Genomic DNA, 72,089 nt, shown 5'->3' with positions numbered 1-72,089 from the left:
GATAGACGAAAGTAATGAGAAGTGCAGAAATGAGAATAGTGAGAAACTCAACATCACAATTGATGGTCAAGAAATTGATAAAGGAATTCTACTACCTATGCAGCACAATAACCAACGATGGAAGGAGCAAAGAGGACATCAAAAGCAGACCAGCACTGGCAAAAAGTGTATTTCTGCGCAAGAGGAAGACATTACTTAGAATCTACGTCTTGAGTACAGCATTGTATGGTAGCGAAATGCGGACCGTGGGAAAACCGGAACAGAAGAGAATTGAATCTTTCGATATGTAGTGCTACAGATGAATGTTGAAAGTTAGGTGGACTGATAAGGTAGGGAAAGAGGAGGTTCAGCGCAGAATCGGAGAGGAAAGGAATATGTGAAAAACACTGACAAGGAGGATGGATAGGATGATAGGACATCTGTTAAGATATCAGGCAATTACTCCCATGGTATCAGAAGGAGTTGTAGAGGACAAAAACTGTAGACGAAGACAGAGATTGGAATGCATCCAGCAAATAATTGAGGACGTAGGAATTCGTGTCAGACCACATCAAACCAGACAAAATACTGACGACTCAAAGAAAAGTAATTGCCGAATATTTTAACATCACCAACAACCAAAGCAATAACATTATGAGAAAGGAAGTTGCCACTCACTACATAGCGGAGATGCTGAGTCGCCGATATGCACAACAAAAAGACTTTCACAATTAAAGCTTTCGGCCTGGTGGTTTCAGTTTCCTGAGACTGCAGTCGTGTGAGTTGCGTTTGCGTGAGTGTGTGTGTGTGTGTGTGTGTGTGTGTGTGTGTGTGTGTGTGTCCATTGTTGACGAACGCCTTAATGGCTGAAAGCTTTAATTGGAGAGTCTTTTTGTTGTGCCTATCCGCGACTCAGCATCTCCACTAGATGGTTAGTAGCAACTTTCCTTCTCACAATATTGTTACATTCCATCCTGGATTTTCCATTGTTCAACGACTAAATCAGACACTTTATACATCCAAACGCTTCTCCGCATAGGGATCTCTCTGCCTGAGCGTTCATTTAACTGAAAACTAGGAACTGACAAAATTCTACTGACAAGATTTACATTACAATCCACAACTTAATTACAGTGCCAGACAAGTAGGCCGATAGACGACCGTAACGACCTGGCCTATTCCGGGCATCTGTGTGTCAGACTGGACTAGAGAAGTGGCGTGAGAGAGGGCAGATTTACATCGGGGCCAGAATACAAATGGGCCGTGGTGTTACAGCATTAGAAACATGTGCAGACAAATATTTTGTTACAAATCGCAAAATAGACATCAAATGAAATTCGCATCACATGGAGGTACTCAGTGGATGCAAAATTTCGCGCGTTATAGCACGCATAAGAACTTTAATTGGAAGTTACGAAAACACGAACCTTCCAGTATCTACCAAACAATGGCACAGTGTTTCACCTATTAGAATCGTAACGAATAAGCCTACATTGGCCACACAAATAATGAAGTAATATGAAATGAAATAAGCAAGAAGGAAGCTCACAATCAACACACATTAAAAAAAAGTTTTGCTTCACCTCGGTTCTGAGAGTTCCGGAACCTGTACAGAAAATTGAAATAGAGATCAACATAAACATTATTCCCGCACTTTTTATTGCTCATGAAAATCGTACATTGAATTTTGTACCACCATACAGCGAGACCGTCATAGGTGGTGGTCCAGACTGAGGTACACACCGGTACCTCTAATACCCAGTAGCACGTCTACTTGCATTATGCATGTCTTTATTCGTCGTGGCATACTATCCACGAGTTCCTCAAGGTACTGTTGGACCAGATTGTCCCCGTCCTCAACGGCGATTCGGCGTAGATCCCTCATAGTGGTTGGTGGGTCACGTCGTCCATAAACAGCTTTTTTCAACAGATCCCAGGCATGTTCGATAGTGTTCATGTCAGGAGAACACGCTGGCCACTCTAATCGAGTGATGTTGTTATCCTGAAGGAAGTCATTCACAAGATGTGCACAATGGGGCCCGAGTTGTTGTCCATGAAGACGAATGCCCCGACCTTATGCTACCGATATGGTTGCTCTATTGGTCTTAGGATGGCATTCACGTATCGTACACCCGTTACAGCGCCTTCCATGACCACCAATGGCGCACGTCGGCCGCACATAGTGCCACCCAAAAACAGCAGGGAAACTCCAATTTACTGCACTCGCTGCACAATGTGTCTAAGGCGTTGTGCCTGACTGTGTTGCCTCCAAACACGTCCTGACGATTGTCTGGTTGAAGGCATATGCAACACCCATCGGCGAAAAGAACGTGATGCCAATCCTGAGCGATCAATTCGGCATGTCGTTGGGCCCATCTGTACCGCACTGCATGGTGTCGTAGTTGCAAAGATGGACCTCGCCATGGACGTCGAGAGTGAAGTTGCGCATCATGTGGCCTATTGCGCACAGTATGAGTCGTAACATGACGTCCTGTGGCTGCACCGAAAAGCATTATTCAACATGGTGGCGTTGAAATCAGGATTCCTCCGAGCCATAATCCGTTGGTAGCGGTCATCCACTGCAGTAGCAGCCCTTGGGCGGGCTGAGCGAGGCATGTCATTGACAATTTGTGTCTCTCTGTGTCTCCTCCATGTTCGAACAACATCGCTTTGGGTCACTCTGAGACACCTGGACACTTTCCTCGTCGAGAACTCTTCCTGGCACAAAGTAACAATGCGGTCGCGATCGAACCGCGGTATTGACCTTCTAGGCATGGCTGAACTACAGACAACACGAGCCGTGTACCTCTTTCATGGTGGAATGACGGGAACTGATTGGTTGTCGTACCGCCTACTTCTAATAGGTGCTGCTTATAAATGGTTGTTTACATCTTTGGGCGGGTTTAGTGACATCTCAGAACAGTCAAATCGACTGTGTCTGTAATATAATATCCACAGTCAACGTCCATCTTCAGGATTTCTGAGAACCCGGGTGGTGCAAAACTTATTTTGATGTGTGTAGTACTTCGTACAAAGTTCATACGTGATGGTAATTCAAAATGAATAGAGCACAAAACCTCATCTACCCTTAATATGCGAAATTAGGCTAATGAAACGAAGAAAATGGGTTCATGCAATGTTTTACTAACGTAGTGAAGTTGAAATAAAGTGGCTAAACCACTTATATAAATTAAACCACCAAATTCAGGTATCTACATTCTGAACTTGACAAGCTGCTCAAGAGAGTATGCCTGGCAACTTACGAAATCGCTGCAAGAATGACTAAGAAGGCTCGGTGCCGAAACGGTTGCTCTTTCGAGCAGGTAGAGGGGAAAAATTTCATTATGTGTGCGCAACCACACCGCGGTGACACCCGGGCCTAGACTTTATCTTTGACATTCCCCATTGCTTTTCTACTCTCTGCTATACTTTTGCACCAGTTCAAGTTCCTAACAGCTACTCGCTACTGGGACCAACTCTGATTGCCCACAGAGATAACTGAAACGCCCTCACACATAGTCATTCATTCATAATCACTTACACGATAAATGGGTACTTGTAAGGACTCAGGCAAGTGAAATAAATGAACAGATGTGCTAGTCCTTTCTCCAGAGGCTGGTAACAGTCTTTGTAGAACAATATGCATCGAGAATTATTCAGAATAGTAAATGCACTAGCCGCGTTGTAAGTATTTATAAAACGAATCTGATTGTCCCATTTCAGTCATACGTCAGAGTGTAATTCCACTTTTACCCTCTTCCATAAACCAGAGCTAATGTAACTTTGCAAATATGCCATTATTTAAAAGTTAAAAATACCATATACAATGAAATTCATTAACTTCCATATTATTGGAGGGACAGAAACGTATTTAAAACAAAAAATCTTTAGTAATTACAAACGAATAACAGTTTGCATTCCATGTAGGGTGATTGGAAAGTGTACATGAAGAACGAATTTGTGATGAATGAAATTGTGTGTGTATGTGTGTGTGTGTGTGTGTGTGTGTGTGTGTGTGTGTGTGTGTGTGTGTGTGTGCGCGCGTGCGTGTTTGTGTGAAATGAAGTGGTTCATTAGTGGAGTAAGTCACATCCTATGAGTGAAAGGAAAAAGATGAAGCCTGTTTATAAGATGAACAAATATAAAATTATCAGAAGTTCACTTGGCATTTGGAAATAATTTTTTGGCAGTCAACTAAATTCCCTTTCAGAGTTGTAATTGGTCAGTTAGAGGGCTTTCTTAGTCGAATGAGACAGTGGACAGTCACAAGGGAACGGACTGTGCAGTAGTTTTGGCAAGCTCACTATAACGAAGCCAGGATGTCCCGAGCATGATTAATCTCATAGCAGGTCACTTTGATGTTACGTTGTAGCGTGATGTACGGGGCAGTAGATGCGAACAACCAGTTCCTCAGCTGTGGGTAAATCATAAAGGCTGTGAAAATAAGAACATGGTGTATTAGAAGAATTCCTACGGCCGAATAGTCAGCATCCCATTGTCACGTAGTGGTCGTGCTTTGCTAAGAATGCAGCAGCAGAAGACGGTCACCAATGCAAAACACCAGGCCCGATGCGTGGCCGCAGAAGGAACGAACTCATATCTCGGCGGGCGCGGAGCTGCATCAGGTTTGTAGACACAAGTTACAGAGTAGTAGCAAATTCTGGGGCATGCTGTCCACCCATTTTGGTGGAAATGCAGTGGCCTGTCAGCAGCTCGCAGTGGACGTGGTGCAGGTGGCACCCAAGCACGGACTGCGAACCGAGGACTCCTGGGGGGTGTCATGGAGCCGGTTGTCGTCTCCCAGCTATACTCTGGATGACCTGGTCGGCCAACCCTCGTTCGTCACTGCTGATTGCTAGTAGACTCTGGAATTATGTTGATATGTTTCCTCACTGTTTGCACGTGTGTATGAAATAAATCATCCTTGTGACATGATCTTTAATTTTGATGCCTCAGTCACGAGACCGATCCCTTCACCACAGAATCTACGTTTCCTTTTAATCCTCATTTTAGATCAGTTACGGGACCAACTATTTGCTAAGTCTCACAAATATGAATCGAACATAAGATCGGGTGGGCCTGCTTCTGCCTGATTGTTTTCCATAGTAGCTGTATTAACGTGCTTGTCAGTGGCAGTACAATGAATGATTTAAACAAATACTCACCATTCACTAAGAAATAGTTTTTCGCCCTTTGTGCCTAATTTTTATGCCACACGTTCTTGCTTTCTATCCTCTCACACATGCCATAGAGATAAAATAAAGAATGCAAATATATCATCAGGGCATTTGCCTGTGTCCCATGATGAGTGGTTGCCTGTTCCTGTCTGGAACTTGAAACCATGTCAAGTGAATCAGAAAGTATCGAACATATAAAAGAGAACTGCCCTCAACTCTTTAATCAAAAGGAATTGAATGATTTGGTTTGCGATCTAAAACTTTCGAAATATCAAGCTGAACTCTTGATGTCGAGACTGCAGCAACGGAACCTTCTAGCTCCAGAAACAAAAAATTTCCTGTTTCAGATCAAAAGATGCTTCTTTCGCTGAATATTTCGATATGCAGAAATCATTACGTGTATGTAGAGATGGCAGTGGTCTGATGATGCTGCTAGGTCTACAACATAATCCACAGGTGTGGCGACTATTTATTGTATTTATTGACTCCAGTAAAACCAGCTTGAAAGCAGTATTACTGCATAATGGCAATGCATTTCCATCGGTACCTTTGGCTTACGCAGGAAACATTGAAGAAACTTATGAAACCGCGGCTTTGCTGCTAGATGCAGTCAAATATAAGGATCATGATTGGCAGCTTTGCTGCGATTTTAAAGGGGTTGCCCTCCTTACAGGCTGGATTCACTAATTTTTTCCCCCTTTGGGGCAGCCGTGACACCAAGAACCACTATACAGTCAACGAATGGCCTATAAGGTTCAAATGGTTCAAATGGCTCAGAGCACTATGGGACTTAACGTCTGAGGTCATCAGTCATCTAGAACTTATACCTACTTAAATCTATCTAACCTAAGGTCATAACACACATCCATGCCCGAGGCCGGATTCGAACTTGCGACCGTAGCGGTCGCGCGGTTCCAGACTGGAGCGCCTAGAATAGCTCGGCCACACCGACCGGCCGGCCTATAAGGAAGTCATACGTTCCTGGAAACGTAAATGTGAACAATTCCCCGTTGGTTGAGCCCGATAAAATCATTTTACCTCCCCTTCATATCAAGCTGGGCCTTATCAAGACCTTTGTAAAAGCCCTGGATAAAGAAGATGACGCCGGCCGGAGCGGCCGAGAGGTTCTAGGCGCTACAGTTTGGAACCGCGCGACCGCTACGGTCGCAGGTTTGAATCCTGCTTCGGGCAAGGATGTGTATGATGCCCTTAGGTTACTTAGGATTAAGTAGTTCTAAGTTTTAGAGGACTGATGACCTCAGACGTAAAGTCCCATAGTGCTCAGAGCCATTTGAACCGAAGAAGATGAGGCTATCAATCACTTAAAAGAAAAGTTTTCCAAATTAAGTTGGGTACCCCTGAAAGATGGTATATATGTTTGACCACAAATAAGAAAATTTCTGAAAGATCCAACCTTTGATACCAAACTCACAGATATTCAGTTAACTGCTTGGTCTTCCTTTAAAGCAATTGTGAAGGTTTTTCGGGTAGCAGAAAGGACAAAAACTATGTTGCCATTGTGAATGATCTGATGGACATCTACAAGAACATGGGGTGTAGAACGTTGTTTAAAATTCACTTTTTACATTCTCACCTTGCTTTCTTCCCGGAAAATTTGAGAACCGTAAGCGATGAACATGGTGAACGCTTTCACCAAGACATTCTTACCATGGAACACCGTTACCAAGGCCACTGGAACCCTTTGATGATGGTGACTACTGTTGGGGTCTTGTTAAGGAGAGTGATGAAACGAAAAAAAAAACAACTCCGTCGACGCGTTTTTCAAAAACCAAAGACGATTAAAGGTGAAACTATTTTCTGAACTAATTTGGACCTTTTATTGGTATCATGCCCATATATACATACAAAATGGTATTGATTTTAAACGTTCTGAATGTGTATTTTTGACTTGATAGGGTCAATTTTCGCTCTTACCATTTTTATTCAGCTGTGTATCTAGGAAATGTGATGTCATAGAGAAAAACTGATTTTACTAGTGTATTCAGCACCCCAAAATTAGGTAAATCCACCCATTTACAAACCAGTTGCAGAAAAAGAGGTAATATTTGTAAACCTAGTGTATTCGCATGGGGAGAGAGAACACAATAGGACGGGTGTTCCAGTGTCCCCAACTTGAGCTGACTAATATTTGCATTACGAAATTTGTGATATGGGACATGCGTGTGGATAAAGCGGCAGCGCCCCAGACCCACTGTTGCTTGTGAAAGTCATTACGCGTCATACACACTTTTCATTCTCCGTTGTATGTCTATCGGTGTTTGTCCTTCGGCAGCCAAGGAAAGACTAGCAGCATGTTGATCCCGTTTGGACGCATTTGGTAACAACGTCACCAACAGTTCACGTTTCCGTATTTACTGCACGCACGTTGGAAAGACACGAATCCCACACTAACTTCGTATGTACGTGTAGGCGCTTGCATACCCTCAATGGAGTTGCGCTACGTTGCACATACGCTGCAGTAATGCCGTCAAACGAAAACTTTTTGATTCCGTCCCCCCCCCCCCCCCCCCTCGCCTCATCCTCCCTATATTTTTGAGATGGGTGAACAATATGAGCAACTTTTGTGCAAGCAGCCTGATTTTATCGCAGTGATAAGGCTTTACACTCACCCTTCGTACTAATGGCATTGTAGCAACATTGTATTTCTCAGGACTGTCTGACGTATACTTAATTCACGTAATTTAGTACTCTGGAGACTATTAAAACCAACAATAGATAGTTTGCGTTTCATGAACACTACTGAAAGTTACTAGTTTCATGATTTAACGCAGTAAAACCTTACCCGCACGCCATATCTGTTGCGGCAGAATAAAAGCAGAATGTAAGCTACCATTAGGAGAGATACGGCAAGAGTTAAGAGAGTCCAGGAATCCACCCAAACAGTAGACGTCACTGAGGTGAACGTAACTGAAGTGGACGAGCGTTGAACACTGTATTTCTCGGGATCTGCGGTAGGAAAGATGGTGACTTATGAACAGTGCAACTGGGAGAAAACCGTTCATGATTTGTATGAGCGATTGCTAATACCACCAGGGAAACGACTTTTAAGACAATGTTATGGTAAAGGTTAAGCAATCAGGTGAAGATGAGATACTAGGTAACACACTGCGAAAAGAATTTAATAGTTCACTACAAGGCACAGGCTTCAAGAAGAATGTGATAAATTCACTTCCATGAAGGCAGGTACTGTCTCGTATGAGTACTACCGAATCATCAGTTCAATAATTCATGCCTGGAAAACATTGCTAATAATTATTTACATAATAATGCAATAAATGGTAGAAGGCGACATCATGGGAGATCAGTTTCCGATACAGAGAAATGAAGGAACAAACGCGGCAATACCGACACCACCACTTACATATTAAGATGGCTTGAAGAAGTACATAGGTATATACATTGCATTTGTAGACTTAGATAAAGCTTTTGACAACGTTTACAGGACTCTACTATTTCGGATTGTGAAAATTAAGTGATAATTACAAGGAGAAAAAGATTGTTTTAAATTTCTACAGGAACAAAACTGCAGCTGTAACAAACTAGGGAAATGAAATGGAAGATAAACTGAGTTGGTAGTTTCTGGGTGAAGCTTAAACTGGATTTTATTTAGTCTGTAGATTCAGCAAGCTGTGAAAGAAACGAAGGAGAAATTAGGAATGCAGATTAAGGTTCAGAAAGATGAAAGGAAAATTTTGCGATTTGCAGATAACAGTGTATTTCTGTCGTACACAGCAAAAGCTACGGAAGATCAAATGAGCGGCGTGTATGGTGTCTGGAAAAGACATGAATATCGACAAAAATACGGCAACGGTAATCCACTGTTGTTGAACTGGTGGTGTCTTTCGAAGAGTGAGGTCCCATGTTTCGGTTCTAACTTCACGACGGAACCGCAAGCTAAAGAGAATCACTGCTCGGCGTATCCACGAATGAGGTACGTCGGCGAATACACACTCTCAAGAGATTCCGTATGCCGCCAGGCTGGAAGACAACTTACGTCAGGCGATGCGCTGTTCGCCCCTTTGGTGACGGCAGACTATGAGAGCAGTAGTGCTAGAACTGTAGTGTTGACTCAAGAGCCAACACCGTGTCACTACAGGAGGCCGAAATGCACGCGTCTAAATACACGCAGACCGGCGTGAGGTCTGGAACAGGACAATGTCTTGAGAATTGCAATAAAGTACGAAAATCTTGTAATACTTAACTTTAATCCACAAGTGTAGAACATATCTCTTGATGATACATGCTTCACATAATAAATATCAATTGAATACGGCGCCTTGCTAGGTCGTAGCAAATGTAGCTGAAGGCTATGCTAACTATCGTCTCGGCAAATGAGAGCGTATCGGTCAGTGTAGCTTCGCTGGCAAAGTCGGCTGTACAACTGGGGCGAGTGCTAGTACGTCTCTCTAGACCTGCCGTGTGGTGGCGCTCGGTCTGCTATCACTGACAGCGGCGACACGCCGGTCCGGCGTATACTACTGGATCGCGGCCGATTTAAAGCTACCACCTAGCAAGTGTGGTGTCTGGCGGTGACACCACAAGAACTATTCGTCACAACTGTGTACTAAGGTTTATAGTTAGATGTACTTTCATAGATGACTGTCATTCAGGATTTTTCAAATTTATAAACAGTTAGTGTTATACCCAGCGACAGTAATAAATATATATCGTCATTCAATTGAACATGGAATGCATCCAAATTAGGTATTCGATAGTAAAGTGTTTAATAAAGATAACTAATATTTTATGTGTGCAGTAGTACCTGTTGGACTGCTTGCTGAAGTAAATCTATGCTTGCTACAATACAAAACATAATTAAATCAGATGTATTAAATTGCGAAATGAGATACTAATAGTAACGTAAAACTTTTGTTATTTGAGTAGCAAAATCTATGATGGGCAAAGCAGGGACGATATCAAATGCACACTGGCGACAGCAATAAAACAGTTTCATAATGAGAGTTCCTTATTGTTCTAGCGTAATCACAAGTAACGGAACGAAGACGAAGAAGGGAAAACCAGAAAAGGCGGTGAGGAATCGTCAGCCAGTGACAAAGGACCGAGTCGCGCCAATAGCGCCCCCTGCTTGATGTGATTATAAGCGCCGCTCCTGCCAACCTTGACCGGTCAGGTCGGCTCCGTATACGGACAATAGTGGACAGGATTCGTCGCGCAGTATTAGAGACGTGTGTCAACTTCCAGGAACATTACACGTAGCCAAGGACTCTAAATTATATTGCATGTCGCCCCTCGTTTGCGACTACTACTTGTAAATCTCAAAGTTAAGTATTGTCAATCTGCTTATTTGAAAGAAAATTACTAACGTTATTTGTTTGGAGCGTTCAAAGGTTTGTGCCCTCTGGGTTCCCCGCCGCGTAAGGGAAGATGAAGGTCCATCTATGTGGAATTGCACGCACTCTACGAGGCAGACTGTGGAGTTTTAGTTGAACATCCTCACAGGTCATGAAACATAGGTTCATCACTTCGAACCCGTAAAAAAAAAGGAAATCCATGGAGTGGTGCTACACCATGTCAACTCCGAAGAAAGAATTCGAAGCCACACCCGCAGCCATGTAAAGCCATGACGACGGTTCTCTGGGCCTCAGAAGTGTGTTGTGCTACCCTCAGGAAATTGAAGAAATCGCTTCAGAGTGTTCATCGCCACAATAATGCAAGCTAACTTCTTCCCTATGACAAAACAGAGCCTCATACAAGTCTGCTCATCCGAGAGGCGCTCACAAAACTTCACTGGACTTTCGTACCTCATTCATGTTACACCCCAATAGAGTGGTACAGTATGGGCATACAGCAACCATCCACCTTCAGTAAGAGGGCGTAAGGTCATCGCATTGAATCGAGATTATGTTCAAAAATAGGTTTTCTAGCAAAAAAAAGTGGGAAATGGTATGGCGAACTCGAATCCTGAATAGAACAAACTAGCTTTCAGGAAAAAAAAAATGTTGCTTTACGTACTGAACGTCTCTCGTATCTGTACAGGAACATTAGTATCTAAATACTGGCGTCTTTTTTGCAATTTCGCTTACATGTGCATTGCATTTTCGTAAAACCCTTCCAACAAATGTGTCTTCCATTTAGCTGCCGTAATACTAATGTTACATGATCACTCTCCTTCATATTGATTCTCAGTACTACGTCAACAACCAGCGTGCTGCGCCATGCTCTACAAATGGCACTGAGCACTATGGGACTTAACTTCTGAGGTCATCAGTCCCCTAGAACTTAGAACTACTTAAACCTAACTAACCTAAGGACATCACACACATCCATGCCCGAGGCAGGATTCGAACCTGCGACCGCAGCGGTCGCGCGGCTCCAGGCTGTAGCGCCTAGAGCCGCTCGGCCACCATGCTCTACATTTTGAGCACGAACCTTGTAGTCATATATTATCGTTTTCTTTTCGTTGTTGCAGGAATTTATCCCATTTATAGAGGACTGTCTTTCGTTTTGCAACGACTGCTTATCGTGCAACTGTGGGTAACTGCGTAAGCAATAAACAACGTTATAGTACTTCTGATCCTATCTGATAAATCGTCCACATACATTGAGAACATTAAATGTCCTGTTACCTTTGCTTCCTATGTAGCCTATCTTATTTTTTCTTCTACTTAACATGTGTCGTCTAGTGTAACGTATTGGGTTTAACTGGTGAAACATTTCTCTAGCCAATCCAGTATTTGTGAAGGCCATGTGATCTTCTCGTGGTTAAAATTCGACTTGGTATAGCTGTGTAGAATACCTTTCGGACATATAGGCACACGAATACCTGATTTTCCTCATCTGCTCTTTGGACGAGGTCGTTTTGGAATGAAGCAACATGTACTTCACGAGTGTTTTTTTTTAAAGTATGTGTTGGCTACTTTCGAGGATGGTAATTGAAGAAAACTTCACAGAGCAATGCAAACACATAGGAAGCAGGGCCGAGATTCTTTTTCGAGCTGAGACACTTTAGTTTTCCGAGGAGTAGTTAAATTGGTTGGGAGGATACCATGGCATTTCCTTTGAAGTGGAGGGATTCTCCTTTTGTTATCCGAACACGTACTCCGTCTCCAGTGATTTGGTCGCTCACAAGAATATAAATCCCAGCATTCGTTCCTTCTTCTTCCGCTCTCATACGAGTTGCAGATCTGATGAGGTGGGGGCAAGACCAAGGGCATCGTCTACAACCACTAATCATTCGCTTTCCGGGTTCACTTACAAATGGAGTCACGAAAGAACGACTGTTTTGATACTGAATATTTTGTCTTACGCGAGATGTACGTTGGTGGCAGCACAATCGTTTAGCAGTCTATCGAAAATGTTGGTTCTGTAAATATTCTCAGTAGTACAGGTAATTTGTTCGTAACAGCGAATAAGAAACAACATCGGTTGTATACTGGAATGACGATTGAAAACGTGTGCCAGAACGTGACTTCAACTCGAATTTCCCGATTTACGCCGCGCGGAGTGGCCGTCTCACGGTTTGCGCGGAACCACCGAGGTTCGAGTCCTCCCTCGGGCACGGGTATGTGTGTTGTTCTTAGCGTAAGTTAGTTTAAGTAGTGTCTAAGTCCAGGAACCGATGACTTCAGCAGTTTGCTTCCATAAGATTTCACACACATTTGAACATTTTCCCGATTTACGCGAGCAATCGTCTTAACGACTTCGGCTATCCGCGCACACATGATGGTCGGACCCAAGTTCCCATGTATCGTAATCAAAAATGGTTCAAATTTCTCTGAGGACTATGGTACTTAAATTCTTAGGTCATCAGTCCCCTAGAACTTGGAACTACTTAAACCTAACTAACCTAAGGACATCACACACATCCATGCCCGAGGCAGGATTTTAACCTGCGACCGTAGCGGTCGCGCAATTCCAGACTGTAGCTCCTAGAACCGCTCGGCTACTCCGGCCGGCGTATCGTAATCCATGTGTGACAACCTGCATTAGTTCGTTACGCGCATTCCCATCCAAGATGGACACATCGATTGAAAGTCGAGGGCCTGTAACAGGTGAATAAATACAAATCATCAGTGCCTACGTTTTTAAGAAGTACGATCAGTGTTCCTTCGGATGCATACACATGTCCGAAGGAAGAAGTACTTTAGTGTTTAAGCTGTCATGAAATGCAGCAAATATTTTCACTATTGCCGGACCGCCATCTCGTATTTATTCGCCAAAAACAGGCCCACGACTTTCAATAAATATATCCTGTGTGTGTAAGAAAATGCGTAACGGACGAGTGCAGGTTGTGACACAAGGACGACGACATATGAAAATTCGGGTCTGGTCAATTCGTGCACGGGTATCCGAAGTGGTTAAGGCGACCGCTCGCGTATAGCGGGAAATCCGGATTCGAGTCCCAGCAAGGCACAAATTTTCACTGTCATCATTCCAATAAACAGCTGATGTGGTTCGTCGCGGTGAAGCACAAATTTTTACTGTCGTTTTCCAATATACAGCCGACGGTGGTTTGTATTCTCTATTGCGAATACATTTTCTGTATTTATTGATGCTGTTTTATCTGCAGAATTTGTTCTTGTGACATGCATACTTGGCCGAAGGAACATTACGTTGTAATTCTTAATAGCACAGGGTCTGCTATTCGGTATTTCATGATAGTATTTCACGAAAAGAACACCGTTTTCGCATTTCAGTTCACGGAGCCTTTCTGTAACATACGCATGCTGAATAAACCTGACGATAGCATATATGCCAGCACGTCCCTGACTTGATTCAATATCTTTCTTTGATCTGAATTGAATAGATGGTCGAACATACGTCCTGTACGTGATCTACTTTATAAATTATCTACACTTTCCTAAATTCTCCCTAAAAACCGATGTAGATATCTAGTCTTCTCTAAAACCGATCTTACGTGCTCATTCCACTTCCCAACGTTATGCCTAGATAATTAATCTACACGACTATGTCAAATTGCACTCAACTAATAGTGTATTCCGTGAAGCTTCGCCTCGCTACCCTAATTAACTTCAAGTGAGTGCTTGATGGTTCGTCGAAAATGACACCGTAAGTTTCTCCAGATTTACCTCTACATCTTGACTAACAAACTCTGAATCTACATCTACATAGATACTCTGCAAGCTACCATACGGTGCGTGACGGAGTGCTCCCTGTACCACTACTAGTCATATCCTTTCTTGTTTCACTCGCAAACTGAGCAAGGGACAAACGACTGTCTACATGCTTCCGTGTGAGCTCTAATTTCTCGTATCTTACCTTTGGGTGCCTTACGCGTGCAGCATATTGGCGGCAGTAGAATCGTTCGGCAGTCAGTTTCAAGTGCCGGTTCTCAAAATTTTCTAAATAGTTTCTCTCGAAAGGAGCTTCGCCTTCCCTCCAGGGAAGCATTTTCATAACACTTACGTGTTGTTCGAACCTGCTGGTAACTAATCCATAAGCCCACCTCCGAATTTCTTCGGTGTCTTCTTCCAATCTGATACAAAACACTCGAGCGGTACATAAGAATAGGTCGCACTAGCGTCCATATGTGGTCGCCTTTACAGGTGTACCACTCTTTCCTAAAATTCTCCCAATAAATCGAAGCCGCCAATTCACCTTCCCTACCACAGTTCTCACATACTGCCCCGAAAACTGGCGCCGGCCGGAGTGGCCGTGCGGTCCTAGGCGCTTCAGTCTGGAACCGAGCGACCACTACGGTCGCAGGTTCGAATCCTGCCTCGGGCATAATTGTGTGTGATGTTCTTACGTTAGTTAGGTTTAATTAGTTCTAAGTTCTAGGCGACTGATGACCTCAGAAGTTAAGCCGCATAGTGCTGAGGGCCATTTGAGCCATTTTTGAAAACTGGCCTTCTGAACAAACCGCAAATACTGAGCTCACCGTCTGAGCTCAGCGGACTCTTAGCATGAACCGCACAGGGGCCGCGTTGATCCTGCGGATCCACACTACCCCTTTCGGCAGCGGAACGATATCCGCTCCAGGGTCTCCCAAGGGATCAATGCGGGACGCTGACGCCACCTCTCCACGCCCCCATCTTCCCTCACTGCGTTCGCATCGACTGTTGTCTCCGGCGTGCCGGAAGTAGGCGCTTGTAGGACTTCCCGGAGATAGCTCGTCGCTGCGCCACACTGTACTAACACAACAAAACAGAAAACGGTATACTACAGTGCAATTCTGAGATGAAAAATAAGAAAGAAAACAACGCAGAGGGTACATTACCTCCTTGTTCTCAATAATACCAGGCGAGATCAACACTACGCAATGTAAAGAAGGAGGAGTGAAAATGTAGACTTAACACCCAGCGTATGACTCGCACTGGTTCGGAATGGACAACGCTCTACCGTATCCACATCAGAAATAAATATACTGGGTTGATGCATAAGTTTGTAGCATTTCTCCGTAAGTTTAATAAAGCTAACAGATTCACATAACAGTAAGTTTCTTCGTCGATGATATGTTCACCTTTACTATTCACGACAGTCTGCCAACGCTGGTGTAGCTTTTCGTTTCCGAGACTGTAGGAATCAAGTCGTTTTGAGGAGAAGAATTCGTCGAGCGCATTTTTCATCAGTAAAGGAAATTGCTTTAAGGTTGTACGATAGAGAGTGAAAAAGGTGAAAATCTATGGACGCAAGATAGGGTGAATATGTTGAGTGTGGGATAACTTCAGAAACCAATTCCTGTACAGTCCTCTTTCTCAGTCTAACAGAATTCAGGCGGGCGTTATCGTGGAGTAGCACCCGTTCACGCTGTCTTCCTGATCGTTATTCTTGGACTGCGTCTACAAAACGTCTCTATTGTTGAGAATAATTGTCAGCAGTGATGGTCACGCCTCGAGGAAGAAATTCATGGTACACTCCACCCCGTCGCTGTTCCACCAGATGGTTAACATTATCTGTTGTGGATGCTTTGCTTGGGCTCAACCGTTCCTTTCTTTTCCTCATTTTAGCATAAAGCCACGATTTCTCGTCACCAGTAACGACGTAGGATAAATATGGCCAATGTAGTTCACGAGTCAATTGATGACGAACAAGCAGAGATGCACATATGGCCACAATGTAATTTTTGCGATTTGGGCTTATAAAAATCGGTAACTTCCTCAGTACATGAAAATATCCGACGAAGGCGGATTAATCACAGTTTATCACCTTTGGCATTTATCGAGCACACTGACGTGGATCATCACGGAATAATGCTTTCAAACTATCTTAATCAAGTGACGAAGATCTTTCCGTAAGTGGAGCGTCACTATTGTCAAAACGGTCCTCCTTGAAACCAGAAAACATTTACTTTCCGTGCTCCGTTCAGTGGCATTATCTCCATACAGGGCGCAACTGTTTGTGGCTGCCTCCGTTGCAGTCAGTCCTCTATTGAGCTCAAACAAGTGAACATATCGAGATTATTCCGATTTCTCCTCTTGGCACTCCATTTCCCAGCGTCCATAGCTCCACTCAGTATATCCAAATGACGACACGTAAACTGATATAGCTTCAGTGAACTACATAAAAAATAGACGAAGTACCAACAGGTACGCACCAAGCCAACATAAAATGGTTCAAAAGGTTCTGAGAACTATGGGACTTAACATCTGAGATCATCAGTCCCCTAGAACTTAGAACTACTTAAACCTAACTAACCTAAGGACAGAACACATATCCATGCCCGAGGCAGGACTGGAGCCTGCGACCGTAGCGATTTCGCGGTTCCAGACAGAAGCACCTAGAACCTTTCGGCTACAACGGCCGGAAAGCCAATATATATCTGCTTCACGGATCACTGTTCATGTTTCTCATTACAAAACAAAATGGTTCAAATGGCTCTGAGCACTATGCGACTTAACTTCTGAGGTCATCAGTCGCCTAGAACTTAGAACTAATTAAACCTAACTAACCTAAGGACATCACACACATCCATGCCCGAGGCAGGATTCGAACCTGCGACCGTAGCGGTCACGCGGTTCCAGACTGAAGCGCCTTTAACCGCACGGCCACACCGGCCGGCATTACAAAACAAGACATCGCGCTGAATAGTAGGAGTGGACGTCTGAACACAATTTGGCTTACGCAGGGTAATTTAAAAGAAGGCGGTGACAAAGGAACCGAAAAAGGACAACTTCCCAACAGCCTTGGAATATTAGGAAAAACAAGGACGATCAATGCACAGCAGTTCTGCGAGGCAAACAACCCACTTGTCTCAGAGCCACAAAATGAATAGAAATGTACGCTACCTTATCAAAAGTAATCGGACAATAGATGTAGCCAACCGGTGTGGCCGAGCGGTTCTAGGCGCTTCAGTCCGGAACCGTGAGACTGCTTTGGTCGCATGTTCGAATCCTGCCTCTGGCAGGGATGTGTGTGATGTCCTTAGGTTAGTTAGGTTTAAGTAGTTCTAAGTTCTAGGGGACTGATGACCTCAGATGTTAAGTCCCTTAGTGCTCAGAGCCATTTGAACCAATAGATGTTACTAGGGGCGGGCCTACAAGTGTAAAACGAGGTGGGGAGTACTGTGTTTTCGATACACAAACACTAGCTGCTTAATTGGTCGCTCAGGAGAGCACAGCGACCTCAAACGTAGACCGGTGACTAGCTGTCACTGAGTAACAAAATTTAGCAGAGGTGTTTCATCCCGTCTAAAGACGCCCACGTCGACTGTTTGTGAATTGACTGTGAAGTGGAACCGCAGAGGAACAACCACAGTTTAATCATAACCGGGAAAACCTTCGTACTGTCGGACAATGGCCGTCGGCCATTGTGAAGAGTGTGTATATGAAATCACGGGATATCACCAGAAGGAATCACTCTTTTGTTCCAAACTGTTACCAGTAGAGCAGCTAGTACAATGCCTCTGGGCATGGAGCTAAAAATAATGGTACAGCAGCTCCTAATAAAGCGTATAGCTCTGCAGTCAGTGCTAACCCTTGAGGTGGCCTAAGGAGTGACGCTCCTGGACAATGAAGAGTGGAAATTAGCGATTTGGATTTATAAATCACATTATAAGTTGAGGAAAGGAAATAGTTTGGGTTTGGCAAATGCCTAGAGGATGTTTCCTCCCACCATGTGTGGTGGCAACAGAGAAATAACCAGGAGACAGTGTACGGTTTCTCGGTAATTCCTATGGTTGGAGTGTAGACTACTACGCTTCGCTAAAGGAATCTTCGCATGACGAGGCATATGGACACATTTCAGAGGCATTGCGTACTGTTGCAGTACAGTAACAGTTGGAAGACTGTTTCAGCAGGACACTGCGATACGATAGCATCAGTGGGGCAATGGTTTGTGGACAGTGAAATTTATTAAATTTACGGGCCCGCCCAATGGAACACATATGGGATGAGATGGACCGTCGACGTTGCTGCAGACCCCAGTGTTCAACATCACAACTTTTTCTTGTTTCTGCCACGCGGGGTAGCCGTGCGATCCGAGGCGTCCGGTCACAGTTCGCACAGCTCCTCCCGGCGGAGGTTCGAGTCCTCCCTCGGTCATGAGTGTGTGTGTGTTTGTCCTTAGGATAATTTAGGTTAAGTAGTGTGTAAGCTTAGCGACTGATGACCTTAGCAGTTAAGTCCCATAAGATTTCACACACATTTGAACATTTGATTCCTCCACAGACACCTGATGGAATGTGTCCCCAGCAGATATAAAGTCGTCCTGTAGGTGAAGTATGGACACACAATATTAAAGTCCACTAACAGGTGCCCGCATGCTCTTGATCAGATAGTGTTAATTACACAGCAACCGATACGCAAGATCTTAGCGGCACGACAGCATACGCAATGCACTTGAATGTCATGTAGTTGTACGTACACAGTAACAGTACATTAACTTTGTTGGACTCGGGGCACATGTGCATTCATTGTCGTCGTTCTTCCTGACGTCGTCAGGCTTTCACTGGCTTACCATTACCTCTGAGTTAATGTTCCAGAGTTGCTGGACTTCTGCTCCCCTATCAGCTCCTTTAACTTGTGCGCAAATTTTGAATCAGCCTGCACGAAACGCACACATCTTCTAGAGGATAGCAGTGAATTTCTCTGTTATAATCTTGTCTATCTGTGAAACATCGCAAATTACTTTATACTTCGACTTAAATTTTAATCTTTATCCATTATTTTTCTGCATTAAAGTTATCAGAAAATAAATTATCGTGGAACAAATAGATGACAACTACCATGTAACACCGCCCGCCCGGTCAACCGCGCGATCTAACGCACGGCTTTCCGGATTGGGAAGGAGCGCCTGGTCCCCGGTACGAATCCACCCGGCGGACTTGCGTCCAGGTCCGGTGAGCCGGCCAGTCTGTGGATGGTTTTTAGGCGGTCTTCCATCTGCCTCGGCGTACGCTCGCTGGTTCCCCTTATTCCGCCTCAGCTACACTATGTCGGCAATTGCTGCACAAACAAGTTCTCCACGTACGCGTACACCACCATTACTCTACCATGCAAACATAGGGGTTACACTCGTCTGGTGTGAGACGTTCCCTGAGGGGTCCACCGGGGGTCGACCCGCTAAATACCCCTGAAAGAGTGGTTCGGCGTGGGGCGCCGGAGGGGTGAAGTGGACTGCGGTAGTCGTCGTGGGGCTGTGGACCACTGCGGCTGCGGCGGGAACGGAGCCTCCCCGTCGTTTCTAGGCCCCCATTTAACATACAATACATAAAATAGAATACCATGTAACACCTTTGTTCTTAAGGAGCAATCCGTAACAAACAGGCGGAAAATACACGAGCGACCAAAAAGAAGAACAGGACGTAGAACAGTCATTGTCTGAAGAGCTACACCTCGTAGTGCTACATCGAACGTGCTCCTAATTTTCTTGTCTCGATTTAAAGAGATTTCCTGATCCTCGTTGTTTCCTTAGAGGTTAGGCGTACGGTCTTGCCTACGTTTGGTGCAATATAGAACGGGTTTTCGATCTACCGTAAAAAATGACATTCGATTGCTATTAGGCCTACTACTTTTGTTTAATGTCTGTAATTACTCCACAGTAGAAAGAAAGATAAACTTTGTATTTCATTGTAACAATTTTCTCTTTTTCCATTAATTACGTTTCACTAATGCACTGTAACGTGAATTTAATGTGCATTCCTTGAATTTTTTACCAGGACTTTGAAAATTTTTGAGATGAGCAGATTTCTTGCTTCGAAATATACTTTCCTTCCCTTTTACTAAAATGTAAACTTTCACGGCCGGAAATATCATGTCCATTATAATTATCCGGGCTGTTATGCCGTGGTCGGTTGATGAATTCTGAGGTGATTTCCAACGTTTCGTCTCCGACTGCAGGAGACATCTTCAAGGTGGTCCGTAGCTTGATGGAAGGTCCAACACACACACTGGCTCCCTACTGACTGCCGCTAAATTCCGTGTCCGCGCGCCCCCGCGCCGCGGCGTGACGTCACGTGTTTTGAAAACGTCAGTGCAATTGGCCGCTGTCCGTCGCCGTCGATCGCCGTTGCCATCACCCAGTAGTGGACGAGTGGTACACATCTTCTTTAACACCGGCATCCATATACCGTTTAATTTGACGCCCTCCTCCTTTCGGTTGAAATTATTTGGGTGTTTAGCGATTTCGATTGCCTCCCTGTAGAGCCTTTCGTAGTATCCGCTCGTGGCCGCTAGTACTTGCGTCTCTGTTGTGTATAATTATACACTGAAGACTGCAGTCCATGTGTCTTCCTCACATTTATTCAAATCTATTTGTTGTCCTACTCTTCGTAAGGAAAGATAGAATAGCATGAAGAAGTAATGTAACTGGAATTACTATCCACTCTATGATCCACGTGGAACATGAATAACGCAGTTCTGTTTACGAATGAGTTCAACTGTAAACGCCGGCCGCTGTGGTCTAGCGGTTCTAGGCGCTCAGTCCGGAACCGCGCGACTGCTACGGTCGCAGGTTCGAATCCTGCCTCGGGCATGGATGTGTGTGATGTCCTTAGATTAGTTAGGTTTAAGTAGTTCTCAGTTCTAGGGGACTGATGACCACAGATGTTAAGTCCCATAGTGCTCAGAGCCATTTGAACCATTTTTTCAACTGTAAACTTAATGTTTTAGGTGTGGCAGTAAATTAATTTGAGTCGTCCATGTCTATTAAACCTACATATACATATACATGGTACTCTGCAAATCACATTTAGGATCCTGGCAGAGGGTTCATCGAACCACCTTAACAATTCTCTATTATTCCAATCTCGTATAGCGCGCGGAGAATGAACAATTATATCTTTCCGTACAAGTTCTGATCTCCATTATTTTATCGTGGTCATCGTTTCTCCCTATGTAGGTCGGTGTCAACAAAATATTTTCGCATTCGGAGGAGAAAGTTGGTGATTACAATTTCGTGATAAGATTTCATCGCAACGAAAAACGTCTATCTTTTACTGATTTCCAGCCCAAATCCTGTATCATTTCTGTGACACTCTCTCCCATACTTCGCGATAATACAATACGTGCTGTCTTTCTTTGAACTTTTTCGATGTACTCCGTCAGTCCTACCTGGTGAGGATCCCACACCGAACAGCAGTATTCTAAAAGAGGACGGACAAGCGTAGTGCAGGCAGTCTCCTTAGTAGACCTGTTGCATTTTATAAGTGTCCTGCCAATAAAACGCAGTCTTTTGTTAGCCTTCCCCATAACATTTTCTATGTGTTCCTTCCTATTTAAGTTGGGGATTTAGTTGAATTTACGGCTTTTAGATTAGACTATTTTATTGTGTAACCGAAGTTTAACAAATTCCTTTCAGCACTCATGTGGATGACCTCACACTTTTCGTTATTTAGCGTCAACTGTCACTTTTCGCACCATTCAGATATTTTTTTCTAAATCGTTTTGCAATTTGTTTCGGTCTTCTGGTGACATTATTAGTCGGTAAACGACAGCGTCATCTGTAAACGACCGAAGACGGCTGCTCAGAATGTCTCCCAAATCGTTTATATAGATGAGGAACAATAAAAGTCCTATAACACTACATTGGGGATCGCCAGAAATCACTTCTGTTTTACTCGATGACTTTCCGTCAATCACTACGAAGTGTGACCTCTCTGACAGGATATCACGAATCCATTCACATAACTGAGACGCTATTCCGTAAGCAAGCAATTACACTACGAGCCGCTAGTATGGTACAGTGTCAAAAGCCTTCCGGAAATCCAGAAATACGGAATCGATCTCATGTCACTTGTCAATATCACTCAACACTTCATGTGAATAAAGAGCTAGTTGTGTTTCACAGGAACGATGTTTTCTAAACTCATGTTGACTGTGTGTCAATAGACCGCTATCTTCGAGGTAATTCATAATGTTCGAACACAATATATGTTCCAAAATCGTGTTGCATATCGACGTTAACGGTATGGGCCTGTAATTTAATGGATTACTCCTACTACCTTTCTTGAATATTGGTGTGACCTGTGCAACTTTCCAGTCTTCGGGTACGGATCTTTCGTTGAGCGAATGGTTGTATATGATGGTTAAATATGGAGCTAATGCATCAGCATACTCCGAAAGAAACCTAATTGGTATACAGACTTGACAAGAAGGCTTGCTTTTATGAAGTGATTTAAGTTCACCACTCCGGAGATCTTTACTTCTCGCAAAAGCCCGCGCTAAATTTCGAGCTTCTGTAAAAGATCGCCAATCTTGGGGATTTTGCGTCTGTTTAAATTTGGCATGTTTGTTTCGTTGTTTCTGCAACAGTGTTCTAACCCGTTTTGTGTACCATGTAGGAACAGCTCCGTCATTTCTTAATTTATTTGGCATAAATCTCTCAAATTCTGCTTATACTATTTTCTTTGAATTCAAGCCACATCTGGTCTACACTTATTTGTCTGGAATGAGTGGAGATTGACTCTCAGGAAGGCGTCAAGTGAATTTTTATCTGCTTTTTTGAACAGGTATATTTTTCGCTTATTTTTGGAGGATTTATGGATTCCAATATTCAATCTCGCTACGTCAACCCTGTGTTCACTAATCCCTGAATCGGCTTTGATGCTCGTTACTAACTCAGGATTATTTGTTGCTAAGATGTCAAGTGTGTTTTCACAACCGTTTACTATTTGCGTGGGCTCATGATCCAACCGCTCGAACCTGACGTTGTGTGCCCTGGTCAGATGTACCTTGTGTCTGCTGGTTGCTATTGCTTCGGAACTAGCATTTATCGAATTGATAGTGTAATGTTTCTTCAGTGCTAGTAACATTGTAGTGTAATGTAGTGAAAAAAGTACAAGAAAACTCTGTCAGTAACTGTTTCCATTCTAAAGTGAATATGTTGTCTTGGAATGTGGATATCTTACTTACCTGGTTTCGTAATACTTCAAAATGTGTTGATAAGTATACTCCCTACTTACGACAACCGGATTGTCATTTACAAAATATAGCTACCTATCTATCACTCTTTAATGATAATAATACCTAGTTCTGGAATTCATAAACACAGACTTCTTTTTGTCGACCCTTGCCATCCTATACAACGATATCTTCTACACAGGTCATTACCAAGAGCGGCGGAAAACGTCCTAAGTCCCACTTTGATGAAGCACGTTCTAAGACGTCATTCAATCGAGCTGTCACCTTCCTTTCAGTTTTCAGCTAAATCCTTGAAACTACCCTTACCCAACGAATCCACCAACATCTTGCCACACATATCCATGTCCCCAATACCCACGTGTCTTTCATCCCTACTATTTTATCGAAGACCACTCTCTTTACCTTACCGACATCACTTCCGGTCAACTAAACATACTAAAATTTGCTGTATTATCTAAAAAGCTTTGACTGGGTGTCGCATAGTGGACTGCCTTTCAAACTACAAAGATATGCAGGCCGGTTAACTAGCTCTGCCTTATAGCCTCCTTCCGTCACCATCACCCTACATATGTCACAATTAGCAACACCTGTTCCCATACGTTTCACCGTATTGTGGGGGTGAGTGTATCCACTCTTCTGTCACCCTTCCTTAATATCCCGTAAATGGCAAACATTGCCAAACCACGATCCAACGAAGAAATCCGTGCTGAGATATACTAGATTTCTAATCTCAGTCATAAAACCCTGTCTCACTTCATCCTTCCACTTTCCTCATTTCATCACATTTAGTTGTTACCTGCGGTTCCACAAGGCAATAGGCATATTCACTGAGCTGTGCGTGGCTCGTGTACGTGCCATATCCTATTTGACATCCTGGTTTTACTGTACTACCACCTCGTTATGTTAATTTCAATTTCTGGTGTCACCGAGTTGCCTGCCCGTGAGTGGCAGCAGCGGCGCTTATCGATATAGGCCCTGGTGTATTATTTCTCCTGACCGCTATTACTTCCCGGTTGTCGTCTGTTGGTTAGTTCGGATCTTCCAGCGAGTTGGAACGCACCTGCAGTGCAGTTCGGGCCTCGCAGTCGTAGGGTTGCGACGCGGTGGAAGTTGGTCAAGTTGGAGCAGTAGTCAGGCTTGGATAGCCATGACTCGCCCGACCGTCGCCGGTACACATGACTTGAACTGGGGACGGTCTTGGTTGATCGTTGGTTGGTCGTCTTACCCGACGACGTGTATTTGCTATCCGGTCACATACTGGTTGGCGGTGTGTGTGTCTCAACTCGTGGTTCTGCCGTGTCATTGCTCAGTCACTGCCTTTAGAATTGGTTGCGTCCTTCGTCCTAGTGTTTGTGAAATTGTGTATAGCTTGTGATGTCGACTGCTCAGTTATTGTGGTGCTGTCTCCGTGCTGGTGTGCGAGGATTCTGTCGGTTGGCGTGGAGCAGCGAGGAAATCTCCACGGGGCGTGGCTTGGCTGATCCCGCTGGCCGTTTCTACGCAGTGTCGGAGTGTGCGGGACTGTTCCCGTCACTATGAGGTCCGTGGCTCACCGACCCTGGACACGAAAGTTGAGTTTGGATTTAATTTACCAGCAAGTCAAGACTGTTCACATTGTGCCGTTTGGTTCTCGTTGTTGACTGTTGGGACATTCCCGCGATCAACAACGTTTGTGTTCGAATTGGTGAATGTTTATCCACCGTCCGGTGGAGTCTAACTGTATTTGGTTATTTGAAATAGAAGTGCACCAGCGGAATTTTTTGCCTTGTGGCCGTTAACGTTCCGTTTACCTACCCTGGCCGTTGACGTAAATTTAGGCAGTGTCCTTTCTTCACCGTGTTGTCGCTGCCCAGCACGGTGTGTAATTCGACAGCTTAATATATCCTTGGTTGTGGGCGTCCATGCCTTTTACGTTTGCATTGAACTCCTAGTTGTGTGCTGGTCGAGTGGAGCGCAAGTTACCTTGTTGATGGGTCCGTTGACTGTCTTTTGGTTGGGTTGTTGTCAGATGAAGAATGGTTAGGCCGACTGCCTATCTCATCTAAGTGAATGAGAGTATTTCAAGTGCTGGCCGACCCCCGAAACTTCTGAGCGCCGTTAGCTGCACTACCTTTTCTTATTTTCTGTTGTGTGTATTTGTATGGCTCATAGCCGATGGTTTTGAATTAAAGCTGAATTGCTTTTAGTGATGTTTTAAGTCATGCGCCTTGACCCGTTTTAAAATTAAAGTTCCTTGCTTGTCAAGAGTTATATTGTTTCGGGCCTTCAGCCTAATTTAAGATGAGGCTTTGTTGTCTAAATTTATTTTACCTTTAGTTTTAAGTGATGGGGCCTTCAGCCATTTGAAATTAAGGATCTTTGTCTTTCGAGCATCAGACTGTTTGGGGCCTTCTGCCTAATTGCCTTGTTTTTTTTTTTTTTATTTAATTTTACCTTGAGCCTTAAATCATGGAACTTCAGCCGTCTTTAAGGTTGTTGCTTTTCAAGTGTTAGACTTTTGGGCCTTCAGCAAAATTATAGAATTTACTTAACGTCAGGCCTTCTGCCTTCTAAATATTCTCTTTGGCATCTGAATTTTGAGTTAAACACTTTTAGGCATTTTTTTTTAATTGAAGTGTTTGTGCCCTTAATTCATAGCATAGTGTGACGTATTCAGCCGATAACTAAGTTCAAGAACTTGTACTGTAATGTTTGATCAAATAAAAGAGTTGTATGTGTTCGGGTGCAACTGACAACCGCTCATTTTGGCCCCTTTCTACAATTCCAACTACCTGTCCTGTCCTGCGGGCTTAGCAGGGTGTGTCATTCATCATTCCTCACCTGTCCTGAAATGGTCATCCTCATGTAACACCTACATCACCGTTATACCATAGCATCATTATTACAGTGATATAAATCCTTCAGAAAGTTTTACATATTATAAAATATTTTCATCAAATTGCATTATAAAAAATCCTTTGACAAAGTACAAATATTTGTTCTTTGCTCCCGTGAATGAGGGTGTTGGAAACATCGAAGCTGGTTGTAAGCCAGCAGCGCTGACGGCAGACAGGTGGATGTCAGGATGCAACGCCGGTGCAGACACAACAGTTTCGGAGCTCACCGTTCGGCGTACGTTGTTGAATATGTAACTGTGAAGCAGACAATGCCCTACGTTTTCATGTGTTGACGCAACGAAATCGTCATTGATCATTACAGTGGACACGGGTTCATCGAGATAGGGCAGTGTTTCAATGTGTAGCCTCGTCGGATAATTTTTTTGTTGGCATACCTCGTCATGCAGGCAAACGGCTTCTCTAAACATGCACCTCACGGCTGACGCAGGCCAGCGGGAACAGTATTATGTTACTGGAGGATATTCGCCTGGCTTCCTTGTGTCCTGCAGCAGTATCCGAAGGCACCATGATGGCTGTTGACTATGTGAGATTATTGCTGACCCCAAGCATCGCTTCGTACATGAGGCCTAATTCGTGGATGATGGCACCATCCAGCAGGTACCTGTCTGTGTCAAAGGACATAAAAACGCTACTGTGATTCCACAAGCAGCACAGTGAACTCACCTTAATGAATTCATCTCTATGGTAATGTAATTACAATGAATGTGTTGACTCGCTACAGTTATCAACACAGACTTTGTAGCAACTGAGGTAGACTATGTGATCAAAAGTATCCGGACACTTGGCTATTTATGACTTACAAGTTCGTGGCACCTCCACCGGTAATGCTGGAATTAAGTATGGTGTTTGCCATCTCTTACCATTGATGACAACTTCCACTCCCTCAGTCACACGTTCAATCAGGTGCTGGAAGATTTGTTGGAGGATTGCAGTCCAATATTCACGGTTGCTGCACTGAGGAGAGGTATCGGTGAGGCCTGGCACGAAGTCGGTGTTCCAAATCACCCCAAACGTGCTCTATAGCATTCAGGTCAGGACTCTGAGCACGCCAGTCCATTACAGGGATGTTACTGTCGTGTAGCCACTCCGCCACAGGCAGTGCATTATGAAAAGGCGCTCGATTGTGTTGAAAGATGTAATCGCCATGCCCGAACTATTCTTCAACAGTGGGAAGCAAGAAGATGCTTAAAATATCAGGGTAGGCCTATGCTGTGATAGTGCCACGCAAAACAACAAGGGGTCCAAACCCCCATAAAAAACACGATCACAACATAACACCACCGCCTCCGAGTTTTACTGTTGGCACTACACAAGCTGGCGGATGAAGTTCACCTGGTATTCGCCTTACCACAACCTGCCATCGGAGCGCCACATTGTATACCGTCACTCAACACAACGTTTTTCCACTGTTGAATCGTCCAATGTTTACACTCCTTACACCAAGCGAGGCGTCGTTTGGCATTTACGGGCGTGATGTATGGCTTATGATCAGTGCTCGACCATGAAATCCAAGTTTTCTCACCTCCTGCCTGACTGTCATAGTACTTGCAGTGGATCCTGATGCAGTTTGTAATTCCTATGTGATTGCCTTGATAGATGTCTGCATATTATACATTACGACTCTCTTAATCTGTCGGTGGTGTCTGTCAGTCAACAGACGACGTCGACCTGTACGCTTTTGTTCCGTACGTGTCCCTTTACGTTTCCACTTCACTATCACATCGGAAACAGCGGACCTATGGAAGTTAAGGACGTATAACACATGTGACACCCAATCACATGACCATGCTCGAAGTCCGTGAGATAAGGGGAGCCTCATTCAGCTCTCTCACGATGTCTAATGACTACTCAGGTCTCTGGTATGGAATACTTGGCAGTAGGTGGCAGCACAATGCACGTAATATGAAAAATGTATATTTTTAGGGATGTCCGGATACTTTTGATCACATAGTGTACATGCTCCCACAAAATTTATGAATCCGAGAAACGTTGGAAAGTGACTCTCCTTTCCCCATTCTGTCATTTCGTTGAGAGTATATAAATTGGCAACTGTGCTACTTTTAAGTGAAAAACCAGTTGTTCATTTTGTCTGATTAAGATCTGTTATTTTTGTATGACGTTAGCTACAATACTAATGAACACGATGAGTATGATACAGAAGTGGCTGTAACACTATCGACTACTACTAGCTTAGCAGTACACCGATAATATTACTCCTGTGAAAGCATTTTAATATGACCGTGATCGTGATTGTAATGGTTAAGGTATCTAACTGTTTTAGTTTTTCTAAGGATTTCAGTTCAAAGGAAGCAGTAGAAGAACAAACTGGAATCGATCAAAGGTTCTATTAGTAATAAAATCGACTGTAATCACGTAAAGGGTACGGTCGCCAGCCTAATTAGGCACAGCTGTACCAAATGCAAGGACGATTCATAAAAAAACTTAACTGTCGGGACGGACTTTGCTTGATACTTAAATTATGTCTTGCAAAAAAGATATTAAACAGTGGCGCAACGCAACAACGTAACAATAGTTTGGCATGAAGAACATAGAAAGAATATTAACCTTGTACACAACAAATGGCTCTTGATAACAGTTACTATTTATATATTAAAGCAAAAGGTATTGATTAATATAGGTAAATAATTACAAATGGCGGTGCAATATTAATTTGGAGAAGATGTTGTTTTATCAGCTTAATTTACCTAAAATACCGTCAGCGAAATGGTTTTCAGGTAATTCAATTCTCTATTCAGATTATTATTTGTATTCACACGGAGTATTCACCATCTTACACAATTTAGCTCAAATAGGAAATGTGGTACCTGGATCTAGTCTATATCGAGTACTTGTAGTTAGATGCTTATCATGTAGCAACCAAATGTTGGAGAACTAGCTAGTGCACTTCATTAACACTGTAATTGTGATATGAAACTTAAATCTGGTTCAACAATTAGAATGGACATAAGAACAATCTTTAGTGTGATTATTTTAAATCTTCTCTTAGCAGTTGTACTTTTATGACATATAAATGGAGTACTCAAGACTCACTGAATAATTACGATATTTACTACTCCACAAAGTTATTAAATTTTGCTGAGGAAGGTGATCATGTTTTACTTTTACTTCATTAATTTTATGGAGTCGGAAATATCACAGCAGTTGAAATAGGACCCTGTCTAGGTAAATGCCTAGGAATTACAGATGGGTCGTTCGCGAACTAACGGGTCCTAAGGAACGTTTCACCAGGATGAACGCAATGAGCGAGGAACGAATTCTAAGGAACGGTATTTCATAGTTCACTTCCGTCGCGACTGTCTACCAATATTTCCTGGGAACGGGAAACTGTCGGTCTCGTTCCCGCAACGGTACGTCTGCCCGTCTCATTCCAGCCTCGGTCCCGTTCCCGTCTGTCTCGGTCTCGGTCTCGCTCTGCCGGACTCGTCCTTCTTCGCGTGGCCACTCGTCGCAGTTCCACTGCCGACTGCTCCTAGTTAGATTAGTATCGAGTTGTTCGCTTTCGTTCTGTGCGCAAGCGCATTCGAGATCTGTTTCAAACCTTTCTTGAGCTCTGGACTTCTGGTTCTTTTCGTATTCTACTCAGCGCCAATGACCGGTAATGGAATTGTATTTTATAATTACGTAAATTACATAAAAATTACGTTCTGTGTAATATATTTATCTTTTGAGGTAACAAAAGGACACATCATCTTACTTCATTATTTCGACAAACAGCAGAAGACATAGTTTTAAAAAGGCAAGCTCTTGTGTTATTACACATGTAAAGGAAGTCGGCACGGCACACACGAGTGGGCATTTTCCGTTCCTTTTTATACAAGGTAAAACAGAATGTTCATTGTTATGAAAGGCAAACCGACTTACAATTGAATGAAACAAGCGGTCCATAATCGAGTGCCTGGTCTCATATTTTGTAAAGAGAATACGATATCTTCTACAACATTATTTCAGTGGCTCTGGGTGGCATACGAAAAATCGGCACCGAGTACTGGACTGCTCATTGTCGCCCACCAATCGTCATCTATCGTTTCGAAGTTGTTTGCATTAGCTTAATTGTTATTTCTTTACTGCCTAATTATTACATGTTTATCTATTCTGCTCATAGCCGGTTTTTCGTGCACTACCTTAAATTATTTCAATGCGATTAGTTACATAACGCTACAGTTGGCGAAACGAGACGTTTTTCAGAATCACGAAAATTCTTCTATAAGTGTGTTTCAATTCTGTAATGAAGAAAACTCTATTCTCCAGAGGGCAGGCAAATGGTCCTCTTGGCGCCTTCCATCCTTCAGTCACCTATGCTACTAATTTTCACTTTTTCATAAGAACCATACACCATGTACAAATGAACGGTGAAAGAGCAAAAATTAATGGTTCACAAAATAGCTCGATCACCAGTGAACTAGTTCCCAAGGATGAAAGAGTTTGCCCATATCTACTAGGGATGGAACTCAGGTGCTAAATACGAAGTTTAAACAAATCAAACTAATTATTGAAAAGGGAACCGCATAACTGGTCCTTGCAGTTGTATAGTACTCGACTGATAATTTGAGGTGAAGGTGGGGGCAGTGATGGTCTCTCATGGTTATTCAAAAAAGGCAGCAGAGATATCCATGGCGCTTGTCATGTAATAAGCTCTGAAAATTCTCGTCTTAGCGTAGGATTTTCGTAATACAGAGCTAACCGAAGTGTTCCATAAATATTAAACTAACTTGCATATATTATATACCGTATGTAGTATCATATATTATATAATCATGTTGTTCTTCTTGCCTCATTCATTTCACGGGATACGAACGCGTTGCCCCTAGCCACTGACTAACTCTTGCCGCAAAGGAAACTTGCAGTTCGACGCCCAAATCTACCTTTTCTATTCCTGCCAAGTGAGTCTCCTTGCAGAGGGACTTCTCTCCTTTTGTTGTTACATGCTTACCAACTTGAATGACCTATACATATATCAGTACTACAAGTAAAGTTTTAAAATTCTCATTATCGGATCTTTACTTTTAAAATTAGTTACATAAATAGTCATAAATGGATAAAACATTTACTTAGATTATACATCAAAGAGCATGATTATACAGAGGCCACATTAACTGAAGCAGACTAACAAGTTACATGATAGAACTACAGAGAATATTGACATTGGTGTTACGAGGCCTCCCCCCAGCTTTGTAGGCACCCCAGCTTTAACTATCTTGCCAAGTCGGGTAATTGACATGTTATCCAAAATATATGGAGTGTCCTGTACACAAACATTTTGCACGTAATTCTACGACTTTCTTTCGTATAGATATTCTTCAATCTTTAATCATTTCTATTACAACACCATCATCTCACAGCACATTCTCTTCCTCCACACTTCGAATTACCTTTCATTCACTTTCTCAGGATCAGCATTAACTCGTATGATGGAGTCTTAAAGAAATCAGTCATTGGATTTACAATTTAGGTCAGTTAGCAAGGACTGGCTGTTGCGCTCCCTCGTGTCCACTAGCGGCAACAACGGTCTATCAATTTTTCTCCGGTTCCCAGTGGGTTACGAAACTTCAACAATTAATGTACCTTGAATATGTCCCTCCATATCATCTAAGCCTTGCCTTGCCTGAACGTATTACAATATACTCAAAAGAAAACCATAGCATAATTTTTTAGTAGTGCTGGACGATAAATTAATATCATGCTACTATTGAATGTCTCTCACACACTGCCTCATTTAGCTAGTTGTGCCCCTTATTTGTATCAGAAACGATTTAGTGGGTCTTGTATATCAACAACAATGCCCTAACTTACGCTTCCAGACGATGTAGTAAAATGTACTTGCCTTAAAGACCGCAGGCTTTCGTGACCATTGCCGCCACTAATGGTAGTATCTTCTTTCTCACTAGGCCGGGTCTTATTCCTCTTGAAACTTCTTCACGGGTCGACGTTTGGATTACTCTGCTGGAAATTCCTTCAAAGTACCTTGTATGTCCCTAGAGGACTCAACAATCTACAGATAGTGTCGCATTCACTTATAAACTGCAATTTTCCCGTTCTTTTCGGAGAAGTGGGCCGTCGCCCTTTAGTGAATACTGGAAGCAGGTACTTAAAGAAAGGAAGAATCCAAAATATTGTCGTTGTGCCGCCTCGGTTTCTTCCTGGTAGTTTTTTATGTTCCTTATGTTCTGCTGCTTACTTTCTTTTTAGTGGGTAGTGAGTAAGACAGAAAACTGTAGCCATCATCTCTCATTCTATGAATTACAGTTGCTCCATAGACTTGCCTTCTGTAAATACACTCCTGGAAATGGAAAAAAGAACACATTGACACCGGTGTGTCAGACCCACCATACTTGCTCCGGACACTGCGAGAGGGCTGTACAAGCAATGATCACACGCACGGCACAGCGGACACACCAGGAACCGCGGTGTTGGCCGTCGAATGGCGCTAGCTGCGCAGCATTTGTGCACCGCCGCCGTCAGTGTCAGCCAGTTTGCCGTGGCATACGGAGCTCCATCGCAGTCTTTAACACTGGTAGCATGCCGCGACAGCGTGGACGTGAACCGTATGTGCAGTTGACGGACTTTGAGCGAGGGCGTATAGTGGGCATGCGGGAGGCCGGGTGGACGTACCGCCGAATTGCTCAACACGTGGGGCGTGAGGTCTCCACAGTACATCGATGTTGTCGCCAGTGGTCGGCGGAAGGTGCACGTGCCCGTCGACCTGGGACCGGACCGCAGCGACGCACGGATGCACGCCAAGACCGTAGGATCCTACACAGTGCCGTAGGGGACCGAACCGCCACTTCCCAGCAAATTAGGGACACTGTTGCTCCTGGGATATCGGCGATGACCATTCGCAACCGTCTCCATGAAGCTGGGCTACGGTCCCGCACACCGTTAGGCCGTCTTCCGCTCACGCCCCAACATCGTGCAGCCCGCCTCCAGTGGTGTCGAGACAGGCGTGATTGGAGGGACGAATGGAGACGTGTCGTCTTCAGCGATGAGAGTCGCTTCTGCCTTGGTGCCAATGATGGTCGTATGCGTGTTTGGCGCCGTGCAGGTGAGCGCCACAATCAGGACTGCATACGACCGAGGCACACAGGGCCAACACCCGGCATCATGGTGTGGGGAGCGATCTCCTACACTGGCCGTACACCACTGGTGATCGTCGAGGGGACACTGAATAGTGCACGGTACATCCAAACCGTCATCGAACCCATCGTTCTACCATTCCTAGACCGACAAGGGAACTTGCTGTTCCAACAGGACAATGCACGTCCGCATGTATCCCGTGCCACCCAACGTGCTCTAGAAGGTGTAGGTCAACTACCCTGGCCAGCAAGATCTCCGGATCTGTCCCCCATTGAGCATGTTTGGGACTGGATGAAGCGTCGTCTCACGCGGTCTGCACGTCCAGCACGAACGCTGGTCCAACTGAGGCGCCAGGTGGAAATGGCATGGCAAGCCGTTCCACAGGACTACATCCAGCATCTCTACGATCGTCTCCATGGGAGAATAGCAGCCTGCATTGCTGCGAAAGGTGGATATACACTGTACTAGTGCCGACATTGTGCATGCTCTGTTGCCTGTGTCTATGTGCCTGTGGGTCTGTCAGTGTGATCATGTGATGTATCTGACCCCAGGAATGTGTCAATAAAGTTTCCCCTTCCTGGGACAATGAATTCACGGTGTTCTTATTTCAATTTCCAGGAGTGTATTTTCTCTGGCTAGCACTGACATATTCTTAAAATCCATGGCCTGCTTCAATTCTTCGTGGTGCTCTGGTACCACTGATTCAAAATTTCGTCTGAAACATGTTGTGCTGCTAATCAACATGTTGTTTTAGTGTTCTTTCATTTCATCGATATGTACTCTGGCACTGGTGGAGGAAGCAAGGTGGGAGCCCAGGACACTCCAGAGAAAGCCAGCTGCAAATGAAACAATTTCTTTTATTGGCGCACCTGCACTGCTTCACCCACCGGGTCACAGGCTGCCTGGACACTGAATTCCCCCGGATTGGCTGCGTGCATGCCCCTTGATACTGATGCGGTACTTCACCGCGCTGGCGGCCTCTTTACCTAAGCTGACCGTGCGGTTTCCGCGCCAGCAGCGTGTTGTCAGTGATGTCGGATCTGCCTCTGACAACGCCCGGCTCCGCCACGTCGTGGTACCCACCATGTAGAGATGCACATCCTCTGATGGCGGACGATGGCTTGTATGCACTCCAGCTGCCTCCTTGGCAGGAGTCGGCCACGCTACTAGAGACGACCTGTGTGGCCAGCTGCACTGTTGTGTACGTACAGGGGTGGATTTAGTGTGAAGAGATGTTGCTCTGCTAAGGCTTCGGACCAGTGCCTTCTACCGTCATGTCCCTGAGGCGTCCTCGTTCTGTAGAGTCCCATCTCCTGGTTGGGCTGCGAGACTCAGAATAAGGCTGTTGCAAAAATGATCAGTACTTGTTTTGCGTGTCCACCACTGCGTGTCACGCATCGTAAAACAACACTGCCACAGTCAGCGTCGAAATCTGCCTTCCCCCTAGTCTGTGCAGTACCAGTGACTTCGCTTGTTCAGGAAACTAACCTTCCTCGCAACCTTGTACAGTCCTTGTTGAATTATTACAAAAAATGCTTCAAATGGCTCTGAGCACTATGGGACATAACATTTGAGGTCATCAGTCCCCTATAGCTACTAAAACCCAACTAACCTAAGGACATCACACACATCCATGCCCGAGGTAGGAGTCGAACCTGCAACCGTAGCGGTCGTGCGGTTCCAGACTGAAGCGCCTAGATCAGCTCGGCCAGAGCGGCCTGATGAATTGTTACAGTGACAACATCCTGGACTCCCCTTGTCAGCGTTGCTGCAATACGCCACTTAGGCCCACAATAATATGCCCATATTTCGTCATTACATCTCACTACAATCAAAACGTAAGCTTACAGACTGTGCAGGAGGATCCTCGTTTTCCTAGTTTGCATTTTTATTTTTACCGCTTCACTTGAATGCTCTAGAAGGAAAGATCATCAAGTGGTTCAAATGGCTCTGAGCACTATGGGACTTAACGGCTCAGGTCGTCCCCTAGAACTTAGAACTACTTAAACCTAACCAACCTAAGGACAGCACACACAACCATGCCCGAGGCAGGATTCGAACCTGCGACCGTAGCGGGCGCGCCGTTCCAGACTGAAGCGCCTAGAACCGGTTGGCCACCCCGGCCAGGCATTGCAAATCAATGTTTTCCTATGGATATCTTGTTCTGATTGCAGTCTCTTAATTTCGACCATTGAAGTCTGATGTATAATGTGACACGACTGAAGAATCCACATGATTTTGCTATCATTATCGGCATTATTTGAAGGTAGCCTTGGTTAATGAAATATTCTCTGGTTTCAAGCCGCGTCAAGTGGTAAGCTGCCCACGAGCTTTTGGCAGATATCTCCTCTGCCACTGTCAACTGACTGACTGTCGTCAGAATGCCGTTGCCGTTCTTATACAGGCGTGCCGCCGCGAGTGACTTCACTGGTGCCTAGTCCAGAGCAATACATGGCAATGTTTTGTTGATGCAACCACCGCCCCCGCTTCAACTCCCCAATCACGGTTTACAAACCGTACTCAGCTGCAGTCCACCGTGTGTTATTAAAGGTGTCGTCCGATATTTTGATCTCTGTTACCTCATGTGTCAAGCTTTCCCAGAAGCCATTAGTCCGTTGAATACTATCGGTCAGACTGTCCGCACTACTGAACAGCATCGTTAGAACATGAAATGTGTTTCCGCGTACGCCATCCTGAAAAATCAGCTATAGTGGAGCATGCATCGGAAAACGGATATCGAATTACATTCGACGATACTTATACTATTATGCGGAATAACGGCCTCTGGGATAGCGTAATACATGAAGCAACAGAGATCGAAGTATCGGGCAACACCCTCAATAAAGATGGTGTATTGCAGCTGAGTATAACCTGGGATCCTGTGACTGGGAAGTTGAAGCGGGCGCGGCGATCGCGCTAGCAAAACATTGCCATACATGGTGCAGGTGTAGGCAACAATGACGTCACTGGTGACGGCGCGACTGTGTAAGCACGGCAGCGGCATTCAGACGACCGTCAACCACTTGGTAATGCAGAGGAGATCTCTGCAGGAAGGTCGTGGGCAGTTAACGGAGATAACTACTTGACTGCCGGCCGATGTGGCGGTTCTAGGCGCTTCAGTCTGGAACCGCGCGACCGCTACGGTCGCAGGATCGAATCCTGCCTCGGGCATGGTTGTGTGTGCTGTCCTTAGGTTAGTTAGGTTTACGTAGTTCTAAGTTCTAGGGGACTGATGACCTCAGATGTTAAGTCCCATAGTGCTTAGAGACATTTGAACCATTTTTGAACTACTTGACTCGGCTTTAAACCAGGGAATAATTTACTACTGGATATCCCGCGAGAGCATGCACCCGTACGTAACAATGATTACGTAGTTCTTAAACGTAGTGGCCTGTGTTATTCCATTTGTATTATTCAGTGGAACTGCTCAATGTAACTCCACTGCTCTCCCCTTTACCATGAGGATATTTAAGACCTGTCGCCCGATATTCATCTCAAAAGACAACTTTTACAAATTTGTTATTGTGAGTCAGGTGGCCCAGTTAATTATTTTTACTCGCTGATAAGTTTTAATGTCGCATCTTCGTTTTGTTTCCTTTAGGACATGCTGACGACATTTTGTTTTCCAAGTAAGATATGTTTGTAACTCTCCACTCTGTTGCTTCTAATGCTTTCCCTTTCCTGGAAGACTTGATAACAAAATCTGTTTTCCTTATATGCCAACGTACATTTTCAAGTAGGATCTGCGTCATAAGAACATAATAAAATCTCTATAGAAGACAAAAGCCTGATCTTTTTATCAAGTCTGCTGTCTCACATAGATAAGACCAGCTGCTGTGACGGCCATAAGAATATTTTTTTCATATTTTCTGAATTTACAACAGTCACAATAGGTGTTTTGACAAATTCCTTCCTTACTTTGGTATTAGGTTAGTTTCTTAATAATGTAGCATCATTTCTGAAAATCAGTTTTGTGACTGTTGTTCTTCTTCAATTGTTGTAGTTGGTACTATCTGCATTCCGAAGACTGGCGTGATGCAGGTCTTCATGTTAGCCTGTCGTGTAAAAATTCTTCATCTTTCCACATTCAAGGCTTGGTATGTCTCTTTACACCGCACATATCCGTCCATTACCCAATTCTTTCCTTTACTTTTTTCTTCTTTTTGAATCATGTGAGCGGTTTTATGCAGTACACAAAAAATTTCTCTATTGCTTCAGCCTTTTCATCTCACAGTAGCATTTGCAATCTACGTCTACAATTATTTGCTGGCTGCATTCCTGTCTTTCTCTTTCTCTACAGTTTATACCCTCTACAGTTCCCGCTGGTACCATATATGATACCCTGTGATGTCTTAACAGAAGTCTTACCATACTGTCCCTTCTTCTAGTCACTCTTTTATATTCTTCCTTTCGATTCTGCGGAGAACCTCCACATATTCATAGCCCTTCGGTAGCACCACATCACAGATCCTTCGATTCTCTTCTGTTTTTGTTTGCCCAAGGTCCATGTTTCACTACAATACAATTTCTTTGTCAAAATAAGGCCTATTTTTGATAGTAGTAGACTTCCTTTGGCTAGGAATTCCCTTTTTGTCAGTGCTAGTGTGCCTTATAAGTCCTTCTTGCTCTTTCCCCGGTGGGTTATTTTGCTTCCAAGGTAGCAGAATTTCTTCACATCGTCTATTTCGTGATCTCCACTCCTGATGTTAAATTTCTCACTGTTCTCATTTTTGCTCCTGCTTATTCTCTTCTTTTTTCTTCGCTTTACTCTCAATCTATATTCTGTACTAATCAGTCTGCTAATTCCATTCAGCAGCTCCAGTAATTCTTCTTCACTTTCATTTAGGATATCAATGGCATCAGCGGATGTTATTATTGAAGTACTTCACCTTAGATTTTAATTCCACTCTTGAACCATCCTTTTATTTTCATTATTGCTTCTTGGGTGTATAGACAGAACAGCAGGGACGAAACATTACATTCCTGTCTTACACCCTTTTTAACGCGAGCGCTTCAGTCTTGGTCTTCCAGTCTTTTTTCTTACCTCTTGATTCTTGTTCATATTGTGCATCATCCGTCCTTCCCTACAGTTTACACACCTTTTTCTCAGAATTTTTAACATCTTTCTTTATTTTACGTTTTCGAATGCTTTCTCCAGGTCGACAGTTCTTATGAACGTGTCTTGATTTTCCTTCAGTCTTCCTTCCATTATCGATTACAACGTCAGAACCGCCTCTTCAGTGCTTTTACCTTCCCTGAAGATACACTCATCGTCATGTAACAAACAAATTTTCTTTTCCATTCTTATGTATATTATTCTTATCAGTAACTTGGATGCGTGATCTTTTATGCGGAAAAAACTCTCGCACTTGCTGGCTCCTGCTATTTTGCAATTGTGTGGGTGACGTTTTTACGAACGTCTAATGGTATATCGCAAGTCTGATATACTCTGTACACCAAAGTGAATAGGCATTTTAATGCGATTCCCACAAATATTTTACATTTTCTCATGCAATTTCACCTATAACCTCTGCCTTATTTGATCTTGAGTCGTTCAAAGCTCCTTTAAATTCTGTGTCTAATACCGAATCTCCTATCTCTCCCCCTCTTAGAGGTCCCCAGTGTACTCTTTCAACCTATCCGCTCTCTCCTATGCGTTTAACTGTGGAATTCCCATCGCCCTCTTAATATTCCCGCCGTTTTTATTTTCACCGAAGGTTGCTAGGACTTTTCTACACGCTAAGTAAGTCCTTCTGTCAACCATTCTTTTTCGATTTATTCACATTGTTCGTGTAGCAATTTCACCTTAGTTTCCGTGGATTTCATATTTGTTCCATTCCTAAGTGGCTTGTATTACTGTATTCCTGAATTTTCCTGAATATTTTTGTCTTCTTTCCTTCGTCTATCAGTTGAAAAGCTTCTTCTATTACTCATAGTTTCTTCGAATTTACCTTCCTTGTAACTATATTTTTCTTTCCATCTTTTGCTCTTGCCTTTTGTAGATATATCCATTGCTTAGTACTTCCATATCCCACTTATTTGCGCACTGATTCTTCCAGACTCTTAAATTTCAGCCTAGTCTTTATCATTACTAAATTGTGCAATCTAACTGAAATATTCTCTTATATCCCGGTCATTTCAAGTATACCTCCTCCTCCTCCTTCTGTGATTCTTGAACAGAGTATTCGATATTACTAGCTGGAATGTATTGCAGAACTCCACTAGTCTTTCTCCTCTCTCGTTCCAACTACCAAGCCCTAATTCTCCCTACACCGTTCTTCTACTTCTTCCCTTAGAACCGCATTCCGACCCGCCGTTACTATACCTCCCTTAACGTACTGAATTACCCGTTCAGTATCGTCATATACTTTCCCTGTCACTTCTTCTTCTATTTGAGACGTCAGCTTGTACACCTGTATTATTGTTGCCTGGGTTCGTTTGCTGTCGATTCTGATGAGAAAAACCGAGTCACTCAACTTTTCACGGTAATACACTCTCCGCTCTACCTTCCTAATCAAAACTAACACTGCTCACACTGTCTCGTTTTCTACTGCTGCTGGTATTACCCCGTACTTATCGACCAGAAATACTCGTCTTCTTACCATTTTACTTCACTAACTCTGAGTATCTAGACTGTGCCTTAGCAATTCCCTTTCAGACTTTCTAGCTTGCCTACCACGTTCGAACTTCTGATATCTCATACTCCGACTCGTAGAACGTTATCCTTTCGTTTGTTATTCAGACTTTTCATAATGGTCACCTCCTCCTACGCTGTCCTCTTGCGACATCAGAATGGAGGACTAGTGCGGAATCTTTTGCCAATTGAGAAATCACCACGACACTTTCTTTCTAATTACAGACCACATGTCCCGTGCACACATATTATGTTCTTTAACGCAGAGTTTTCCATTGTCTCTTGCTCCCCCATGCCGTTAACCATTGCTGAATTTTTCCCGTTTTTGGGGCAGTTTCCCACCCCAAGGAGAAGAGAGTACCCTGACTCTGCGTCACACCCTCCGCCGTCTTTGTCAAGCCCGTTGGCAGAACGAGAGTGACTTCTTGTGTGGTGAAGCACAATGGTAGAACCCAGGACGTTTTGATTAGCACTCATAGACGCTACCCATAGACCACTTTTAATACCCACTATATTTCTTTCTTCGGCTATTATTATACTCAGCAAATACCAAATCTGGTTTCATTACTTAAGAGCAATAATTTCTGTCTCATTGTTTAATCTAACTTTCTGTGAAACTGACCTACCACTATCGTTCTAGGTTTACCCTTGACCAGCTAATGTCTAGGACATTGGTCAAAATGTTTCATGTCTAATTCTTGTTCTTTCTTTTCTCGGTCTGCTACAGAGATTCTCACGTCTGCTGGAAATAGCATGCAATATAATTGATAATTGACCATTTATTTCGTGATATTAAAATGAGTTTAAAACAAAATTACCGGAATTCTGTTAATGTCACATCATTCATTTCTAGCAAAGAGAATTCTCCGTGAGACTAAATTGAGCCATTATGAATTACTAAACACACTGTCAGCACAAGATCCTCTGAGTGACGTGTGCCCCGTTACTTGTCTCTGTAGCCGACAGCGGTGCACGAGAGACCTCCACCCCCAACCCCCTTTCCTCCCTCTACCGTACACTTCAGCGCGCATCCTCTTCCGCTTTGGAAGACCGAATTGTTCGCAGGAAGTTTGGAACTTCCCCGAAGGGAACAACGGAGTGCCTGGTTTCGTGTGAAACACTGCAGAATGGTAGACGAACTGCGAACTAGTAATATTTTCTCGAAAAGCGTGCGTTGGGACCGGACCTCTTTGCAACACTCTCTTAGATTTCATCTGCTAACCGCTGCGGTTTTTTTCTTGCCCAGCTCAGACTAAACACGACAAAGCCATTCCGTATGAAACGTGTACCGACAGTTAGAGTTTTTGCATCTCTCCACAGTAGGGAAACTAAATTCCAGATCTATTAGGGCACGTGTTCCCTTTACATATGAAGCAATGAAGAAGTAGTTGCAGTCCTTTAACAACACGCAACGTACACGTGTTTAGAGCAGTTCAAACACACAGCTTGCAGAGAATCGTTGCTGGCGATCTGAGATACGTTGGGGGTCGTAGTGGTAGTTGCAGAAGCTCAGAACATAATCTTCCTTTCCTACCGTTTATCTCGCCTTTTCGGGTCTACTGTTTCCGTGTCTTGGAAAATTCATTTTATTTCATAACAATAAATAAAACCACCTCAAGTTGCAGTTAGGTCACAGATTTTATTGCATGATCGATTTCGAGCCATCATGCCTCATCCTCATATGCACCTTTGTCCACATCTAATCGGTGGTTGTATGTTAATTTCCTACCTCACATAGTTTGCCAACCTAAACAGCGGTAACCACGCCTTACGTCCTAACTCCATGCAAGGAAAACATTTTGTTTAATTTTGGGGCATGATCTCCTCCCTGTCACGCAGTTAAGAGCTAACCTATGGGAGTTAATCGTTTACGACATCTGTGAAGTCAAACACACTTTATTCGTCGTTTTCAGGCTGTTTCAGGCTGATCGGTTTACTATACTAGCGGTCGTTTACCCACCTTGCGGATTCCATTCAGGTGTGTCCCACTACCCTGTCTTACGAGCTGGTTCCCTGTGCATTAATTTATGCAAGTGTGTCAGCTGAAAATACAATTTTTCTTTTTTCGACTCATCAATCTTCTGACTGGTTTGATGTTGTTCGCTTGAATTTCTCTCCTGTGCCAACCATCTCATCTGAGAGTATCAATTTCAATCTACATCCTCAATTACTTGCTGGATGTATTCCAATCTCTGTGTTTTTCCCCAGTTTTACCCCCTCCCCCGCTCCGTATAGAGTCCTTCACCACACCCTTTCCTCCAACTCGCGCTCTTTTCTTCGTTTAACAGTAGAATTCCCATAGCACTCTTAATGTTACCGCTTTTGCTTTTAATTTCGCTCAATGCTATGTTGCTGAGTCCGTCATTCGGACAATCATTTCTATTTCGATTCCTCATTTCTTAACTTTTTCTTGCAGCTATTTCGATTTAGTCCCACTTCACTTACCACACTCATGTTTGAAAAACCTCAAAACCTTGGAAGACTAGAGATAGGAGGTTCATATTCACAGGACATATACATTAATATGTTCTGCAGCAATGATTAGCATTTGAACCATATCCGCCCTTACGTCCAAGGTCAACATGGATGTCGCTGCACAAACCACCTACCGGTAAAAGGTGCCTGCGGCTCCCATTGTCACTATAAACCGAAGGTAATGGACTGCACTTGAGCAGACTTGTAGGATGCCTCGCAGACCTGTACATGAACAGTGTCGTCAAATCATTGACATCGAAAGAGGGTGCATTATTGGCATGAGAGATGTGATGCATGTGTTCGGAAAATTGCTGGTCGTGTGGGACGAAGTGTTTCGGCAGGGCAAAGGGGGTGTGCCGAATGGTTGACGGAAGGCCGTAGAACAGGACGAGATCGTCAGGTCACAACACCCAGAACACTACCCGAGACGATGGACACCTCAGTAGAATGGCATTGTCGAACAGCTCTGAGTCCTCATCGCCCCTGGTGCAACAGTGGACCAGTGTAACACATCGTACACTATCAGGGGTGGCAGTCCGTCTACGTTTACTACGGAATGGAATATGTGCGCGTCGTCCACTTCTCTGTCTACCTTCGAGGGATGTGCAGAAACATGCTAGACACCAATGTTGTATCGAAAGACATCACTGGGGATAGTTATGGCATCAGATAGTGTAGTCGCTCGAATCCAGGTTTTGTTTGTCTCCAAATTATGGCTGCATTTTAGTTCGCAGGAGGCTGGGGGAGAGGCATCACAGTGACTGCATTCGCACGAGACATACAGTGCCAACTCAAGACCGTGTGGGATGCTATTGGGTACACCACAAATCACAGTTGATGCGTGTCCAGGGCACTGTGACCATTGTGACCTGCGTGAATGACATCCTGCGACCAGTAGCCATAACCATTCTGCACGGCACCGCAGACGACAATTTTCACCAAGACAATGTGAGACCCCATGCTGCTGCACGAACACGCGCCTTCTTGGTGTCACAGTATGTCAGCCTTTTGTTCTGGCCTGCCAAATAAACGTACTTGTCGCCAGTCGGAAATGTGCGGGATGTGGTGAAACGAAGGGTGCTGCTTGGTGACCCAAGGCCAACCACCGCAGATGAACCTTGGAACCATGTGAATGCAGAATGGATGGTTGTACCACAGCCTACTGATCAACAGGACACAAGCTGCACCGAGCAGATTAAAATCCTAAGCACTTCTGCAAGACGTACTAATGTACATGTCCTGTGAATATGAGCGTCCTATCTCTAGTCGTTGAGGGTGTTCTGTTTTCTTGTGAACATGTGTGTATTTCTTTTATTCCTAAGTGACCTGCGTTTCTGTATTGATGAATTTCCCTGACAATTTTTGTACTTCCTACTTTCGTCGATCAACTGATGTATTTCTTCTGTTGTCCACTGTTTCTTCGCAGTTACTTTCCTTGTACCTAGGTTTTCCTGTCCAATTTCTGCAAGTATCCGTTTTAGACATCTCCATTCCTCTTCAACTGAACTGCCAGCTGCGATATTCATTATCCCAGTATCTATTCCTCAGAGAACTATGATGACAGCACTGTCATAGTAAAATAAATTCTTTTCCATGAATAATAAAAATCGCAGAAAATTCGACGTTACAGTGCTGCGCTAGATAATTCATTAACAGAACTAAAGTTCGGCTTCAAAATTATTGGACCACTTTGACTGCATACGTTGGGAAACGTATAAGACAGACATTTCTACTTCACCAGTATTTGTGACACTCCTCAATTCTGATATTTTAAGGCCAAAGTGAAGACTGCATATTAATGAACCTTCACATACGTTGAAACTCTACGTTGCTGTGTGAAAAATTCTTTGTCGACCATGACGGCCCACTCTGTGTACTGCAAACTTTTATTCATGGCGATAAATTTATTCCAGTCAGGACGACGTCTGATACAGCTTTTAAGATACTGTAAGCTTCTGTGTTCTATATTAACAAATTGAGATCGTATTTAAATGAATGAAAACGGAGCTTTTACCAGTGTTTCTTTTTCCTTTTTCAATCCCGTTTATTTTGCTTAGTGTACTTTCGAATGGACTGATGCACATTGAGCATCGTCTCATCATCACATATCACTATTTCCGAACTAGATTCAGTTTGAACTACTGCTTGCGATTCTTCAGCATCTAAATCACTGAGCTGGCTGGAGTGGCCGAGCGGTTCTAGGTGCTTCAGTCTAGAACCGCGCGACCACTACGGTCGCAGGTTCGAATCCTGCCTCGGGCATCGATGTGTGTGATGTCCTTAAGTTAGTTAGGTTTAAGTAGTTCTAAGTTCTAGGGGACTGATGACCTCAGCTGCTAAGTCCCATAGTGCTCAGAGCCATTTTTTTTTTAAATTACTGTAAGACAAATCACTAACATCATTATCACTGTTGAAAACAGTATAAAAATTCTCCTGTAAACACTTATTATCTGTACAAAGAACTGCTTTATTTGTTATATTGGTTGATCAGCTATCATGTGACACACATGAGGAAGGTCTCATTCTGGAACACATTTAAAAGCCATCTATTAGCTAAAATTAATCTCAGTGCATTCATACAGTGAATCGCGGATTTGCGAACTGGTCTCGTCGTAACGTTTAAATACCAGAGCAGCTTCATCAGATTTAAGTTTGTCAATTGATGCGACAGGGTTAAATACATGCCTACAAGTTCTTGAGATGAGTAATCCACCGTCTTCGTCAATGAGGTATGAGTAGGAAACATCGAAGACGTATCACTGACGATTATTTTTTTTGTACAAAATATTTGATTAGGTGACCATCCGCTTGAGTTTCCAGTAATTTTGTTAATTTAATCGACGACTGGTTTCGAAGCTTAAAGTTTCATCTTCAGGTACAAATAACGGCGGAAAAGAGGAGGAATTACTAAAGTGCAATTGCTATGGGCTTGGCATACTAATATGGAAGCTACTATGATGTTTTTGCCCTGTAAAACGAATCTAAAGAAGCGAGAAGATATATACGTTCAGTAAACTAGATAAAAAATATCAGTATTGTCATGTCTCAATGAGGAACTTGAAACTTTCAGCACAGGTCAGGATCATGTAGAGGAACTCTGGCTGAAGTTTAAAAGAATAGTTAACCACGCACTAGATAGATATGTATCCAGCAGAACAGTTCTTAATGGGAAGAAACCTCCATGGTATGCAGTCACTGTAAAGAAACTTCGAAAGAAGCAGAGATTATTGCATACTAGATGTAAAACAAAGCGTAGGGCTATAGATGGACAGATGCTGAATGAAACGCGAGTGTCTGTCAAGGGAGGATTGCTTAATGCCTTCAATTGCTACCGTAGCAGAATATTGTCAAATGACATTTTACAAAATCCAAAGAGCTTCTGTTCAAAGGCTGTTAGTGGCACCAAAGTTAATGGCCAGTCCTTAGCGAATGAGACAAGAACCGAAACTGAGGGTAGCAAAGCAAAATCTGAAATGCGTAACTCCGTTTTCAAATATTCCTTTACAAAGGGACAGCTCGGAGAATTTCCTCGTACCACTGAAAAGATGAATTAAATAAGTATCGGTGTCAGTGGTGTTGAGAAACAGCTGAAATCGTTAAAACTGAACAAAGCTCCAAGCCCCGATGTAATCCCTGACAGGTTCTATACTGACATTGCGACTGATTTATTCCCTTTTCTAATCTAACGTAGATCCTTCGAACAAAAACCCGTGCCCAGTTCTCGTAAAAGGCACAGGACACACCCGTCAACAAGAAGTGTAGTAGAAGTGATGCAGATGCAGTAGAAGTGTTGCAGATACTTAGAACATATTCTGAGCTCAAAAATAATGAGGTATTATGACCAGAGATATCTCCTGAATGCCAAGCAGCATGTAATTCGTTAACATCTATCAGGTGAAACCTAATTCACACTTTTCTCACATGACATCCGGGAAGCTCTGGATCAAGAGAATCAGGTTGACGCTCGTATCTTGTATACCCAATGATTTAGATGTATTTATATTTAATATCTCTTTAATCCGATTTACTCTGTCACCTTGAGTTTTAGGCATTTTTGCCAAGTCCCTACGTTTGTATGTTATTATTTTTGTTCGCACATTTGTAATTCTGTTGTGTATAGATCTTGTGAATCACTATTACGTAAGCCGACTGACCAGTCAACAGCCGTTTTCTGCACCCACTCCTCATTGGCTCCAGCGCCAGTCGCCTCCGCTGTCGTGGTCACCTGACTTTTGGGCCTTCTCCACTAGTCACTTCCGTGTCGTGCTGCCCAGAGGGGCGCTGTGGTTGCTGGTGGTAGGCGAGAGATCAATTACTTATTTATTTACATTACTATTGTATTCATTTCTACCGGAACACTCCTCAAAGTTAGCGTTTTTGTTCCACTCACATGGGTTTGTTCGACGTGAATGTGACCCCCGCAACTAACTGACCCCAACCACCACACATTTATGTTCTCATAATCATTTGAAGCTTTAAGCTTCCAAACCGGCCGTGAAATAAATTAAGAAAATTACTGACAATTGAAACGAATGTTTATTCAATAAATATTTTTTGTTAAGAAGTGACAAATGCCTATATGATAGGCAGTTGATCCCTGACTGGCTCGAGCCATGCTTGTCTTGGGTTAAACCTTGGCTGCAGTCTTGTGGTTTTATTTATCCGGCGGTTATCGCATTAGTGTTGCTGTCCTCTCCATGAGTGGCAGCAGCATCGTGTATCGATAATAGTACTGCTGTACTATTTTGGTGTGGCGTTTCCAGCTGGGCGATGTGTGACCAGTCGGCGGTTGGCGTGGAGCAGCAAGGAAGTCTCCGTCACACGTACTCTGGCGGGGGCAGCTGGCGGTGTGCACGCACGGTTGGAAAGTGAGGTGCTGCTTGCGAGTGCTACGAAGTTCGTCGCCCACCGATCTTGGATATGAAAGGTGAGTCCACATTTAACCTACTGTCGAGCCTCAACTGTTTACATTTCTTCGTTTCATCCTGATTGTCGCTTTGGGACATTCCCGTGAGCAAGAATGTGTGTGTATTCAAGTCGGCCAAGATTCCAGCTGTCTTTCTGTGGAGTTTAACTTAATTTATTCCCTGTTATTGAAGTCGACCAGCGGTATCTTTTGTCTTGTGGCCGTTGACGTTCCGGTTACCTGTCCTGGTCGTTGACGTAATTTTCAGCAGTGTATTTTCCTCATCGTGTTCTTGCTGTCCAGTGCTGCGTGTAGTTCGATAGCTGAGGCGTTGTTAGTCGTTGTGGGCGCCAATGTTCTGTGTGTCGTTGAATTGAAATCTTGTGGTTGTTTTGCTGGTTGCGTGGAGCGGAACTTATTTTGTTGACTGGTTGGTTGGATGTCTGTCGGTTGGGGTGTTTTCAGATTAAGAAGTCGTTGGACAGGCTTCCGGTCTCACCTAAACGGGCGTTAGTGTTACAACCCGAGGCCGACCCTTGGAAACTTCTGAGCGCAGTTCCTTGTGTGTTACTTAGTAATTTCCATGTTTGGGTTTTAGTTCTTTAGTTGATGTGTGGCCTTCAGCCGAGTATCAATATCTCTTAAATTAATGTTGTTGTCTTGCCCTTAACGCATGAGATAGTTATTCTTTATAGGGGCCGTCAGCGGAATTTTATATGAAATGTTTCAAGATAGGGCCTTCTGCCTTTTAAAAATTGAATTCTTCTTTCTAGGGCTTAAGCCGTTAAATTATTTGCTAATGTGCGGCCTTCAGCCGATAATATCTCTTAAATTAATGTTCTTTTCTTGCCCTTAACGCATAAGATTGTTATGATTTTGTATGGAGTCTTCAGCCGAATTTTGCTTGAAATATTTTAAGATAAGGCCTTCTGCCTTTTGATTGAAACTGTTCTTATTTCTTAATATGCGGCTTCCAGCCAAGTTTCATTAAAATTAAATTGCTAAGGCCTTCAGCCTGTTTAGATTGAAGTTTTAGAAAATATTCTTGAGTGAAACCTGCAGAAGAACCTTGTATTTCAATTCTTGGTCAGGCTTTGTGTCTTGGATTTTGAGTGTGGCCTACAGCCGATCTAATCAGAGGAGGTCGATTAAAGTTTTGAGTGTTTTGCATCCTTATTGTAATACTGTGTGTTGATAAAAAAAGTTTGTTGTTGAGTGCAACCGACAGCAGCTTATTTTGGCCCCTTACCACAACGTAATGCGCTCTGTTTTGCTAGCCCAGTTATTTCAGTAGTTATTTATTATCAAGAACCAGCAGCTTACAAACACGTTCTTTACACACGGTTTTCGATGAAGACCTCGTATAGTGAAACATAGATATATAATCAGTGCTGAAATTCAGATCTCTCGAAGGCGTAATTTTTATCTTAAGAGCTGGGTCATCCTACATTGTACATTAATTCTATATTACTAAAGAGATACACTATATTACATGAATATGATTACAGACTTACTTTGTTTTCTCTGTCGCCTGATCATACGCTGTGAGACTCAATTTCCTTGTCATTCAGTCGGCTGCGTCGATTCTGCTCTGGTGGAGACAGCCAGTGACTGGTGTATTTGTTAATATGAAATGTTTGTTACAGGATGTGATACTGCACGGATAGGCCGTGAGGCCGCAAGTATGTGCTTTTTGTGTTGTGTTTTATCACCATGCAAAGGGCGTGTTCCACCGTTGTGAAAGAGGGACCTCAGTATTCAGTTTGAAAACACACTGAAGGCACGTTCAGCTATTTATAAGATTTCTGACTGCGATGGTGTAGTTGTGGTTGAGGAGTGGATATCTTAGGCAGCACTGCTGTAGTGTAGCTGTAGTAAGTTGCTGGTGGAGATCCTTGGTTAGAGGAAGATTTTGTTAATTTTTTCTTTAATCGTACTGCGGATGGTGCGCGTGAGTATTGCGCCTTTTATCCGTCGTGCTTCCATGGTGGCCACTTGCATATCACTGAGTCTGGAACCCATTTCAGTTGCATGCTGAGAGAAGAAAGAATCCCAACACCAAAGTATAATTAATGAAGAGTAATGAAATTCCGGGTATACACTTTTCTGGATAAACTGGAGACTAACCGTTGCAAGTGTGATATATTCATACATTAGTAACGGATATAACCTCTAGAGTTTTGAATGAAAGCGTACGAACGTTCTTGCGTCTCAGTTTGTGGGATGGAGTTCTGTAACTGTTGCATGTGGTCGGTCAATAGAGAGGTGGTTAATGCTGGTTGTGGATGACCCTGGAGCTGTCGTAGGATGATGTCACATGTGTACTCGATTGGAGACAGAGCTGGTGATCGAGTAGGCCAAGGCAACCCGTCGACACTCTGTAGAACGAGTTGGGTTACGACAGCGGAACGTGTGCGAGCGTTATCCTGTTGGAAAACAACCCCTGGAATGCTGTTCATGAATGGCAGAACAACAGCTCCAGTCACCACACTGACGAAAAAATTTGCAGTCGGGATTCGTGGGTTAACTACGAGAGTGTTCCTGCTGTTATACGAAACCGGACCCCAGACCATAACTGCAGGTGTTGGTGCAGTGCGTGTAGCACCCAGACACGTTGGTTTGCAGTCCCTCAGCTATTCTGAAACCGCGATGCCCCTATGTAACACGCAAGTGTCCTCCAGAAGTCACGAGAGTCGAGTCCGTCAGTATACGAAAAAGGACGCGGGAAGTACAGTGTTGATACTAAAGCAGAGTTAACAGTAGAAAGAGTCGGTTATGAGAGGTAAGTGACTTCGACCGGGGAATATTGGATGTAGCCCTAGTCGACTTTCGGTGATGTGATTGTGAAGTGAAAACGCGAAGCATCAGCCACAGCTTAACCAAGACCATCAGGCCTCAAGTACTGGCGGACGGCGGACGTCGACCATCGAGGAAGTTGGATGGCAAAATATCTCGTGGATTCTGCGGAAGAAATCATTCGTGATTTACAAAGTGCTGGCAGCAGTCCGGTTTTCGAAATGACTGAGCGCAGGGAGTTAAAGGTATTTGTTACCGATGGCCTAGCAGCTCTTCATGTGCCACACTTTTCTATAAACAGAGCTAAGCAAGGCCTAACAATTCATTGATGAGATCGTAAAGCAGACTAGCTTTGAAATAAAGATTAATTTAGGACACTCAATGTCAGACGTGGCGTATCATCGTATTGCCTCTTCTGTCAGAAAAGCTGTTTGGGGATGATGCTGTTGCATAAAGAGCAGACTCAGCGGTAGAAATCAATTGAGAAATGCAGGAAGACCTGCAGAGGATTGATGGTTGGTACATGATTGCTAGGTGAGCCACAGCATAAACAAACGTAGCGTGTCGCGCACGAAGAGGAAGACTGACTCGGTATTATCACCTGAAATGGTCCCTGATAACAGTCTCGAGTATTATATATCTGAGAGTATTCGCAGCGTATGATTTAAAGTGGAATTACCATGTAAAACAGATCTTCGAACACGCCAACGCCTGAGTGACGTTCATTGAAAGCATCATCAGGAATAATATTAAATCCACAACTTCGCTTTCATCATTTTTTCTCGAAATTCGAGGCCTTATTGTGAAAAACTAACAACAAATTTACGATTAGAAGTACTGCTAATGGCTGGCCACTACTTTTTTCCATCTTTCTGGCAGCATACGAATCCCAAGGTGGAAGAAATAGGTGCCTTTTTAGGAGATCCGTGAACAAATTGAGTTTTACACAGTACATATGACCAGAAGTGCTGGTCAGCCATCCGAGTGCCACTGATCGCAATATGTGGCAGTCCGAGGGCGAAATGTCTGAAGAATACTGCAGGGCGGTAGGATTTCGCGTTTCAACGTTTCCAAGTATTTTTTGATGGATTCTGCGACTTGGGAGCCAGCACTGCCATGTTTCAAAATCACGTTTTACATCTATATGTGTTTTGTTCAGTTCTCTGCTCAAATGTATCTGTTTCTTGAGTTTTTTCGTCGGAAAACTTCTCTCTTACACCACCAAGTCACAATCACCGTTCCTGAAGCGCTGAAACAATTTTCTGCACGTTCTTTCACTGATAAGTACCTCACAATATGTCTTACCTAGCATTTTATGAGCCTCAGCCGAAGATTTCTTCATGTTAAGGCAGGAAATTGAAACCTGCAGCAGGTGACGACAACTTGGTTGGTAATTTGACATATTCGGTCGAGAATAATTTTGCGATGTAATCAAAAATCGACTGATATTTTTATGGTGCTACATTTACGAATGCCTAAGATTATTGTATGGCACTTACGGCCTACCACTTGCACCATCACTTGCCGCCGTCAAGGATAAAACTGCTAAAGGAAAGTTGTAAACCTAACTGTCACCAACGAAAGAAGTAGAGTATGAAATCTCTATTCGGTCAATATCTGAATAATGCTTCTGTCCAGAACACTTCACCAGGTAGGGCTGATAGAGAAAGTAGGAAACATATAGAAGAAACAGTATGTTTCGTCAATTTAATAACAGCGAACGCGTCAAGTAGATGCTTATGGCCCTGGTGTTGGATGCTACTTGAGAAGCGTTGTAGGTAACGGTGAGATCTAGTTACAATTCCGAGAGTGTGCCTTACCAGAACAATCAACCAATATATCGCTTTCTCTAACTTACACCTCGGGCAAAGGCAATGAAGTTGAAATTGGAGACATTCGAGCTCACGTGGAGGGATAGCTTCCCGTGCACCGATCACTGCTGGAACTGGTAAGATAGGAAACTTTGCCTGAAGCGCAACTGCTAAACCGGACAAAAATTCTATGAAGATGAAGTTGAGGACATAGCGCTGCCGCTATCTTTTCATTTCTTACCAGTAGGTTCCCTTAAACTTCTGCCTGTATGGGAAGTATATCCATTGTGCAGAATGTAGCAATGTCGAAAATATACGCGGCGTTTCTGGACATGAAAGTAATGATCACTTGAAGGGAAAAGAATTCATAAGGACATACGCCTTCTTGAAATGCATTTGGTATAGGGCATATGTCCGCACGAATTTTTGTTTTAGATGATTTCTCCTGTCACATCCCTGAGTATTGCGCATTCTTCTTGGGAGGCGCTATACTGTTTACCAGTAATGTATTTAGTTTTGACTACATTTTACGTTGGAGAACTAAGAAAGATTACAATTTAGATTTTCCAGACCAGCAACTCTTCTTGAAGACGGTCATCTGCTAATCGGGTCACATCGGGAGGTAAACATTAAATGGACCAATGTGACGTCATCTAACGTGCATGGTCTTGGGAACTATGTATCGATATTAATGACACCCTTTCTTCTTGCCCCAGGGAACTGGGAGTAGGCTGACACAGGCAACAAGAGTTTGTGGTTGATATTATTTACGGGTTTGCAGCCGGATCATGTCGTCGTCCAGACACAACATTTCGGCAGGCCAGCTGGCCGCCATCTTCAGGTGAGTTCATGATCGTGCGCTGCCTCGCCGGAACTGAATTCTAACCCTTTTTTTTATTGATTTTCAATTCCCCCTGAAGGGGGCGGGCCGGCAGCAGCTTACTACGCTGCTCTACAGCCTACAGACTTTTTCTAAATAAAGGAAGAAGAAAGAAACAAGGAAAAAGAGGCGATAAAATGGCGATTTAAAGTGAAAAATGGCGTAAAATTGCGGAAAGTTAAAACAGAAAGTAAAAGGGGGTTGGCAATGGTGATAAAAGACACAGGAATCAGACAAGTAACACAGTAGACACACAATTAAAAAACATGGCGACAGTCTGGTTTCTGTTCGCAAGTAAGAAAAAGCACACCCAGTGATGGCTGTTCGCTACACTTCCCAAAAGACACAACACGGAGCATGCACTGGAAAAACACTGTAAAACACTGCACGAAAAAGGCGGCACAAAGATGGCACTCCCGACCCAAGGCAGATGGGAGGGGGGGGACCAGGAATAGGGGGAAAAACAAGGAGGGAGGAGAGGAAAAAACGAAAAGGGGGGGGGGGAAACCAAGGAGGGACTAATAAAGGGGGAGAAGGGCAGATGCGAGAGGGAATGAGAGGAGGCAGAGGAGGGAAATGTAAAAGGATGCGGGGGAGAGAAGGGGGCAAAGAGAGGGGAGGTGGGGAAGAAAGAGGATGGAAGGGGGGGAGAGGGAGCCCGGAATCAGGACAGAGGAAAGGAGGGGGAGTGAGGATCAGAGTTGGTAGGAGGGATAAATGGAGGGAGAGAGGGCATCATCCGGGAGGGGGAGTTGATGGAAGCCATCTTGGGAAAGGAGACGTAGGGTGTAGAGATGGAGGGTAGGGGGGACACAACGGTGAAGACGGGGCAGGGGGCGGGGATCGGAGAGGAGAGGAGCAACCAGGGGGTGAGGGGGTTCAAGACAGCGGGAGGTGTTGAGGATGCGGATATGTTCAAGGAATAGGAGCAGATGGGGGAAAAGAAATGAGATCATAGAGGATCCGCGTGGGGGACGGGAGACGTATACGGAAGGCGAGGCGGAGTGCATGACGCTCAAGGATCTGGATGGACTTATAGAATTGGGGGGGGGGGGGGGGGCGAGGGCAGATATCCAGGCAGAACTGCCATAACAGAGGATGGGACGGATTAAGGATTTGTAGGTGTGGAGGATGGTAGAGGGGTGCTGAATTCCAACCACAACGATGGAAACTTTTATACACTACGGACAGAGCGCCAAGCGTGCGCGAGATGATGGGCAGCGCCTCCTGGCGGCAAGTAGACACGCAGCGCGCCGGTGGGAGAAGACGGCAGAAACGATAAATCGCAACAGCACTAGTTGGAAGAATCCAATGATCGAAAAGAAGTCCGTTGTTGTTTAATGTCGGACAAAATCGGATTCCTTATCTTTCTTAGAGGAAAACCTTCATCCCTATTAATAATATTATTTGATAATCTAACTTCAATGGATTCTTTAAGCACACATTCCCAACAGCGAGAAGCAGGAGAGATCAATTGTGTCTTGTCATTCATCATTCTGTGTCCTTCGTTAATGCAGCGTTCCTCCACTGCCGACTTCTCAGGCTGAACAACCGAGTGTGCCGATGATGTTCCACACACCGGTCCTGAATAGTTCGAATAGTTTGACCAATATACTTCTTTCCACAGTGACACGGAATTTCATAAACCCCGGGCTTCCTCACGCCCAAATTATCTTCATCTGAGCCTAGAAGGGCTCTAGTCTAGAACTTGATCATTTGAAGATAGTTTTTAAACAGAATGAATAAACGGAACAACGAATATTCCTTGGTCTTCAGTTTGGTTCGTCTCGCGAGCCAATACAGGATACTTTTCAAGCTGCTGCTTATTTACGCTTTGCGGGAAGTATATCAACCAAAATTTCAAGAATTTTAAGAAAATATGATATTAAAAGTGTTTTTACGCCGGTGGCGAAGACTAGAGCCCTTCTTCCTGACATTCCGGCGCCACGAGTGGCTACTATTGACATAGCTACTATTGACATTCGCCCTCTATTGCTGGTTGCTGGCTTGATGGTGACTGTCAGTGCTAGCCGATTATGATGGCGACAAGTTAGAAAAACCACTAGATGAACGTTAGCAGAGGAAGCAGAGAAGAGTGGTAACGCTAAATTGGTGATAAACAAGTTCCTTATTTCCCCTCCCTGCACTTGTATTATTGAAACTCGTGGTCTAGAAGAAGCTATGAACATATGAGAAGGCGAAAGCTGTTACTCCGTTTACGGTACCCGTGTGGCCTTAGTCGGCATCAGCTACGTCAGGGAGGCCTGGCCAGATCCAGAGACAAGAGACCTCGTCAGCCGACCGCGCTCCGTGCGGCCGGCGATCGATGCAAACGAGGACGCCTGCTAATGGGCTGAGGACCTCCGGCGTCCGGCAACCGCGAGCTCCACCTGCAGGCTGCAGTAGGGATAGGGGCGCCCTTCTCTCTCTGGGGCGGGAAAAATATTTGATCGTAGTCATTTGCATAATACTTTACTGCCCCAAATATAAGCTGCACCTTTTATTCGAAGGGAAAAAAAGAAAGATAAGCAAGTGGAGAAAAATTCATATTAGATTATTAATGAGATGTCATTCAAAAGTTCCCAAAACGTATTAATTAAAATTTTCACATGTTACCTGCATCTGATTCAGCACTATCAACTTCAAAGGAGTACTCTTTGAAAGGAATACGTAGATTCCAAAGTTTCTGTCACTTTTAAAATGCACTCTGGAAGGCTGACTTCATTAGGGTTAACATCAAGTCGTTGCCGCTTCATCTTGAGTTTCGTTTCCCAGAAGAGGAAGAGGTCACATGGACAAGTGATTATAGAGAGCAGCGAAAGACGATCATCTTGATTTTAGCCAAAACTTCCAAAATGCGGTCTTGCATTCTCATGGTAGAGCAACCATTCGTTTGTACGTCAATTTCGTGGATGTTTTCTTCAGATGTTTTCCCCGAAACGTCACAGAAAATTTCTATAGAAACCATTATTGATATCTGAACAGGAGAAACGTATTCTTTATAAGCTGTCCCATCCATATATATTAAACACAAACAATACTTCAGGCTGGAGGCCTGCTAATAAAGGGCCACGCGGGTTTAGCCGAGAGGTCTTAGGCGCCGCAGTCATGGACTGTGCGGCTGATCCCGGCGGAGATTCGAGTCCTCCCTCGGGCATGGGTGTGTGTGTTTGTCCTTAGTATAATTTAGGTTAACTGGTGTGTAAGCTTAGGGACTGATGACCTTAGCAGTTAAGTCCCATAAGATTTCACACACATTTTTTGCTGATAAAGGAAATAAGTTCTGAGTACATGTTCTTGGCACAGTTACGACAGAACAAATTCCTTTCTAATATCTTAGTAGTCTGAGGCCACTTAACGCTCGAAGAATGTAAATCCTTCTACTCTAAGCACAATACAGATCAGGGTAAAGGCGTAGTAAGAAAAGAAAACTTCGGTTTAAAGTTCTTAACACAACTACGACAGAAGCAAAATCCGATCAGATCCAAAATCCGATCAGATCCCTGACACACATAGAAGCCAACACAGATTAAAGTTACGTGATGCTCCTAAGGTGGAACATTGTTTAAATTTCTGGACAGACTAATGTTGAAACAATCTCCGGGAGAGAACGATTAGTCTAACGAGGAGAACAGTACAAGTGCCATCACCCGATTTCCCAGCAACTTCGCTCAGTGCAGAGGAGTCAAAATAAGTGAGTACATATCTGCGCGTAGCCTATCTGTAGATACCCGACCGTTTCTCAAATACCCGCGATCAGTTTTTTTTACATATTTTCGAGGTACATTATATGCCTTGCACCACGCGATATCGTCAGAGAATATTGTGGCTCAGTGGTTAGCGTCGCGGTTTCTTAATTTTTCGCCTCGTGATCGAAACCTGGTTATTGTTGTTATTTTACTTTTATCGTTTTCTTTTATCTGACCATATCAGTAGAAAGTTACTATACGAATGCTTCTCAGCAAATTAAGGGATACAACCCCGTTATATTAATTGTAAAATTACGACTGGATTTCTCAAAAAATACTACGAATTTATTATATATGTGTGTATGATATGGTGTGGTGTTACTATCTTTTTGAATTCCCCTATTCTGATATTTAATTCTCATATCAATTCTTATATTAATTCTTCAGGAAGATTTAGTGCATACCCTCTGTCGCAGCAACATTCGAGACACAGATTTTCCAAACAACACGAGCATCGCGCAAGGGCAGGTTTGTCACAGTGAAAGATCTTCGTATGAATCTCAATCGGGAAAGAATCGTCATTAACACTGGTGAATATTTCGTCCATAGGCACAATTTCACGGCAAGCCATGAACAAGTGACCACTTTCCGTAAAACTGGCTCTTGCAGTTGACTATGAATCAGCAGTAATCGAGCTTCGAACACGGAGGGAGCAAAATGAAGAAGCCGCGACGCTAACCAGTGTGCCACTACAGGGTCTCTGATGACATCACGTGGTACAAGGCACATAAATTACCCTGAAAACACCGCGAAAACATTGAGCGTCGATGTTTTTCAGTGCAGGAACGGTCTAATATCTACGGATAAGCTGAAACGCATGTTCGTTTATTTTGACTCCTCTTCCAATGAGCGAGGTGTATGGGAAATCATGTTATGGCACTTGCCGTGTTCTTCTAAGTTCCTACTGTGAAAGTTTCTTATATTGGTAAAGCTGAATTAAAGACATACACAGAAATCATACAGGTCTGATGGTTAGTCCGCCGCATCTTCTTCCTGAATGTCACGCTTCATAATCCGGGTCGAGAAGGTTGGCTCGGACACCGGTGAAGCGTAGTGATGTCTCTGGAGTGAGCTCCTAATTGAAGAAATGCGTAAGCATTTGGGGCCTACCCCAGGAAGCCCACTCGGGGTGACTGATTTCCCAGAGCCCACGCGCTGGCATAGGTACAACCCTTGGCGCCAGAAGACATTCGATCTTCCTTCCTGACACCTGGCCAGCGTAAGAAAAGAGATCCGTGAGACCAGTGATCTCTGTTGGTACCTTGGTCGATGTCTGGTGGCAACAAGTAGCGAGGCAGCACTCGAATGTCATTTGTAGATAATCCGGCTACCTGGGTAACTTAGATGAAATGTGGGTTGAGAGCAGAGTAGGCGTAACTCTACGCTAGTGCAATTTCGTCTCCTAGAAACTTTCGGCAGCAAATAGATATTGAAGAAAGAAAGTTTGGCAGCACTGCAATTCATGTAGAACGAATGTCTCAATTCAGTATTATGTAGCTGTGCTGTCCAACTATGGCAGTGGATAGAGCTTTTAATACTCAAATTCGATTCCCCTTCTAGTTGTAAATCTTTTCTATGCTATGCTACCTGGCTTCTTAAACAATTGTAGCAGGTCTTATGCAAAACAAGGTGCAAGTATTTGGTACTAATACAGCAATGAGAGTACAGTAGTTTCTTATTATTCCAATTTTAAAGACATATTTTACTTTTAAATGTTTATTGTTTTCCACGCGCGGCACCCTTTCATGCTTTCCTCTCCATTGTGAGCATTGTTTTCCTTTTGTTCAGTTATACTCGTTCCCGAAAAGTAGAAAAGATGTCGATACCATCCCTCTCCTACTTGACCCTGCTTCTTTCATCTCGCACACTTCCCCTGCAACAGTGCGTCAGCTCGTGGTGGTGCGGTAGCGTTCTCGCTTCCGACGCCCGGGTTCCCGGGTTCGATTCCCGGCGGGGTCAGGGATTTTCTCTGCCTCGTGATGACTGGGTGCTGTGTGATGTCCTTAGGTTAGTTAGGTTTAAGTAGTTCTAAGTTCTAGGGGACTGATGACCATAGATGTTAAGTCCCATATTGCTCAGAGCCATTTTTTTTTTAACAGTGCGTCAACATCGTATAAGTGTATTGTCTCTCACTTCTTCATCAACTACATTCGAACCCAGTTACCATTATGCATTTATACCACTAGTCCAGCCCACTAGTGTCAAGTATCATGGTTACAGCTTTTACGTCCATTACGTTTCCTTAGTACATTTCGGCACGAGCAGGGCTAGCAACCAATGTCACAGGTAATTAATTACCGAACGTTATTTAACGTCATCATCATCATCATCATCAAGCTACTAATTATGTATTTCAGCTTTCAAACAGCTGGCCTCTATTCCTGAAAGCTGGAAATACGTTTTACATTCGCACATTGATAAATTTAGTAGTTACCCCCTACGACAGGCAGCGAGTGGTTATCGTTCGTCAATGTGTCCGACAGGAGCTTCCCTATGCCATGAAGAGTACAAGGAGCACCCAACTGCACGTGGTGGCACACGTCGGTATTAACTATATGTGTCGCTATAGATTGGGAGAGATTCTCTTGATTTAGGACGGCTAGCTGAAGTGTTTAAACTGCCAGTCTTGCTTGCGAGATGAAAGTGGAACCCACCATCTGTAGCATCGTATGTAGAACCGACTGTGATGCTTAGGTACAGATCCCAGTGGAAGGTCTAAATCAGAGGCTCATTTGGTTCTGCAACAATAAAGGCCGAAGGTTCCTCGACTAGCGTCGTAGCGTGATGACTTTCCGGTTACTAATTAATGGGTCAGGAGTCTACTACACGCAGGAACCAGCTGCACGGTTAGCAGTGATGTGTGGACGGAAAAGGGCGGGGTTTTAGGATAGCGGCTCTCGGGAACCTACAGCAAGAGCGTCAGTGTAAACGGGTGCAGTTATGACTCAGGACGAAGGAAGACCTAGCAACAAAAAGTGTATCGTAGTTTAAAATTTTTTTGGATAGAACGCCAGTTCCATGCACTAATAGAAAGCACTGAAACTAAGATCGTTACAGGTATGAAAAGCTGACTAAAGCAGGAAGCAAGTTCAGCGCAACATTTTACGAAGGACCTAACAGCATTCAGAAAGGATAGGTTAATTGTAATCAGTGGCGGAGATTTCATCGCTGTCAGAAGCAGTTTACTATGTAGTGAAATTGAAGTATAGATCCTGTGAATTAGCATGTATGGAAGTTACACTTGTCAGCCAGAATAAATTAATAATGGCTTCTTTTCATACCCTCCCTACATTTCCCACCACCCCGTATCAGATGATACACTCTCTGAACACTTCAAAGAAATGTTGAGTCTCAGTTAAAAATGACCCTACGTCTTACAGATGGTGGTGGCTTGTATCTGCACTCGACAATTTGGCGAAAATATGTGTTTAAAGTTGGTAGTAGGCAATGAAACGACATCCAAACACGTACAGCATGCTTACTCGGAAAATTAATCTGAATAATTAGTAAAGGAACCCGCTTGAACCTTAAATGGTTCTGAAAACGTACTTGACGGCTACGGGGATTAGTTGTAGTGAGACTGAATGTAGTAACATCCAAACCCACCAAAAATAAACGCAGAATATGTCTATATAATAGAGGAGATAAAAATTCGCTTGACGCCTTCCTAAGAGACAGTCTCAACTCCTTCCAATCAGGCTATGTAAGCGTAGACCAGATGCGGTTTAAATTCAGGGAAATAGTTTTGATAGTAATAGTGAGCTATATCCCGAGTAAGTTAATTAGGAATGCTACTAATCCTCCATCGTACACAAAACACGACATAATACTGTTGCAGAAACAATTATAAAAGGCATGGCAAATTTAGAAGAATGCAAAGCTCAAAAATTGGCGAAGTTTTACAGAAGCTCAAAATATAGCACGAAATTCAATACGAGACGCTTTTAATACTTTGCAGAACGAAACTTCAGGCACAAAACCCAAATAGATTATGGTAGTATGTTCAAATGGTTCAAATGGCTCTGAGCACTATGGGACTTAATATCTTTGGTCATCAGTCCCTAGAACTTAGAACTACTTAAACCTGACTAACCTAAAGACATCACACACATCCATGCCCGAGGCAGGAGTCGAACCTGCGACCGTAGCAGTCGCGCGGTTCCGGACTGAGCGCCTAGAACCGCGAGACCACCGCGGCCGGCTGGTAGTATGTAAAGTACACTAGACGCAAGACATAATCAACAACTTTTAAATGAACACACCGCCATTTGACTGTATTGTTTTTTATTTAATTACGACTCTCGTTTTTACCTTTAATGCCATTTTAAGGTGACCGAGTTTATGTCATTAACATAAATTGCAAGACTTCAGGCTCAAAATTAGCCATAAAGAATTGAGTTTGATGTCTGCAGTAAATGTTAATGGCATAAACGCCGTCACTTGAAAGTGGCATAAAATGCTAAAACCTGGGCTGTAATTAAATAAACAACAATACAGTCAAATGGCGGTGTGTTCATTTAAAGATTATTGTATGACTGTTGCTCAGCAACATCAAAAACACAATCATTACCCTCAATGCGTGATAACAGCGGTGATGTTACGGTTGACTGTGCCACTAAAGCACAACTATTGAACACAATTTCTGAAATACCTTCAACAGAGAAGACGAAGTAAATATTAAAATCAAGAACAACTGCCGACATGGTTAACTTAGAAGTGGATATCATCGGTGTCGCATGCAGTTTAAATCACTTAATAAAGGCAGGGCCTGGCGTCCAGATTCTACACCATTCCGATTCCTTTCAGAGTATGCTAATATAATAGCTCCATACTTAGCAACTTTATACAACCTGTCGCTCGTCGAAAGATCCACATCTAAAGGCTGGAAAGTCGCACAAGTCACACCAATACCCAAGAATGAAAATTGGAGTAATCCGCTAAAATACAGGCCCATATCTGTAAGGTCGATTTGCAGTAGCATTTTGAGTCATATACTGTGTTCAATATTGATTCCAATTTAGACGTCCAGAAGGCTTTTGACACGGTTGCTCACAAGGGATATCTAATCATATTACATGTCAATGGAGTATCGCCTCAGTTGTGCGACTGGTTTCGTGATTCCCGGTTAGAAAAGTCACTTTTCGTAATAACTGATGGAAGGTCATGGAGCAGAACAGAAGTAAAAACTGGTAATACCAAAGGAATTGTTATAGGCCCTCTGCTATTCCTGATCTATATGAACGATTTAGGAGACAATCTGAGCAGCCTCCTTAACAGTGTCTATAGTTGATGCTGTCATTTATCTTCTTCTAAAGTCGTCATATGATCAAAATCAATTGCAAAATGATTTAGGCAGTTTACTAAATATTGAAAAGTGTGGGGTCATCCACATGAATACTAAAAGAAATCCACTAAATTTTGTTTACGTGATTAATCACACAAACCTAAAGGCTAAATGTTCAACTAAATACTTAGGATTTACAATTACGTATAACTTAAAATAGCTCGATCATATAGATAGTGTTGAGCTGAAAGTAAACCAAATACAGCGATGTGTTGGCAGAAAAGTTTGAAATTGCAACCGATGTATTGAAGAGACCGCTTACACTACCTGCCCCCTTCCAGAGTATTGCTGTTTGGTGTGGGATCCGCCTCACATACGATAGAGTAACAGTATCGAAGAATTTCAAAGGAGGGCAGCTCGTTTCGTATTATCGTGAAACAGGAGGGAGAGAGCCCACTTACGTAAAACCAGAATTGGGACGACAATCACTAAAACAATGGCGTTTTTCTTTGCGGCAAGATCGTCTCGTAAAATGTAAATCACCAGCTTTCTCCTCAGAGTGTGAAAATATTTTTTAGGACCCACATATATAAGGAGAAATGACCATCATAATAAAATAAGAAAAAATACATTTTACATGTTCATTTTCCACGCACGCTATTCGAGAGTGGGACGGCAGAGAAATAGTTTGTAAGTGGCTCGATGAAGTCCCTGTCAGGCACATAATTGAGAATTGCAGAATAATGATATAAAAAACTTTCTTTTTTACTCTTATATCAACGTTGCGTTTTGATGGAAGAAATAACACCCCTTTAACTGAAGCTGTTACTTTTCGTGTCTGGCAGTAGTTTTCGATCGATTTTTATGATTATTTGCACTGTTATGTTGTTATAACTGGTGCTGTTAATTATTGCTAATTTTTTCATGGTCGATCTTTATATCTGAGTCTGATCATGGCAAGTTCAGATAATCAGCAAGATTTCCATTAGTTGATATTTCGTGTACTGTGTTAAAATTCGTCGTTTTATTTTGTATAACCTTTCTCTTGTTGGTGTGACCTCGTTCTCGTATTACTACACTATTCTAACTGCGCTATTCACAGTTGGGTTCCTTACGTTTTGTCAGACGTTCTTCCTGTACGTGTGTGGGTATTTCCATTCAATTGAGTTCCATGTGGAGTCTGTTGGGAAAACAGTGTATAGTCTGGCAATGTTGACAGGGCAGGCACTGGAAATCACTGCCTTCATTTAACATACTCCCAAGTGGACCTCAAGAAAATGGTCCAGCTATGAATTTATATTTTCCATATTTATTAGAATTGTCATGTACACTCGCTCAAGACAGGTGAGCTGTTTATTCGTTAAGCTCTTTGAGTTGTTTTGCTTATTTTTACGTTTCTGCTGTTGAATAAACACTTTATTGTTGTTAGAACTTTATTCACCTCAGCCCTCTTTGTTGGTTCATGATAACAGTAGTTTTGAAGGAGATCTTGAAGATATTTGCTTGCCCCTAGCCCTAGAGCAGCTAGCGCCAACTAGGATTCTTAGGCCATATGGTGTGGGCATAGTAAGGTGGATACAGTTACACGCAACCAGCCCTTTCTCCATGGCTTCACTTATGCATGAATTCAACACTTATACTGAACAGAGCTCCTCTTCCCTCCCCTCCACCACCACCTTCCTCTGGCAAAATCTTTGTACTCTTTACCTCTGTCCACGTCCTCCTCTGCCTTTTCATCTCTGCCTGCACCTCTTCCTTTTTCACTTGTCCACTGCTTCGACATTTTCCACTTGCCTCATCATCTCCCCCTCTTCCCTTCTCTTTGTCCATTTCCTCCTCCCCAAACTCTGTCCGTCCCCTCCTCTATTCATCTCAACCTTTCTCCAGCGTTGCTCATCGGCACGCTTAGCCCCAGTAACGTAGTCCAACATAGCAGGCATTCTATACGTCCGGGGCTTGAAAATAAATTATTTCCCCCTGCAGTACAGGGCGCAATACGAAGCAGGGTGACGACGCATGTCTATACCGCTCGAACACAGCCCATACCTCATACAGGACAGACATTATGTCGGAGCCAAGAAAATTATTTCTCGCCCCTGACATGTGGAATATATGGTAAAGAAAGTTGATTTCAGAGGCTGAAACTGCCCCCAGATAACAGGCCTCTTGAGCAGGGCAGCCTGCACGCCGATTTAGTCTATATCTCCACTTCTATTGGAGCTAGGAGGCTATAAACCCCTGAATTGCACCCTCTGTTTATTGATTGGATAGCCACTGAATTGCTATTTATTTATTTATTGGGATAATAGTAATTATTAAAAGGTGGCAATTTTATTTAAGCACCGCTTTTACTCTTTCGATTGTTGCGAGTCAGCGATAGTGCAATGCTGCTCGCTTTGGAGAATCCACATTTTATAAGAATTATTTGGTCCAGGAAACACTATTGAGATCACGGTTGCGATTTAGTCAGTATTTGCGTAATTGTACTGATTAAAAGTTATTGTTTCAGAAAGACGCAGGTTCGATTAAAGCTGTGTGCACTTTTGCGCGTATAATAAAAATATTCATAACACGCCGCGCTACAAAAAGAAACATGCGAATCACAACCGTGACCAAACGAAGAAAATATATGATACCATAAATGTTCTTCGCTGTTATTCAGCACAGGCTCAGATTAGACCTTGCAACTTTTAGTTATAGGAAATGACAACACTTAGGATATATTTATTTTGAATAACTTGTATTTACCTTCTCTCTCTCTGTCTCCTTTTTACAGCCTTTATACCGTCACATCGATTAAGGAACTTTTCCTTCTCTACCGACCAGTACGAGAACAAAATTCAGACTCAACAAAATGTCTTACATTGAATTATTACATGATTAACCCTTAACAATCATATATAGTTTCGTAGTACAAACAATGCTAATTTATTCCGTGCACTGGAAAGTCTTTGATGCACTGAGCACAAAAATGAAAATAATAAAATTATGACTACATTTTAAATATAATGAATACTTCTTTAAATCATGAAAATAAGGCTTGACATTGTCGTAAAATTAATTTTCATCGTTATAGAACTACACTCCTGGAAATTGAAATAAGAACACCGTGAATTCATTGTCCCAGGAAGGGGAAACTTTATTGACACATTCCTGGGGTCAGATACATCACATGATCACACTGACAGAACCACAGGCACATAGACACAGGCAACGGAGCATGCACAATGTCGGCACTAGTACAGTGTATATCCACCTTTCGCAGCAATGCAGGCTGCTATTCTCCCATGGAGACGATCGTAGAGATGCTGGATGTAGTCCGTGGAACGGCTTGCCATGCCATTTCCACCTGACGCCTCAGTTGGACCAGCGTTCGTGCTGGACGTGCAGACCGCGTGAGACGACGCTTCATCCAGTCGCAAACATGCTCAATGGGGGACAGATCCGGAGATCTTTCTGGAAAGGGTAGTTGACTTACACCTTCTAGAGCACGTTGGGTGGCACGGGATACATGCGGACGTGCATTGTCCTGTTGGAACAGCAAGTTCCCTTGCCGGTCTAGGAATGGTAGAACGATGCGTTCGATGACGGTTTGGATGTACCGTGCACTATTCAGTGTCCCCTCGACGATCACCAGTGGTGTACGGCCAGTGTAGGAGATCGCTCCCCACACCATGATGCCGGGTGTTGGCCCTGTGTGCCTCGGTCGTATGCAGTCCTGATTGTGGCGCTCACCTGCACGGCGCCAAACACGCATACGACCATCATTGGCACCAAGGCAGAAGCGACTCTCATCGCTGAAGACGACACGTCTCTATTCGTCCCTCCATTCACGCCTGTCGCGACACCACTGGAGGCGGGCTGCACGATGTTGGGGCGTGAGCGGAAGACGGCCTAACGGTGTGCAGGACCGTAGCCCAGCTTCATGGAGACGGTTGCGAATGGTCCTCGCCAATACCCCAGGAGCCACAGTGTCCCTAATTTGCTGGGAAGTGGCGGTGCGGTCCCCTACGGCACTGCGTAGGATCCTACGGTCTTGGCGTGCATCCGTGCGTCGCTGTGGTCCGGTCCCAGGTCGACGGGCACGTGCACCTTCCGCCGACTACTGGCGACAACATCGATGTATTGTGGAGACCTCACGCCCCACGTGTTGAGCAATTCGGCGGTACGTCCACCCGGCCTCCCGCATGCCCACTATACGCCCTCGCTCAAAGTCCGTCAACTGCACATACGGTTCACGTCCACGCTGTCGCGGCATGCTACCAGTGTTAAAGACTGCGATGGAGCTCCGTATGCCACGGCAAACTGGCTGACACTGACGGCGGCGGTGCACAAATGCTGCGCAGCTAGCGCCATTCGACGGCCAACACCGCGGTTCCTGGTGTGTCCGCTGTGCCGTGCGTGTGATCATTGCTTGTACAGCCCTCTCGCAGTGTCCGGAGCAAGTATGGTGGGTCTGACACACCGGTGTCAATGTGTTCTTTTTTCCATTTCCAGGAGTGTACATTGCCCCCTTTGGGTGTACAGTCACACTTGTTTGACTGGACATCCAAGCAGGCTTATTTTCCTTGTCTGTTCTGTTTAAATTTTACTGTGTTCTTTCGCTTCGAAGCATATGCTTTGTTTACTTTTAAGTCTCAGGGATTTTGAGTTACGCTCCCTCATTCGGGCAAAGGCCAATGGGAAAAACCCCGGAAAAAAACCACGGCGGAGCGAGCAAATCTTCCATACCCTCTTTTTTAATTTTCAGCATTTAAATATTCACTTCGTATGGCATTTAATAATGGTACAATTTCGTGATAGTGCTGCTGGTGACGACGGCTGGCGATTTGGTGTACTGCAACACTGATGTCTCGCCCCATCAGGTAAGTCTGCGATGGACTGCGATGACGTGGCAGGGTGCGGCAAGGGATGACGGATGGTGTCGCTGGTGCTCAGCATCCCAGCATACAGTCACATGAAATTCAAGCAGCAGTATCAGTTCCTTAAAGTAACATCTAAATTACGTCATATTTCACGCACTCTTTCACTCAACAAGAAGAATGTGTTTTTTTGTGTGTGTGTGTGTGTGAGGTGTTCGACTGTTTGTGAGTTTCTTTATCATGATGCAAGTCCATTCGTCCTTCCGAAGTAACTGACTATCTGCAATTAAAGGTTCATGTAATTACGTTCCAACATTGATACAGTTCTGCAACGGGTTTAATGATATAGTCAGTAGCAGTTCCAAACACCGTTACGACTCACCACTGTTGCTGACTGATCGATAAAAACACTTTCTCTTGAGTTTTAGTTTGCCTGGAATGTTACGTTCACGCATGTGGTCCCAATAACACTCTGAATACTTGGCATTATTAAACACTCGTAGCACAAAATTTGAAAACGAAATCATGGTAACACAAGGCACTCATTGAGCGCCCACTTTTGTGTTAAATTCCCCTCTTTCGCCAGTGAAATACAGTTCGTACGCGCAGAGGATAATGCTCACAGGAAGTCTTTGTTCATAGGTCATCTGTCACATGTTCACTCCACCACGTAGTCACTGGATCACAGTTATCAAGTCTGACAAGGTAAAGTCCTTGTGCTACCCATAAGAATCTTTACACAGCCTAGTTATATAATGATAAATAACTGAATGACTGTACATGTCAAATGAAGTACATAATTGTAGTCATTTACAATATAAAAGCAAATCTTAAGTCATATATTTTCTCGAAAAGGTGCTCCTGGACTTACAAAGAATTGTGCAGTGATAAACACAAGTCTGTATATGTTTGTTCTGTTCAGTCATGGACAACTTCTTGTTCCACCTGGTTTATAGCTCATGCAAGTCCGAGCACTAACTTACGGTGGAAAATTTGTTAAATCTATACGTAACTCACGTAAACTTTACATGTTGTAAGTGTATCCTGTGCACAGTCTGAAAGAAAAAAAAAAGAACATAACCTGCTCACCCTAGTGAGTTCAAAATAGCTAACAAGCAACAAAATGAAACGTTTATTTTCTGAAGTCACTATATCCTACTGTTGTGTGAAATATGCAATTCTGTTCACTGTTCGTAGTTTCACACGCATAAGTTCCTGAAAGTTTACTAAATCTCAACAGGTTTGTATTATGTTTGATTAAGTGTCTAGGGTGGAATCATCTTGAAGCAGTTCTTCTTTTCCTTGCTGCAACTCGGCGTCCTTTTCTCCGTCGAACTGGAGCTGAAATTTTCTTACAACTAATTGGTATTCTGAGAGTCTTGTTACTGCTTCTCTTTTCGCGCTGGGTATTGAGTACGTTTGATGACAATAAATTTCATGGGGAAACACTTGCATGTCGTACACGTAACCTTTAATTAGTCCAGGTTTTTTCAAAAATACTTTACGATAATTATTAAGTGTGTCTAATAATTGCTTTTGTTGCAGACTGTCAAGACCAGAGGATTGTTGTACTTTTTCTACTATTACTGAGAGGTGGATATTCTCCTCGTCCTTCACATCTTCCATGACCGGGAATGTACTGCAATTGAAACTATCTTGAAATCGCAATAAATGTTCGCGAATCGGTTCTATCTTTAAAATTTGACAATATTTGCCATGCAATTCTTTGGTCTTTACCAAGTCTAACCTGACTCTCGTGTCAGCGAAACACATGCTGCATTCACCCTTTGCGAGATCGATTATAGTTTCCGTCTCTCGCAAAATATCTAATCCGAGGAGACAGTTCACGGCTAAATTCTTTACAATAAGGAAGGTGCACTCTTTGGCTCCCATTCCAAAATTCATACAAATCCTTGTCTGTTCCCGAACTAGTTGGGCTTTCTGACTAATGGCTCCTGTAACTCGACAATTAGTGACTGGGAAAACCGGAATCTTTCTAATCTTCTCTAAGTGAAGAAAGAACGATTCATTCAGCACAGAAACAGATGCTCCAGTATCTAACATCACCGTAGTTTGAATACCATAAATATCACAAACTATAGCTGCTTGTACAACTTCCCGTTCAAACAAATTACACTTCTTCCGAAAATCTTGACATAATTCCTCTCGTATATCGACTCCGTCATTATATCTTAACATCTGCATTGTTGAACTACGTTGCTGAGCAACATCAACAGAATTATTCCTACACACTTCATTTTTCGCGTCGTTCGACCCGATCGCTGCTGATTCTATGCGAGACACATTCTCATTGTTACTACAGCTGGTTGTCTGCACGTTTGGTTGCTCGTTATTACTAACATCATTCATGTAAGTGCCCCCTAGACACCCTGCGACTGACACACGGGAGCAGAATGTCGTCGCATCTAGTTTGACTGACTGGTACTGGTTGATGGTTGTGGTTCACTTACCTCAATGATTTTGATATTTTGATTCGGTGGTTGCCATGTCTGCGCATTCATATGCTGCTGCATGTTATTTGACATATTTGTATTGTACGGGAGTTGTACATGATTGTTGTTGTGATATTGCGGTGGCCTAGGCTGCTGCCATTGCTGTTGTGCATAATTCTGTGTTGACCAGTTATGTGGTGGTTGCATGTTTTGCTGATTATTTGAAAAATTACCGTTATTGTAATTGGCGTTAGCTCTAAAATCTCGTTTCCGTGTCTTTAACAAGTTTCCGTTATTGTTTTGTCCACTATTGTTCTGTGGATGATAATTGTGATTCGGTGCATTACTGTACTGTCCATTTGTGTTCATATTGTGGTTCTGCCATCCTGAATAATTTGGACTATTCCAATGATTTTGATTCCAATAGTAGATGTTTCTATTACTATTGTTCTTGTGGTTTCGCCCGTTGCCATTACCATTACCATTATTCGACGAATTATTCCCATAATGGTGTCTGTCCTGTTCGATAACCAAATCTAAAGAGTCCAGTACAGATAGAAAATGTTCCACGTTGTCTTCAGGAATGTGAAACAATTTCTCCTTTAGATCACGCGGTAACTTCTCCTTTAATATCTTTAAAACATCACACTCAGGAATTGGTGTGGATAAATATTTCACTTTGTGCAGATACTTTTCGAAATATTTCCGCAAAGTACCGCCTTTTCTATTAAATGGCTCAGGACTACAAGCTTCTTTTCTTAATCGTTCTTGTACCCCACGCGACCAATACTTGTTTAGAAAAGCTTGTCCAAATTCATCGAAGGAGCTGCATTGTTCAGCTTTCTGTGTCGCGAACAACGCTGGCTCACCTTGAATATGGGTAATGGTAAAGACAATTTTCTCCCTTTCGTTCCAACTTTTTGGCATTATTCCGCGGATCCCTTTGATAGACACAATTGGATGAGTTCCGTTCTTATCATTGGTAAACTTCTGAAACTGTGAATTCTTCACTAAAGCATCTTGAGTCACCAATGATTGTGTATGGTCCTGATAAACGGATGTTACTCCACGTGTTGGATTGTAATTATTGCCCGTCTGCCCCCTACTTTCAGTTAAAGGCGTTTCATAATTATCAGGGTGTATTTCCGTGACACTAACACACTCCGGTGAACTGTTATGAGACGTTTGCATACGTGTTTCATTAAGCACTTTCTGCACGTTTTGTAATTCAGTCTGGAGTTCATGCATCTTTGTGTTGTTTTCATGTGTCAGTTGTGTTCCTGCTTGTTGTAACATCACAGGTAATTCCTTCTGTATAACAGTACTAATTTGCTTGTCTTTGTCATTTAGCCATGTGTTGAATGTGGTCACAACGCGTTCTTCTTGTCCTTTGCATTTTTGTTCTATTACGTTTTGATTATCAACCGTAAGGTTTTCTATACGTGTACTTATGTTGCGTATTTCTGCTTCCAAAGAAGTGTGTGTTTGTTGTAATTTGTCCACATCCTGGGTTACTTGCTTTACATGCTGTGGTAAGTCATGGTATGTTTGTTGCATACTTAAAATGTTGTTCTGTATAGCAGACAACTGGACATCTACACTCCTGGAAATGGAAAAAAGAACACATTAACACTGGTGTGTCAGACCCACCATACTTGCTCCGGACACTGCGAGAGGGCTGTACAAGCAATGATCACACGCACGGCACAGCGGACACACCAGGAACCGCGGTGTTGGCCGTCGAATGGCGCTAGCTGCGCAGCATTTGTGCACCGCCGCCGTCAGTGTCAGCCAGTTTGCCGTGGCATACGGAGCTCCATCGCAGTCTTTAACACTGGTAGCATGCCGCGACAGCGTGGACGTGAACCGTATGTGCAGTTGACGGACTTTGAGCGAGGGCGTATAGTGGGCATGCGGGAGGCCGGGTGGACGTACCGCCGAATTGCTCAACACGTGGGGCGTGAGGTCTCCACAGTACATCGATGTTGTCGCCAGTGGTCGGCGGAAGGTGCACGTGCCCGTCGATCTGGGACCGGACCGCAGCGACGCACGGATGCACGCCAAGACCGTAGGATCCTACACAGTGCCGTAGGGGACCGCACCGCCACTTCCCAGCAAATTAGGGACACTGTTGCTCCTGGGGTATCGGCGAGGACCATTCACAACCGTCTCCATGAAGCTGGGCTACGGTCCCGCACACCGTTAGGCCGTCTTCCGCTCACGCCCCAACATCGTGCAGCCTGCCTCCAGTGGTGTCGCGACAGGCGTGAATGGAGGGACGAATGGAGACGTGTCGTCTTCAGCGATGAGAGTCGCTTCTGCCTTGGTGCCAATGATGGTCGTATGCGTGTTTGGCGCCGTGTAGGTGAGCGCCACAATCAGGACTGCATACGACCGAGGCACACAGGGCCAACACCCGGCATCATGGTGTGGGGAGCGATCTCCTACACTGGCCGTACACCACTGGTGATCGTCGAGGGGACACTGAATAGTGCACGGTACATCCAAACCGTCATCGAACCCATCGTTCTACCATTCCTAGACCAGCAAGGGAACTTGCTGTTCCAACAGGACAATGCACGTCCGCATGTATCCCGTGCCACCCAACGTGCTCTAGAAGGTGTAAGTCAACTACCTTGGCCAGCAAGATCTCCGGATCTGTCCCCCATTGAGCATGTTTGGGACTGGATGAAGCGTCGTCTCACGCGGTCTGCACGTCCAGCACGAACGCTGGTCCAACTGAGGCGCCAGGTGGAAATGGCATGGCAAGCCGTTCCACGGACTACATCCAG

The sequence above is a fragment of the Schistocerca serialis genome, chromosome 7, assembly GCF_023864345.2.
Source record: "Schistocerca serialis cubense isolate TAMUIC-IGC-003099 chromosome 7, iqSchSeri2.2, whole genome shotgun sequence".
In the NCBI taxonomy this organism is placed as follows: Eukaryota; Metazoa; Arthropoda; class Insecta; order Orthoptera; family Acrididae; genus Schistocerca; species Schistocerca serialis.
Note: the sequence above shows the minus strand (reverse complement) of the source record.